Source organism: Chiloscyllium punctatum, chromosome 16 (genome assembly GCF_047496795.1).
Source record: "Chiloscyllium punctatum isolate Juve2018m chromosome 16, sChiPun1.3, whole genome shotgun sequence".
NCBI classification, from domain to species: Eukaryota; Metazoa; Chordata; class Chondrichthyes; order Orectolobiformes; family Hemiscylliidae; genus Chiloscyllium; species Chiloscyllium punctatum.
In genome coordinates, this window is record NC_092754.1 from 35,663,931 (window position 1) to 35,736,019 (window position 72,089).

At 42.0% G+C, this 72,089-nt stretch overlaps 2 protein-coding genes and 1 long non-coding RNA gene across 3 annotated transcripts; 2 read left to right on the forward strand and 1 right to left on the reverse strand.

Annotated features, from left to right (window-relative positions):
- Window positions 1-11,881: 11,881 nt before the first annotated feature.
- Window positions 11,882-23,754, forward strand: LOC140487153 (mannan-binding lectin serine protease 1-like). Its single transcript, XM_072586727.1, has 5 exons — window positions 11,882-12,092; window positions 13,695-13,911; window positions 16,971-17,148; window positions 19,006-19,134; window positions 20,276-23,754. Exons 1-5 carry the CDS (start codon window positions 12,070-12,072, stop codon window positions 20,290-20,292), a joined length of 564 nt encoding a protein of 187 aa, XP_072442828.1. The 5' UTR covers window positions 11,882-12,069; the 3' UTR covers window positions 20,293-23,754.
- A 10,061-nt stretch (window positions 23,755-33,815) lies between these two features.
- On the reverse strand, window positions 33,816-45,059 carry tardbpa (TAR DNA binding protein a). The gene is made up of 5 exons (XM_072586728.1): window positions 44,672-45,059; window positions 41,602-41,765; window positions 40,439-40,579; window positions 39,450-39,620; window positions 33,816-37,618 (listed from the first exon to the last, which is right to left on the reverse strand). Exons 1-5 carry the CDS (start codon window positions 44,907-44,909, stop codon window positions 37,088-37,090), a joined length of 1,245 nt encoding a protein of 414 aa, XP_072442829.1. The 5' UTR covers window positions 44,910-45,059; the 3' UTR covers window positions 33,816-37,087.
- Window positions 45,060-45,089: 30 nt separating this feature from the next.
- LOC140487155 (uncharacterized) lies at window positions 45,090-46,941 on the forward strand. The gene is made up of 2 exons (XR_011962713.1): window positions 45,090-45,418; window positions 46,703-46,941. It is a non-coding gene; the product is annotated as an uncharacterized lncRNA (long non-coding RNA).
- Window positions 46,942-72,089: the final 25,148 nt, after the last annotated feature.

Genomic DNA, 72,089 nt, shown 5'->3' on the forward strand with positions numbered 1-72,089 from the left:
TTTGATAGGAAGAATAGAGGTCTGGACTATTTTCAAAACAGGGAAAAGCTTCAGACATCCGAAGCACAACGGAACTTAGGAATCCAAATTCACTTAAAGTTAATATACAGGTTCGGTTGGCAGTTAGAAAGGCAAATGCAATTTCAGTATTCATTTTGAGAGGGTTAGAATACAAGAGCAGGGATGCACCACGGAGGCTGTATAAGGCTCTGGTCAGACTGCATAGGAAATATTTCTTAGCAGGACTTATACACTTAATGGTAAGGTCCTAGGGAGTGTTGCTGAACAAAGAGACCTTGGAGTGCAGGTTCATAGCTCCTTGAAAGTGGAGACGCAGATTGATAGGATAGTGAAGAAGGCGTTTGGTATGCTTTCCTTTATTGGTCAGAGTATTGAGTACAGGAGTTGGGAGGTCATGTTGCGGCTGAAGAGGACATTGGTTAGGCCACTGTTGGAATATTGCGTGTAATTTTGGTCTCCTTCCTATCGGAAAGATGTTGTGAAACTTGAAAGGGTTCAGAAAAGATTTACAAGGATGTTGCCAGGGTTGGAGGATTTGAGCTACAGGGAGAGGCTGAACAGGCTGGGGCTGTTTTCTCTGGAGCATTGGAGGCTGAGGGGTGACCTTAGATAGGTTTATAAAATTATGAGGGGCATGGATAGAATAAATAGGCAAAGTCTTTTCCCTGGGGTCAGGGTGAGAGGGGAAAGATATAAAAGAGACCTAAGGGGCAACATTTTCACGTGTGGTACGTGTATGGAATGAGCTGCCAGAGGATGTGGTGGAGGCTGGTACAATTGCAAAATTTAAGAGGCATTTGGATGGGTATATGAATAGGAAGGGTTTGGAGGGATATGGGCCGGGTGCTGGCAGGTGGGACTAAATTGGGCTGGGATATCTGGTCGGTATGGATGGGTTGGACCGAAGGGTCTGTTTCCATGCTGCACATCTCTATGACTCTATGACTATATTGTGAACAGTCTTGGGCACCATTTCTGATGTGCTGGCCTTGGAGGGATCCAGAGCAGATCCACAAGAATGATCCTGGAGATGAAAGGCTTGTCATGTGAGGAGTGGTTGAGGACTCTGTGTCTGTACTCAATGGATTTAGAAGGATAAGGGGGAATCTGATTGAAACCGACAGAATACTGAGAGGTCTGGATGGAGTGGATGTGGAAAAGATGTTTCCGCTATAGAACTCGAGGGCACAGCCTCAGTCCGAAGGGACAATCCTTTAAGACCAAGATGAGGAGGACTTTCTTCAGCCAGAGGGTGGTGAATCTGTGGAACCCATTTCCACAGAAGACTGTGGAGGCCAAGTCATTGAGTGTATTTAAGACAGCGATAGATAGGTTCTTGATCGGTAAGGGGGTCAAAGGTTGTAGGGAGAAGGCAGGAGAGTGGGGTTGAGAAACATATCAGCCATGATTGAAAGGTGGAGCAGATGCGATGGGCTGAATGGCCTAACTGTGCTCCTATGCCTTATGGTATCAAGCATTTTGCAGGATTTGTCACCATGAGGTCTAACTATTTCTCTCGCTATAACTTACTAAACACACCGCAGTAACTTCCTACTCTGTTCCATGGTATCTCTCATGTCTGCTTTTCACCCCATCTACCAGATGCTGTTCCCAGAATAACTCAGCACTCAGTGGATATCCTGGAATTCCCTCACCAGCGCTGTCAGTCCGGAGCTGCCCTGCACGGCTCCTGACATTTGCCCCAGCCATGGTGAGTGGGGGAGGGGATGATGGTGTTGGCAGGGAGAAATGGATGCCTTGCTTTGTGGGCAGGTCCTGACCAGAGTGCTGCAGATGGGATCTTCCTCTTCAGGAGCAGCAGTGGAGGCTGCGATACCAGATCATACCCAGTCTGGTCCCAGGTTGGCACGTGGGTCAGCGCAGACTCAGCCATTTGGAGGAAGGCCCATTGTAGGAAGATGGCCATTGGCCTTCTCTCCACAAATGTGAATGCTTCCATCTTCTCTCCAATACTTCACACTCATTCCATCTCTGCTACAGTACCCATCTCCCATCAAGACTGATGCTCTAACACTCCCATTATTGCCTGAAACATTGTCCCCAGTTGCTGTCACCCATTCAAACTCCCATAACCTCTAACCCTGCATGCCCTCTGTGCTGCCTACTCACTCATGTGGCAAAACTTCCCCACACTTGTCACACACACCCACAGTAGTAAGTAGACCACCCACCTTCTTCTCCTGTACATCCTGTCTCTTTCTCATCTGAGGAGGAAAATGGTAAGATATAAAGACTCAAGATGGGGGAGGTGTTGGCTCCTCACCCTGTAATTGGGCAGTGTCCTGACTCTGACATGAGCTGGGTTGAGATAGAAGGCTCTCCTTGATTTACTGTGTTCCTGGCTAAAGGCTATGCCCCTTGACTCGACTGATGCCTGCTGACATATATGATGAGCTTCCTGGCTTTGTGTCTGCATTAATTGCCATAACAAAGCAGGAGCAATGTGAGGCTGGTATCTGTGGCCGAGGAGGCAAAGTACAAAAAGACAGTGCAAGGCAGGGCACTGTGAACATTCGGGTGGGCTCAGGGTGAGTGGGTGCTACGACAATGAGTAAAGAGCCTGGAGGTGAAGCCTGGTCCTGACCATGAGCTGGGTGTGTGTCCCTGACACAACATCCTGCTGCAGCATTACTCTGACTGCTACCGATGCAGCCCAATATACAGCATTGAAGGGCAGAAACATCCTGTCAGTGATCAGAGGTGTGCCATGACGGTTTTTAGAGGCTGGCACTTATCAGATGCCAATGTCCAAGGATATTGTCCAGAACTGGAGGGTATAGGTTTAGGGTGAGAGGGGAAAGATATAAAAGATCTAAGGGGCAACATTTTCACGCAGAGGGTGGTCTGTGTATGGAATGAGCTGCCAGAGGAAGTGGTGGAGGCTGGTACAATTGCAACATTTAAGAGGCATTTGGATGGGTATATGAGTAGGAAGGGTTTGGAGGGATATGGGCCGGGTGCTGGCAGGTGGGACTAAATTGGGCTGGGATATCTGGTCGGCATGGACGGGTTGGACCAAAAGGTTTGTTTCTGTGCTGTACATCTCTATGACTCAATGGGTGCCTGTGTGCCATGGAGCAAGCAGCGAGTTGAATCTACCTGGTTTCCTTATTGAGTTTCTTGACATTCGGCCTGTTGGCAAGCTTGGTAAGACAGGACACTGAATATTAATGAAGTGAGTTGGGCCGTTAACAAAACACTTAACCTGAAATAATCCCCCTTAATTGACAATTCGTTGAAATGTGTACGATTCTTAAGAGGTTAACTCATCATTCCTCGGAGGTTGATAAGTCTCCGGGACCTGATGGCCTGCATCCCAGGGTACTGAAGGAGGTGGCTCGGGAAATCGTGGATGCGCTGGTGATTATTTTCCAGAGTTCAATAGAATCGGGGTTGGTTCCTGAGGATTGGAGGGCGGCTAATGTTGTGCCACTTTTTAAGAAGGGTGGGCGGGAGAAAGCAGGAAATTATAGACCAGTTAGTCTGACCTCAGTGGTGGGAAAGATGCTGGAGTCTATTATAAAGGATGAAATTACGGCACATCTGGATAATAGTAACAGGATAGGACAGAGTCAGCATGGATTTATGAAGGGGAAATCATGCTTGACTAATCTTCTTGAATTTTTTGAGGATGTAACTCGGAAGATGGACGAGGGAGATCCAGTGGATGTAGTGTACCTGGACTTTCAGAAAGCTTTTGATAAAGTCCCACACAAGAGGTTAGTGAGTAAAATTAGGGCGCACGGGATTGGGGGCAAAGTACTAGATTGGATAGAGAATTGGTTGGCTAACAGGAAACAAAGGGTAGTGATTAACGGCTCCATTTCGAAATGGCAGGCAGTGACCAGTGGGGTACCGCAGGGATCCGTGCTGGGACCGCAGCTTTTTACAATATATGTAAATGATATAGAAGATGGTATCAGCAATAACATTAGCAAATTTGCTGATGACACAAAGCTAGGTGGTAGGGTGAAATGTGATGAGGATGTTAGGGGATTACAGGGTGACCTGGACAAGTTAGGTGAGTGGGCAGATGCATGGCAGATGCAGTTTAATGTGGATAAATGTCTGGTTATCCACTTTGGTGGCAAGAACAGGAAGGCAGATTACTACCTCAATGGTATCAAATTAGGTAAAGGGGCTGTTCAGAGAGATCTGGGTGTTCTTGTCCACCAGTCAATGAAGGCAAGCATGCAGGTACAGCAGGTCGTGAAGAAGGCTAATAGCATGCTGGCCTTCATAACAAGAGGGATTGAGTATAGAAGCAAAGAGGTGCTTCTGCAGCTGTACAGGGCCCTGGTGAGACCACACCTGGAGTACTGTGTACAGTTCTGGTCTCCAAATTTGAGGAAAGACATTCTGGCTATTGAGGGAGTGCAGCGTAGGTTCACGAGGTCAATTCCTGGAATGGCAGGATTGCCTTACACGGAAAGACTGAAGCGACTGGGCTTGTATACCCTTGAGTTTAGAAGACTGAGAGGGGATCTGATTGAAACGTATAGGCTTATGAAAGGACTGGACACTCTGGCAGGAGGGAACATATTTCCGTTGATGGGGGAGTGCCGAACCAGAGGACACAACTTAAAAATACTGGGTAGACCATTTAGGACAGAGATGAGGAGAAACTACTTCACACAGAGAGTGGTGGCTGTGTGGAATGCTCTGCCCCAGAGGGCAGTGGAGGCCCAGTCTCTGGATTCTTTTAAGAAAGAATTGGATAGAGCTCTTAAAGATAGTGGAGTCAAGGGGTATGGAGATAAGGCTGGAACAGGATACTAATTAGGAATGATCAGCCATGATCATATTGTATGGCGGTGCAGGCTCGAAGGGCAGAATGGCCTACTCCTGCATCTATTGTCTATTGTCTAAAAAGGTTTTGCCTCCTTTCTCATCGCACTGACTCTTGAACTCTGACAAAGTTTTGATCTTCCACTCTGCACTGGAAATTACTTCCTGGACTAATTACTGTCTCCATTATGTGATTTATTGTATAAAAAGAACAAATGAGTGAAAAAGAGGAAAAAAAGAACTGTGGTTGCTGGAAATCTGATATAGAAACAGAAGTTCCTGGGGAAACTCTGTGGGTCTGGCAGCATCTATGGAGAGAAAGCAAAATTATTATTTTGGACACAGTACCTCTTCTTCAGACTTGATTTATCGAAAGCTCCATTAACTCATGAATCTGTGCCCTATTTGAGGACATTAACCCGCCAGGAATATAATGGAAGTGATAAGGGAATTGTTAAATGGGAATCTCTATCGGAATCTTTATTTAAACAATCAGAGATGAAAAGTAAAATACAATTGGGGCTAATGAATAAAAAGGAAAGGGCATTTTCAGGTGATTCAGTGGTTAGCACTGCTGCCTCACAGCACCAGGAACCCAGGTTCAATTCCACCCTCAGGTGACTGTCAGTGTGGAGTTTGCACCATCTCCCTGTGTCTGTGTGTGTGTTTCCTCTGGGTGCCCAGGTTTCCTCCCACAGTCCAAAGATGTGCAGGTTAGGTGGATTGCTATGCCACATTGATGCAAAGTGTCCAAGGTTGATTAGCCATGATAAATGCAGCGTTCTAGGAATGGTGGAATACTCTTTGAGGGATTGGTGCAGACTCAATGGGCTGCATAGCCTCGATCTGCACCGTCAGCATTCAATGATTTTAGCCAGCTCAGTGCAGTAGACAGATCACCAGGGCTGATTTAGAAGGGCCATATCTTCAATGAAGGTGTTTGCTAAACCCATCACTTGGCAGAATTAGATTGGTCTTGAGCAATTTCTGTTATATTGTGTAGAAGATGGCTAATTCTGTATTTTAACATTTATGTAATAATGTTTATAAGCAAGTGAATGAAGGTGTAAGGTAAGTCACCATAGGCTTAAAAGACCACAGGTCTATTCTCTCATTAAAGGGAGATGATTGGGGGATTCAGGATGGTGGCGACTCAGTAGGTCTGCCCTGCTGAGCTCTGCATCAGAGCGCAGACAAAGTGATGCTATCACCCTCCCTTTATTACCCAATGTGGTAGAAAGAGTTATGTTCCACCGCTAAAATTGTTTAGAGTCAGTTTAAAATAATTAGGAAAATGACTAAAGGGGAGGGATCGTGAGGATCACAACAAGCAGGGGACCCCTGCAACGACGGACACGCCCGTGGCCACAGAGTTGGCCTCCGCAGTCGCCCCAGGGGACTTACCTATGGAGCAGAGCCTGATCTTGGAGTTCGTGAAACTCCGAGAGAAGATTGATTTGTCGATGGAGGAGATCCGGGCCAGGCTTGACCCAATCTCAGTCATGCTGCATAGGCATGACCAGGAGATCCAGTGCCTCAGGCAGTGTGTCGGGGAGGTGGAGTAACAGGCTGTGGCCTCCAAAGCCGCAGCGAAATTATTGACGGATCAGGTCCAGGCCTTGGAATGGCAGGTACGGGCCTTGAAGGAGCAGGTTGACGACCTCAAAAATCAAGGTTGTTGGAAGAACATCCGTCTGGTGGGGCTTCCTGAACGGGAGGAGGAAGGCCAGCTTGTCAGCTTCTTGGAGCAATAGCTTCCACAGTTTTTGAAGATGGAAGTTGAGGTAGGCTGGGTGCGGGTTGAGTGGGCCCACCGGGTCGCAGAGCATAGGCCTGGATCAGACCAGTACCCCCACTCAGTCCTCGTGTGCTCCAGTATTATAGAGATAAACAAATGACGCTGGAAGCCTCTAGAGTACTAGAGAAGGATCCACAGGCTCTGATATACAAAGGATCACGAATCATCCTTTTCCAAGACTTTTCTCCAGTCGTGATTTGTAAGAGGTCTTTGATGAGGTAAAAAGGCGTTTGAGGGACTTGAATATCCAGTATTCCATTAGATATCCGGCAATATTACGTTTCAGCCACGGAGAGTCCATGATCAATTTTGACTCACTGAAAAAGGGAAAGGACTTCCTGGATGCTTTAAAATTGACTGGCTGGCTTGAATAGTATGGACAATAATGTTTATTTTGTTTTTCTCTGTAATTTGCCTGGTTTACCTGGTTGTCAGGGGGCTTATTTTAAATATATGTCAAGGTCATAATGGTTTCATTTTTCTTTTTCTCTCTCCCCTCCTATCATCCTTTGTTCCTCTTTTTCCTTTTGTTCATCTTTTCTGGTATGGGATGGTGGGGGATGCGGTTGGGGGAAGTGGGGAGAGGTTATATATTTCTGTTCTACCAGGAGTGCCTAGGGTTATAGTACAGAGAGTTGAGTGCCCACTTTTAACTTTCTTGTAATAAGATGTGTGTATTGTTTCTCACTTTGTGTTGTCTGGGGCAGGGGCATGGCTTCAGCTAGAAGGAGCCATGCAGAGGTTAATGGGTAGTATGAGCGCCCCCTATGGGCAAGGGGGAAAGTCTCCTTTCATTTATGTTTTATGTTGGTGTGTTGTAGAAGTAGCTGTTAGAAGTTTTGATTTGGTAGTTTTGGAAGTTGTATTTTTAAATTTATATGAACTGTTTACAGTTTTCACTCAGCGCGCTATGAGTGGGCTTTTTCCTCCTGGGGGGAGGGGTCACAGACTGTTTTGGATGATCATGGCTAGCCATTCATTTAAATGGTGCACCTGGAATGTTAAGGAGAGTCATTTACTAATTCACAGTAAGAAGATACTGTCTAGCCTTAGAAAACAGAGGGTCGATGTAGCCTTGCTGCAAGAAACACATGTATCCGATAAGGAGCATTTGAAGTTGCAGCAGGTAGGACTTGGACAGGTGCTTTTCTCATTCTTTAATTCAAAAAGTAGAGTTGTTATTCTCATCTGGAAGAATCTTCCATTTCAAATATTAGACCAAAGTAAGGATGAATAGAGGCGATTTATAATTCTTAAAGCTTTAATACATGGAGAGGAATATGGGTTTTTGAATGTATGGGATATTGCCCCCCCCCCATTTTTCATTGATGTGCTTTCCAGGTTGATGGCCCTTGGGACGCGTTATACATTTATAGGGGGAGACTTTAATCATCTTATTGACCTTGAAGTGGACAGGATGCCTAGGGGTCATGCGGGTATGTCCCCAGAATCCAAGCAGTTGGTGGACCTGAACAGGGAGCTGGGGTTGGTGGACGTGTGGACCCCGAAGATAGGGATTTCACCTTCTCCTCTAATCCACATAAGTTCTAGACCAGAACTGACATTTTTTTTTGTTCGATTGACCTTCTTGAATTCGGTGCTATCTTGGAGAGTAGGGAATATAGCCGTTTCCGATCATACGGCAGTGTATATGGAGGTCAAGGCCCTGGACCTTCCGGGTGTAACTTCAGAGCAGGCATCCTTTTTGAATGCCCCCCCCGACAATCCAGGAATTACAGGAGGTGATGAGGCTGCTTCAGTGGCAAAGCACCCACCCAGATGGATTTCAAAGTGAATTTTATAAGGAGTTTATGGACATGCTGGCCGGGTCACTCTTGGATATGTACAACTGCTCATACAGTCAGAACTGCCTCCCATCCTCTTTGAGAGAAGCAAATATCTCTTATTCTTAAGAAAGGAAAAGCCCCAGAGGATTGCATTTTGTACAGGCCCATATCGTTACTGAACAAGGATTTTAAAATCCTGTCGAAAATGCTGGCGTTAAGGTTGGAGAAGGTTTTGCCATTCATTGTAAAGGAGGACATGACAGGCTTTATCAAGGGTCATAGATCTCCCAATAACATTAGGAGAGTATTAAACATGGTCCAGGTATGCCAGCAAGGGTCAATTCTGGGCTTGGTAGTCTCCCTGGATGCAGAGAAAGCATTTGACTGAGTGGAGTGGTCGTATCTCTTTTATATACTGGAGTGGTTTGGTCTTGGAGGGGTTCTTGCCAAGTGGTTGGCAGCGTTATATAGTGACCCGAAAGCCTTGGTTCTCACCAATGGTATAAGGTCAGATAATTTTTATTAAAATTATCACGCCGCTCACGCCGCTATTACGCACGTTGGTGATTGAGCCGCTGGCGGAGGCCATTCGGATGGATCCCACTATAACTGCCCAGGAGGTAGGGTCAGGCAGGCAGAAGATCACCCTCTATGCGGATGATGGTCTTCTCTTTTTCACTGATCTGATGACATCTGTTTAATACAAGTAATTAATGTATTTGGTTTGTTCTGTCAGAGGCCATGCCTGTAGGGGGCCTTATCAGAATATCCGACTGTGGGGATGGAACCTGTTTCCCTTTCAGGTAGGTACAGGGAGGTTTCCTGTATTTTTATTACCCCAGCCGTTGATCAATTATATAAAGCTAACTTTGTACAGTTGCTAGAGAAAAAAAGGCAGGATATTCCGATATCTTGGTTGGGCAAAATAGCTCTGGTCAAAATGAATGTTCTATTATATCCCAGGTGAATGCTCCCTTTGATGCTGCCTAGACAAGCACTGCACAGGCTTTTCAGTTGGCTTGCATCTTTTATCTGACATCATAGGCAGCCTCTTATTAAGCTGGATAAATTGCAGCTTCCACAGGGGATGGAAAGTTTGAAGTTCCCGGACTTTAAGAAATACCCGTTGAGTTCTTGCCAATGTATGTAGCTGACTGGGCCTACCAGGACCCACGATCAATCTGGTTGGACACTGAGGCCTCCCAGGCAAAATGCCCCCTCATCAATTTGTTGTTTATGGACAAGATGAGGACTGTTATGGACCATTACAGAAACCCGACTGTCCTTAACACAGCTAAAACATGGAGAATGATGCAGCACGGTGAGGGCAACTTACGAAAAACATCCCCGTTCACTCCCATAGTGGGAATGTTAGGATTCCGCCAGGGGTCTATGGGCTATGGCTTTAAGTTCTGGGAGTCTAAAGGAGTCTCCTGTTTGGGAGATGTATTTGATGAGGAGGTGATGATGTTTTTTAAGCAGCTGAGTCAGAAATATGAGCTATTTAGGCAAGACTTCTTCCATCACTTTCAGATTAGGGACTTTATACACAAAATAAAAGACTACATTGATGGCTAGTCCCTAGAAGTTGGATATGGAGAAGAGAGTGCTCCAATCTACGGGCGCTCTCTCGATCAATACCCTTTATCACTTGTTAGGAAGTAATGTTTCAAAGGACATTGAGCGACTAAGCAGAATCTGGACTTGGGAATTGGGGGTGGAAATCTCGTCAGAGGTGTGGGAGGATATTTGGGAGTATGTAACTAAGATTTTGATCTGTAACTGGACGTAGGCCAAGCAACTGAAGGTACTCCACTGGGCTCATCTGTCACTGGAGAAGCTAGCAAAATTTAAGACAGGAGTGACTCCAATGTGCCTCAAATGTAAAACAGATGTTGGCATTCTTAATCATTGCTTGTGGTCATGCCAAAAGCTTTGTGGGCATTGGGATGCCAGTGAGAGTGTTTTGGGAACTGAGGTTAAGGTTGGATCCAGTGTCCCTCCTCTTGGGTCTTCCAAATCTTCCCCTTTGGCCATGCATGGGAAGAAATTGTTTAATATTCTTTCACTATGTGCGAGGAAGAACATTCTAATGAGCTGGGTATCAGAGAATCCCCTGGAACTTTCGGGCTGGTGTAGATTAGTTATAGAGCACATCCCCGGACTTCCTTACGAGTATGATGCACCAGAAAATGAAATTGTTTTATAGAACATTGCGGCCCTTTCTGGATTATATAAATGCAGACTTGTTAGCTATATTGGTCAGGATCTTTGTGCAGTCGTGAGGGCTATGTCTATGGGTCCTTGGCTGGAGGGGGGGGGAAGGAGAATCCTGAACAGATATGGGTTTGCTTACTATTGCTTTGAGTGGTGGGGAGCTTTGGTGGGATTGCACTAAGTATAGTTATTTAACTGAATATAACTTAACTTACCTTGATATGACTTGGTTTAATTGTTTTTTTTCCTTAGTTATTAATTGAATTGTAGTTTTTGTAGAGTTGTTTTCTCTCTGCCCAGTGGAATAGGGTAGTAGTTTATTTTCTGTTATTGTCATTATATTATAAAGTTGTTATAAAGTTGTTATAAAGTTGTTATAAAGTTGTTATAAAGTTGTTATAAAGTTGTTATAAAGTTGTTATAAAGTTGTTATAAAGTTGTTATAAAGTTGTTATAAAGTTGTTATAAAGTTGTTATAAAGTTGTTATAAAGTTGTTATAAAGTTGTTATAAAGTTGTTATAAAGTTGTTATAAAGTTGTTATAAAGTTGTTATAAAGTTGTTATAAAGTTGTTATAAAGTTGTTATAAAGTTGTTATAAAGTTGTTATAAAGTTGTTATAAAGTTGTTATAAAGTTGTTATAAAGTTGTTATAAAGTTGTTATAAAGTTGTTATAAAGTTGTTATAAAGTTGTTATAAAGTTGTTATAAAGTTGTTATAAAGTTGTTATAAAGTTGTTATAAAGTTGTTATAAAGTTGTTATAAAGTTGTTATAAAGTTGTTATAAAGTTGTTATAAAGTTGTTATAAAGTTGTTATAAAGTTGTTATAAAGTTGTTATAAAGTTGTTATAAAGTTGTTATAAAGTTGTTATAAAGTTGTTATAAAGTTGTTATAAAGTTGTTATAAAGTTGTTATAAAGTTGTTATAAAGTTGTTATAAAGTTGTTATAAAGTTGTTATAAAGTTGTTATAAAGTTGTTATAAAGTTGTTATAAAGTTGTTATAAAGTTGTTATAAAGTTGTTATAAAGTTGTTATAAAGTTGTTATAAAGTTGTTATAAAGTTGTTACAAAATTACTATAAAATAGTGTAAAAAAATTAACATCTTTGTTCTTAACAAAAATATTTACAAAAAAAGGGGAGATGACTGGTTTAACCCGAGGGTCACTACACCACAAGCAAGGGGAGGCGTTGAGAAGGATAGTCACTTGTGTATCAAGGATAAGGAAGTAGATCTTTAAGAAGGCAGTACGCCTTTAAGAAATCCCACTTTTATTTTGACAGGGAAGGTGATAGTGCAGTTCAATAACCACAAATACAAAGGCAAAAGGTTAATCGGACAATAAACAAGTTCACCATTTCTGCTCGTGGGCAGACATGACAGGAGCTCACTGAAACTGGGGCGAGCAGGGAGGTTATCAACTAGACAGGAGAAAATGCAGCAATCTCTGACAATGTGGTAAGTGAAGCAGATACAACATTAACTTGGCAGGGGTGTAAAACCATCCATCAATGGAGCGGGTTTGAGCTGGAATGACTTGGAGGCTTAAAAATAAAACACGAGTTTTACTTTCAACTTTCTTTTCAAGAACTTATTCAAGTGGAAAATGCCAGTTTTTTTAGCAGAATGAATTGGAATTTCAGCTTGCTGTTCCTGGGTTTTGAACCTAACTTGGGTGGCTGTGACAGGGAGGGGCTCCCTCTGCTATAAGGGGACGATTGGAAATCTGTTTGGGATTGCTCAGAGCTACTTTCAGTTGAGCACCAGCCCACACAACTCAGCGTTAAAGTGACAATGCCACTTACTGGCACTGTCAGGATAAAGCTTTTTAAGAAGGTTCATGTAGTATCTTGTGGACGACAATGGGGAACGCACAGGGGAGTGAAATTAATTTTGCACAGACATAGTGGGCTGAACATTTGAATAGCTTGATGTTATGATGGAGTCACAAAGCACAGAAAGATCCCTTTGGTTCAACCAGCCCATGTCGACCATAATCTCAAACTAAACTAATACCATTTGCCTACATTTGGCCCACATCCCTCCAAACTTTCCTTATTCATGTACTTATCGAAATGTCTTTTGAACATTGTAACTGTAATCAGTCTCCATCACTTTCTCTGGAAGTTCATTCCACACACAAGCCACAGTTTAAAAAAATTGTTCATGTCTTTTTAAATCTTTCTCCTCTCACCTTAATAATTTGCCCTCTAGTCTTGAAATCCCCCAATCCAGGGAAAACACACCTGCCATTCACCTTACCTATGCTCCTCATTCTTTTATAAACCTCAGTAAGGTCACCCGTCAACTTTCTGTGCTCCAGTGAAAAGCATTCCAGCCGATCTAACCGCTCGTTCTAACTCAAAACCCTCCATTCCTGGAAATAACCTGGGAAATATCTTCTCAACCCTCTCCAGTTTAATAATATCCTTCCTTTAACAGGGCAACCAGAACTGGACACAGTACTCCAGAAGAGGCCTCAATGTGTTATATGATTCAAGGCAGTAGTTGGTAATCCTCTGTGGCTTGGGTGAGGAATGGCACTGAAGCAGAAGGAGCTTTATAAAAGTTAGTTGTTGCCACAGAATACCAGATTGAAAAAATATTTAAATTCCCTGCTATGAGCCATCTTCAAGCTAACATGCAACAACAACCTACACTTCTGTAGTATCTCTAGCATAATAAAACATCCCAAGTTACTTCACAGGCAGATCATCAGACAGAATGTGACACTATCACAAGGAAGGAGGCAGCAGGGTTGGTGAAGAAAATGTTGATTAAGGGGAAGGTCGAAAGGAATATCTTAAAGGACGAGTAACAGATTTAATGATGGAATTCCAGATCTTAGGGCCTAAGCAGCTGAAGACTTGATGCCAATGGTGGCATGCAAAAAGTCAGGGATGTTCACAAGAAGCCAGAGTTGGAAGAGCATGGAGTTCTTGGAGGCTACCTCGATCGGCGGGAATGAGAAAAAATACATGAAAATAAAAGCTTTCCGAACTGCTGCTGCCCAGTCAATTCCAAATTGTATATTTCAGTTAAGTTCATTGTTTTTTTCAGGTTAGTCCTATGGGTCTCACCCATGCTTCCTGCACTTTTTGGCTTTCCATTGAACGAGAGGTTTGGGGAATTGCAATCTCCCGGTTTTCCAACTGCATATGGAGATAATATCTACCAGACCTGGAACATCTCTGTCCCCAGTGGATTTGTGATAAAACTGTATTTCTCACACTTCAGCCTTGAACCATCCTATCGCTGTGAATATGACCACATTAAGGTATCACTACTTCCATCGAATAACTGAGTTTAGGAGAGTATTGGGTATAGATTGAACAACAGACCTGATATCCTGGAACAACATCCATGTAAGAATTAATCTGGCCTTTATAGCAACATCTGGAATTCATTTTCACAGGATTCTCTCTGCAGTTGTTGCCAAAGTATTTATATTGTTAAAAATGTTTGTGATTTTACTAGAAACGTGGTGGAACTTTTAAAATAGATTCATATCACTGTGCATGATAATGAAAAACGAGTTGATTGTTGTTGAATTTAGCATGTACAAAAACATTTTCACATGGTTGTAAAATTTAATAAATAGAAACTACAAAGAATCAGACTTAGAGTCACACAGCACAGAAACTGACCCTTCAGACCAACCAGCCTATGCCGTCCATAATCCCAAATAAACTAATCCCAAATTAAACTAACCCCACATGCCTGTGGTTGGCCCATATCCTTCCAAACCTTTATTATTAATATACTTATCCAAATATCTTTTAAACTTTGTAACTGTACCCACATCCACAACTTCCTCTGGAAGTTCATTCCACACATGAACCACTCTGTAAAATAGTTGCCTCTCATGTCCTTTTTAAATCTTTATCTTCTCACCTTAAACATACCACACCCCCCAGTCTTGATACTCCCCACCCTGGGGAAAAGACACTTATCATTCACCTTATCTATATCCGTCACTTGGATGATACAAAATTCTGCTTGTATGAAAGTTAGCCTCAAGCAGCAGTGTAAAAACTATAGAATCAGGTAATCACAGATAGACTGGATTGACCAGTGCAGAATTTCAGGTAATCTGAATTTTGCCAGAAGGGATCATGGCAAAAAAGGATCACAATCTCCCTGGCCAATCAAAAGGAGCAGTAGGGCCCAAGCATGCGCAGGTGAGGCAACTTGCAAAGTCGTGGGATTGACAAAACTTTTGAGAAAGTTAACTGCGTTCCGAATCGGAGAGAAGACAAGTGGAAACCCCATTGCATGAATGAGAAAGTGGACATCATGGAAGAGTGTGAGGTTCCACCATCAAGTTTGTCCACCATCAGGTAAACCAAGAATGCATCTTGGAACGGTTCAACGATGACACACATGGTCTCTGATAAGAAAAGAGTGAGAATGGCTGCTTCGCCAGATATTGGAGAAGCTAAACTGATGCAATTCAAGGCAGCCATTAGAGAACTTTCCCATCTCAACCCAATCCTGCAGGAAAGGAAATCTCCATGGCAACCATACAGTTTACCTGCAGCAACAGATGGCTGAACCACTTCAAGACAAGGCACAACATTGTCTTTTGGTTGGTGAAAAGTGAGAGCACCGTTGCTATGACAGCAATGACTCTCAAAATGGGCTTATGCTTATCTTTAATGAATTTGGACAAAAAGACATTTTAATGTGGATGAAATTGGGTTGTATTTACTGTCTTTTGTCAGGCCACTGTTTGATGTTTAAGGGAGCACATGTGATGGCAAAGACTGCATGATAGCTTTGTGCCCACACGGATGGCACTGAAAAGCTGTGAGGCTTCGTAAAAGTGAAGACACTGCCCACACAGTACAAGACAAATTAAACACCTGGATGCTTTCCAGAAATTGAGACATGTGTGAGGAACAATGAATCAACAAAAGAAAAGGGAGATTTCCGTCAATGTAGTCAACTGCTCATGAACTCTGACATCACAGCTCTGAAAGATCATCAAATGACAGTCCTGCCTCCAAACATCACAGCCAGGCTCTAGCCCCATGTATCGGGATGATTAGGAATGTGAAATGTCCATGACAATCTATTGAGTGCGTTGATTGGAAGCAGGACGGCAATCTCACTGCTTTGCCAGCCATGTTCATGCTAGACAAGACCTGCAGGGTGGCAAAAGAGGCCACAAGCACAAGGAGGCTCCAACCAGCTTACAGCTGCACAAGACAAAACAACGGACAGGATGATGCCAACCAACCCAATGCCAAGACACTTTCCCCTCACCCCCAGGAAACGTGTGGAGTCCAATCTTGACTGCAATAGGTTATTCCAAGAAATGCATGATGGGTACAGTGGATTCTTCAGCAGATGGTTCTGAAGATTCAGATGAATGACTGCCTGCTTGCTCACCTATCTCCCAGGCCAATGCTCTGAAGAACATTAGATATTCCAGGATTCCATTATGCAGGATCAAAACACCAGTACCATGTTTGACTCCTATGATGATGTGACAAACTGCATGGCACTCGTCAGAAATCAACACATTGTACAGAAACTACTATGGAATTTTCCAATTTTAAATGCCAGCCTTTCTCAAGATTGGACATAATGTTCATCAGCATGAATAAATGAAAATAAAGATTAAAAAATTAATGGTTCTTTTTAATTCAACGTTTTAAGTATTAGAAACATTTGTAAGCCTGTTGAATTGCCTAAAGTTACATTCATGTGGAAAATGGGCATGTCTTGGCTGGTTAAGCTGTGCTTAACCTGATTCGAAGACAGATCCTCTGGGATTTGACTCAGAGTTTACTGTAATTACCAGCAGCTGATGCAAACAGAGATGCAATGAGCTCACTGGTCATGTTGATGATTATTTCATGTGAAACTCAAAGTGCTTAACATTACTCTAGAGTGATGGAAGGCTGGAGAACGAGCAGTCGGGAACTGCTAATTCCACAAAGTGAGTTCAGAGTGAAAGCTGACATCCCATTATGCTGCTTGGGATAGAATAGTGAACTGAGAGATTAAAGTATCTTTCAATTTCAGTGTAAAAATACATTATGATCCATGTGCTACTGTTCATTAAAAAGAAAAAAAAAGCTGGAAAAAATGGTTTAAAATTGTCAAAAATTAATAAAACATGTTTGCACACTTGCATAAGATTCCCTATTCAGTGTGTAAAATGCTAATCATTAAAGTTCTAGAGGTATACTGTACGTACATGCTGTTATTAATACAATAGATTTTAATTCTTAGAGCAATACAGAAAAGTAGACTTAAAATAGCAGATACAAACAAAAAAGGAGCTAATTTAAAAGAAACCCCAAAATATTTTATAATTATGTTCAGATCCTAACAGATGGAAGACAGTTGGCCAAGCTGTGTGGAGAGACCAGCACAGATACAGAAGAGGTTCCCGGTGACAAACGATTCTATTCCACAGGGAACAACATGACAGTGATATTCAGAACTGATTACTCAAACGAGAAGAATTACACCGGATTTGCTGCACATTATGCAGCCATAGGTAAGAAGCTATTTTAGATGTAATCTGTATGCGAGAGAGCTGTGAAGGGCTAGGATGGAACAAAATGGCAAGCGATTCCTACCTTAACCTTGCCTGGCCCTGCAGGTTACCTTATATCCAAATGCATTCACTGTAAGATCTTTGACTTCCTAACAGGACAACGCATGAACCTTCCAACTGCATGGAGACTATCGATTTCTTTGTCCTCAGTGTTACCACCAGTGACCAGTGACCATCGTTCAGCTATTGCTCAGTCTTCTGGAACTCGTCCTCAAAATCCCTCCACATCTGTTTTCCAGAGCTTCTGTAAAATCCTGTTTTTTCTTCCCCCACAAAGCTTTAGACGTCTAACATTGTCATTATTTTCATTTTCTCTCCTCTTTGTTGTTTCAGCTTCCGATAACATGCTTTAAGATGTTGCTACAAATCCCATCCATTTATTACCCTTTTGCTCAGTCCATAATAGATCAAATTGTAGGTGGCTGGGTCAGCATTTGTTGCCAAGAGGATAGTCAAGAGTCAACCACATTGCTGGTGCCCCATGTTAGTCAGATCAGATAAAGAGGACAGTTTCTTATTGAAAGGGCATTAGTGAACCAAATTTGGTTTTTACAACAATCAATTTTATAGTCATCATTTGACTGTCAATTCCTAGTGTTAAGCAATAATACCCCATCATCTTCCTCACTTATTGAACTTTGAGTGAACAGTATCCTCCACGATGTTTGTACTGAGATATAAAGATGTGAATGTGCTCAGTACAGGAGAGCACAGGGTAGTCAAATGAGCATTAAAACAGCACAGGAGCAGTGAAGGGGCTTAAATTGGCAGTAGGAGCGATATAGTTGAATGTAGTCAACATACAAGTGGAAACCTCCCAATGAGGCCATAAAGTGAGAGCATAAAGTTAGGGCGGCACGGTGGCTCAGTGGTTAGCACTGCTGCCTCACAGCAGCAGGGACCAGTGTTTGATTTCAGCCTCGGGTAACTGTGTGGAGTTTGCACATTCTCCCCGTGCCTGTTTGGGTTTCCTCCCACAGTGCAAGGTTAGGGTGGGTTTGCTGTGCTAAATTACCCCACAGATTCAAGGATTTGTAGGTTAGATGCATCAGTCAGGGGTAAAATAGACTAATAGCAGAATGGGTCTGGGTGGGTCCCTCTTTGGAGGATCGGTGTGGATGAGTTGGGCCAAAGGGCCTGTTTCCACACCATAGGCATTCTATATTTTACAAAAAAGTGTTTAAGATTGTCATTCTGTGTGTTCAATTCCCTACTTGGTTCACCTTCTCCCTAGTTTTGTAAACTCCCCTCATATTGCAAGATCTCTGTGATCCTCCATTCTGAGTTTCTTTGGCATTCCCAATTTCTATCATCCCACAATAGGTGGCTGTAACTGTGGCTTTCTAGTCTGGAAGTTCTGGAATATTCTCCATACACCTTTTTACTTTAGTATCGCCCACTCCTATTTTGGGATCCACCATCTTTTTGGTCAAGCATTTAGTCATCTTTCAATTCCTCATGGTTTAATATGCTGTCAGTTTGATGATAATTTTGTCAAGAGAGCTTTGATGTTTTACTAAGTTAAAAGAGTTTTATAAAAAAAAAGGCTTGTTGGTGACCACATGAAGATCTATATTGAATTGCAAGTTGTTGAAGTATTTCTTTACACAGACCATGATAGTTGTGAAGGCAAATTGATAATAGGACAGTGGACTCATTTACAACTTTAAGATACTGTAAATGGGAAGGTGATAGGATTCATAAAAGCAAAAGAAAGAGGAAACCATTGAGCTCTCGAAAGTGTTCCACCTTTGATTTAGGTTAGGACTGATTTTCTGTCTTATCTTGCCTTGTTAGACGTTGACGAGTGTGATCAGACAGCTTTTGAAGAACCATCCTGTGACCATTACTGCCATAACTATCTGGGAGGGTACTACTGCTCCTGTAAGCCAGGTTACTTCCTAGACTCAGATAAGATCTGCAGAGGTAAGAAAATCAAAATGAATTGTGGGGCTCAGAGTTGAACCTCGACATTCTAATTGTATCAGCCTCCACCACTTCCTTTGGCAGCTCATTCCACACATGCACCACCCTCAATGAAAATGTTGCATCTTAGGTCCCTTTTAACTCTTTCCCTTCTCACCTTAAACCTATGCTGTCTAGTTCTGGGCTCCCCACCCCAGAGAAACAACCTTCCCTACTTATCCTGTCCATACTCTCATGATTTTATAAACCTCTAAAGGTCACTTCCTCAGCCTCTTGACATTCTCGTGAATATAGCCCCAAGCCTATTCAGCCTCTGCCTATAGCTCAAACTTTCCAACATCCTAGTAAGTCTTATCTGAACAACATCCTTCCAATAGCAGGGAGACCAGAACTTCACACAGTATTTCAATAATAGCCTAACCAATGTCCTGTATTGAATGTACTGACTAATAAAGGTAAGCATACAAAACTCCTCCTTCACGAGCCTGTCTACTTTCAAGGTACTATGAGCCTGCACTCCGAGGTCTCTTTGTACAGGACCTTACCATTAACTGAATAATTCCTGTCCTGATTTGCCTTTCCAAGAAAGGCAGGTTGCTGTTGTATCATGTGAAATGAGACTAACTTATTACTGGCAGTGCAAGTAAATTAACAGTCATAACAAACATAAGCTCAATTGCTACAATATAACTACACCATAAACATTTCCTTCACTTCCAAAGCAGAGATATCATCAGAAATAATCAGGCAAGTGAAAAATCTAAATTTCTTAAAAACGCAAAATGGATTGAAAAGATTAAAAAGATCAAAATTGAATTAAACAAAAGAAATGAACCAAGAGGATAAAATGTCACCAAAATAGGAAATAGTAAAACATTTAGGAGCCAATATTTTATAAATACATGGAGCATTTAGTTTTAGCATTGCAATTACAATAATCAACATATCTGGTGTTGGAAGATCATATTGGCAATTTTTCAGTATTAAAATAAATGAGTTGAAAATGTACCAGTCCTAGGGAGACAATCACTTCCCTGATCCACTAGTATGAATAGAGTTTATAGCCAGGTCATGTGTCAGGTACTGGTTTAGACTGACCGTTCCTTTTTCCATTAAACTCCACCTTTTGTTTCTTTTCCAGTCATTCGCAAAGTGTAACCACGGAATTGCAATCCAAACGCCAGCCTTGGTACATCAGGAAATGGCAATGAAATGCTTGAGAGATGCCTGACAATTATTCATATTCTACTGAGCTGCATTAAACTAACCAAATATCTTCGGTTGCTTTCACTGACATTTTATTGAGAAAATAAGGCACCAAGTAAAAGTTAAAGTAGGATCGATCACTTTTCTAGTTTTCAAATGTAAGGTTAACTTTCAGGGAATGTTTGCTTGATATTGGTAGGTTAATGATTAAGTCCTGTTTTGCTAATGAGTAGCATATCTCATTGGTGATGCCTGCTATCATTAGGCACAGCTGAAAACGGAGGAGAGGTTATAGAACAGTGTCTCCTATTTACCTTTGTAATTATTGTGTATGATTTAATGAGGGCTTTTGGTTGCAAGGATCCACTTCAGTTAACTCTGAGCAGCAATACAACATTGCAGTAGTAAAACTGAAGGAACATTTTTGGGAACGGTGCCTGTGAAATTTAGCACTCCTCTACCACTGACCCTCAGTAGCAGCGGTGCGTACCATCTACAATATGCACTGAAGAAATTCACCAAAATCTTTAGACAGCATCTTCCAAACCCACAACCATTTCCATTTTGAAGGTCAAAGACACCAGATACATGATAACATCAGCACTTGCAAGTTGCCCATCTTGACTTGGAGACACATTGCTGTTCCTTCAAGGTCACTGGGTCAAAATTCTGCTGTTCCTTCCCTTAATGCCATTGTGGGCTTGCCAAAAACAAAGAGTAGTGGTTGAAGAAAGCAGCTCACCTCCACCACCTCTCTCCCCCCACCCCCCAGAGTCGTGAAGAGTGGGGATGTGTAGGGGAAGAAAGAGGAGACAGAATCTGATTGAGGCATACAAAGTGGAGGGACATTGATTGGATCAATAGGCAGACATTTATCCCCTTAGAGGGGTCAGTAACCAGGAAGCACAGATTTAAAGGCAAGGAGCAGACAGTTGAGAGTCAATAAAAAAAAACATTTTTCACTCACCAAGCACATAGGGTGTCTGGAATTCATTGCCAAAGAAGCCAGCATATTCTATTATAATAAAGGATATGGTCTTATTCTAGTAGAGACAGGAAGCTTCAAAGACATTGAAGAAATTTTAGATTGGCACTTGAAACACCATAATATACAAGATCAGGAATTGCTGGCAAGCATACAGAATTCCACCAGCAATTTCTATTTTTATTTCAAACTCCTAGCATCTGCAGTTCTTCGTCTTATGACAACATACAAGGCTATGGGCCAAATACTGGAAAATAGAATTACAATAAATAGATGCTTGATGACTGGCAGAATGAGGGGCTGAAGAACCTATTTCTGTGTGTAATATTTCTGACAACTCCCATTCTATGGCACTCAGAATGTCAATCGTGAATAAAGGCAAAATATTATGAAAATACTCAGCAAGTCAGGCAACATTTGTAAAGATGGAAACCAATTAGGTCTATAACTTTTCATCAGTAGACAAAGATTAGGAATGTAATAGATATTAAGCAAAGAGAAAGGCTTGAAAAGGGGGAGCAGAGGAACAAAAGGATGACCTCCAATAGGATGGAAAGCAAGGATGATGAATTAACAAATGATGCAAGCCAAGAGGAGATGGCAATGTGACAAGAAACAAATTTTGTGTTTAAAGGAGTGTAAATGGGTATAGCAGAATTATGGCCACCAGTTGTTCAAAACAGTGGATAAGAACATAAGAACTAGGAGTAGGCCGTCCAGCCCTTCGAGCCTGCTCCACCAATTTTGTGGACTGAGCTCCACTTACCCTTAATTGCTTTATTTTTCAAAGTATCTATCTTAGCTTTAAAAGCGATTACTGAAGCAGCATCAACTACTTCCCCGGGCAACGAATTCCATACATTAACAACCCGCTGTACGAAGAAGTTCCTTCTCAGTTCTGTTCTAAACTTGCTTCCTCTAATCTTGAGGCCATGCCCTCTTGTCAAAGTCTTTCTTACCAGTGAAAACATCATATTTCTATTTTATCGATTCCCTTCATAATTTTATGTTTCGCTTAGAACCATCCCCACCCCATTCTTCTGAATTCCAATGAATATCATTCCAACCTACTCAGCCTCTCCTCATAAGTCAACCCCAACTCCAGAAATCAACCTAGTGAACGAATGTTCCTCTGCAAAGTTTCACAGTCCTCTGCACACTTTGTTCTCCACTCAGCATCAACAAATTTTGACACCGTACATGTGGTCCACAACTCCAAATCTTTATAATTTGTAAATAATTGCAGTCCAACACCTATCCCTGAGGCACACTAGTCACTGATTGCCAGCCAGAATAGCATTTATCCTCACTCTCTGCTTCCCGTTAGTCAAGCAACCCTCTATCCATGCTAATACTCTACCCTTAATATCATGCATCCTCATCTTATGTAGCAGCCTCATGTGTGGCACCTCATCAAAGGCCTTTTGAAAATCTAGGTACATCTCATCCACTGGATTGCCGTTTTATTCCTTGCTTGAAATGTCTTCATAGAATTCCAAAAGATTCACGAAACATGACCCTGCCCTTCATGAACTCATGCTGCATTTGTATAATGGGACTTCTTTTGAGATGCCCTATTTGTTATTTGATAACAGACTCCAGCATCTTCCCCACTACAGAGGTTAAGCTTAGTCATCTATAACTCCCCATCTTTTGCCTACTTCCCTTTTTAAACAGTGGTGTCACACTTCCTATTTTCCAATCTGCTGGGACTGCCCCAGAGTCCAGCAAATTACAGCCAGTCCACCTGCTATTTTCATACCCTGGGATGCATTCCATCAGGACCAGGAGACTTATCTATCCTTATCTGCATTAGCTGACCCAGCACTAACTATTTCCAGGTCCTCACCTAGCTTTGTCGCTTACTGGCATGTTATTAGTATCCTCCACTGTTGAAGTCCGATGCAAAATACCTGGTCAATGCCTCAACCATAATATCCCATAACTAACCACCCACCTCATCCTCTAAAGGACCAACATTTACTTTAGCCACTTACTTGTTTTATGTATTAATATAAACTTTTGCTAGGTCTTTATATTCTGTGCTAATTTTTTTCTCATACTCGTACATTTCTTTATAGCTCTTTTTGTTGACCTTTAAAGTTTTCGCAATCTTGTTTTTGGCCACTTTGATAGCCTACCTACCTTATTTCTTTAGTCACCCATTGCAGATTACCCTTCCTTCTCACTGGAATATACTTTTGCTGAACCCTTTGAAAAACATCTTTGAAGGTTCTCCACTACTCAACTATTGCACCAAGTCTGTATCCAGTCTACTTTAGCCAGGTCCTCCCTCATTCTATTATAGTCCCCCTTATTCAAACACAGGACCCTGGTATTGGATTTTATCTTCACACTATCCAGCTCTATTTTAAATTCTAACATACTATTATCACACCTTCCAAGAGGATCCCTATGAGGTCATTAATTATTCCTATCTCATTACATGGGACCAGATCTAGGATAGCTTGTTCCCTCATTGGTTCCATTACATGTAGTTCACGAAAACTATTATGGATACTTTCAATGAACCCCTCAAGGCTCACCCGACTGAGCTGGTTCCACCAACCTATGTGCAGATTAAAATCTCCCATAATAGCTGTACCATTTTTGCAGGCATTAGTTGTTCCCTATACTGCCTGTCTGAATGTGATATTATTTGATGGCCTATAGACTAAACCTATCAGTGACACTTTCTTCCTGGAATTCCTAATTTCCTTCCAATTAGACTCTACCTGATGCTCCATAGAACCTATATCATCTCTCAGCACCACTCTGATGTCGTCCTTGAATATCAGAGCTATACCACCTCTCGCATTCCTGTCTTATTCAGAGTAGTCTGGTACCCTTGAATATTTAATTTCCAGTCATGACCATTCCACAACAATGTCTCCATGATGGCTACCAAATCATATATTTGTTCACAATTTGTGCCATTAACTCATCAACCTTGTTATGAAAACGACAGGCAAAGTGCCGTTATGCTATCTTACCGTTTTGATTCACACTCTAATATCTCCTGAGTTATCCTTCAGTTTTGCTTCTTTCATAGTCTATCTTGAATTTACTCTCCTACATACATACTAACCTGCTGCTTACCTTTTCATGTATCACCATACTTCCTGTTGTTTTCCCTTTTCAACTCTTGTTTGAAGTCTTGGTGATTACCTTATTTATCCTTCTTGCTAGAACACTGGTTCCAGAACAGTTCAGGTGGAGATCATCCCATCCGTACAGATCGCCCCCCCCCCCCCAGTTCCAAGCTGATGACAATGTCCCATGAAATGGAACCCCTCTTTCCCACACCATTCCCTTAGTCACATGCTTCTTTTCTTTTTTTTGGGTTCCTAGGCTAACTTGCATTGGGCTCAGGCAGTAATCTGGAGATTATGACCCTTGAGGGCCTGTTCCTTACTTTCATTCCTAGCGCTTGATAATCCCCAAACAGGTCCTCCATCCTACCTTTGCCTATGTTGTTAGTCCCATTGTGGTACTGTAGTATTTGCAAGGCATATCCAGACTTACAGCTGCATTCAAGCTCCTCTTTGGAAATCAAGCACAAAGAAAGCGCCAGCATAACACTCCCACCCTCCCAGTGTGACTGCACATTCCTCAAACATATTGCATCTCAGCAAGTCTCACTGAGTTGAATCAGGAAGGAAAAAGATCTTTGGAGAGTCAAGTGATCAATTGAATGTGGAGGCTCGTGACGAAAGTGAAGGAGGTTCTCAAGACAGGTTAATTGATGAAAGCAGAAATGTAGACAATAGAATGGTGCAGTCGAGTGTCCTGTTGTCACAATGGTGGAAAATTCTCAGCTGAAGAAAAAGACATAATGAAAGCACTGGTATGGAAGATGATATTATTGAAACAATTAGAATGGAAAGAAAAAAAAGTGTTAGACTCCGGACAGGAAGTAGGATAGGAGAAAAGTACAGAGTAGCTGAATACTCAGAATTTGTTGTGGATATTGGTTGTTTCTTCCAGAAATTGAGACAAGTGTTGAAGTTAAACCATGAAATGAAGATGGTGGAGTTTGGAAGTAAAGGTAATGAAATTTTACCCACCGAGTGCAGAGCTCACTTACAAGGTTAAAAATAATGGATGCACACAGGATTTTCCCTTAACGTTGGGAGAAGTGGGATTGAAAGGAAAGGTGCCACAACTGTAGCACTGGATTGTAAATAGCAATAGATCAGTTGAATATTGAATTTGCTTGGACAGATGTTAATGATGCAGTGGACTATATGATGCCTCGAGGATGGAAACAAAGGAATGATGGCAGTAATATAGGAAGTGGGACAGGCTGTCACTGCCATCAACCTCCATGGAGGGAATCGCTGGTTGAAGAAAAAAGATGTATTGCAGCACTAGCAGGAGGCTGGCAGAACCAATGCAATGGAGGTAGAGAAACTAGAATATAAAAGGAATTCAGAGGAAATGTAATTGAGATAACTGCAAGAGTTGTTGGGCTTACATGGAGATAGTCATAAGGAAGAAACAGTTATGTACCATGTAAAAAGATGAATCTGGACACTGGAAGCAGTTCTTATTTTCTATCTTGGGGGATGACAACATTAAACTGGTGTTAACAGAGTTATTGTATCAGAGGAAGAACAGACAAAGGAATGAAATGGGGTATCTTGAATAGGGTTTCAACAAATAATATTCCACATGGACAAAAAAAAGTACATATGCCCAAGACCAATTTCTTTTTCAAGACTGCCATTTTTCATTTGCAGAAACCAAGTGGAATTAAAGAAAACATTATTCAACATAATTCTGGCCAGATTTGACCTCCGAGGAAGAAGCACCCAACATTACCCTCCAGAACAATGCAAGTGTAGGAAGACTGGACCTCCATGCTGAAAACTATGCTAAATGCAAAAATACAGAAACCAGGAAACTTCTCGAAGGGTGCTGGATGAGTTGCAGAAAGGTTGAACGAGATAGGTGTTATGATCTCAGCTGTTATTGCTGGACAAGTCAAATACCAGGCTGAAATTTGGCTTGACAGATCATGTCGTTATTTAATAAATGTCTTTCACCTAAACAAACAATGTTGCAGATTTGGTTTCAACAATAAATTGTTTATTATGTAAAGATAAAATAGAATTAAACTATCTACACAACAATTTGAAAGGGTTCAAAACAGTAAAAAATACGATCCTTCGTGCCATCATGCTTTGTATTCAAATACCTGAAAGGGCTCCCTTCTCATGTGTCCCAAAGGTTTAAACTGCTCTTTGAATTTCCAGTCTCGAGTGTTTAGGAGCCTCTACATCAATTAGTCACAACTGAAATTTTTATCAACTATCCAATCAATTTTTCTGCACTGGAACTGTCAAATTAAAATCCTTACAGCAAGGTAGCCAGTTTCCTTACAGTTCTCAACTACCTTATTTTTTCATGAGAAACTATTTACTTCAAGGATAAGAAGCAAGCCATTGTAACACACCCACCCATTAAGTTCATGCCTGCCATTCTAGTAAGCAGTAAAGTTGGCTGTCGGGTAGTACCCATGTGCTTGTGTGCATCCGTGAGAGTACGCTTCTCCAGTCAGACTCCTGCTTACAATTTCCCACTAGTTTTGTATTGCAATCTTCCTCATTGCAGTCAAAACACAATAATCAGTATACATTCCAGTAATTATTTTCATTGTCCTTCACCCTGTTACCATGTGGCTATATTTGATTAACTGAAGCCACAGATTACCAAAGTTCACATCTTATTATAATTTCCTCCTCCACTTGCTTATTGCAGACAGCCTAGCAGTTAGAACTGAATACTGGTGCTCAGCTTAAAACCACATCTGTCCCAGTATCTTTCCGAAAACGTCCTGTACACAATTCTCAAATAACAGCCAATGTTGCCACCTCAATCCCAAGCAATAACTTGTTCTGACAGCTTACTAACTTTACTACACTCCCCACTTTGTTTTTGCTCAGCTCGATTCTATTTTTAAGCTATTCGCCCAAAGTCCTTGGTACTGTACTTTGAAATATTACATCTTAGTACCACAGAAGAGGATGGCAAGTACGCTATTAACCAATTTAAACTTGTTAAATACAATGTTCCTGTTAATATCTACACCCTTTTCTTGAAATGAAACATTTCCTCCCAAAGGGAATCCAATTTTGTATAATATTAAATTGTTTATTGCACTGTAGAGTTGTGGGAGAAATGATAGAATATTGTTTACTCTGATCTCCTCAGACTGTCAAGGCTAGTGACATAGAAGCAGCCTTACACTAAGAACAGACAAACTATCTACTGAAGTTATGTGCGTGCTGCAACTGGTATGAAGTTCACTGTAACTGAGTGAACTTCAAACCTGTTAAGGCTTCCTGTTCGTAAGTGTGCATGAGCTAAATAACTGCCTGAGTTCCTAAAGTCTTCTATTACTTTGCCAACATGATCCATAATCTATATTACTATTAACTCAGATGTCAGCAGATACAGTTGGGTTAAATTTAAAAGTACATTTAAAGCTCAAATATCCAACACTAGTATCAAATTGCAGCAATCTTCAATGTATTTTTGTCCCAAAGGGTGATCCTATTCAAAGCTAGTCAAAGATTAGAAAATGAGATTGAACAACAAGAAACACAACTCTACATAATACTGGTTTCATCAGTTGAATCATCTTTGTTTGATTGACCTATTTTTATTAACTATGTGTAACAAAAATTCAAGAGGAAGCTTTATATTTAAGTTCACCAGTAACCATTCACTTGCTTACTGTTAAATCTCACTGAATGGCAATGAACTTGAATGGGCAAATTTTGTTTATATTCTTACTATGAAATAGTTTAGAGACAATCTGCAAAAAGCATAAGAATTTAATTTCATGCTCTCAAATGAAGTACTGCATTTAATTCTAATCAAGCACTTTTTCTGTACTTCAAACAATTCTTGGAAGCATATTCTAACATGTTTACCAGTTTACATAAGGGCAAGTGCCACTCCCAGGCAAATTTAGTGACGGTAATAGCAAATAGTGAATGCTGTTATTGATCAATACATGGGATTTCACTTTTTAAACTTTATTCTTACACAAAACAGTTCCAAAGTTGGAGTTGAGACAATTTCAAAACATTATGAACTATGAGCTTGCTAGTGGTTAGAATACAAGTGGACATTGTTCACTTTCTTCCAACTAAAACTCATAAGGCATTTTCTTTAAGGAGCTGCCAAATGTCAATTAATTTTACACTGAAATAAATTAACTAAAAGCACAATTCTCTGTTTGGATCAGAATATACAGGATAAAATCCCATCTGTCCAGGAGGTGCATGCCCAGATTGGGCTGAAAACCTTTATGTAACACTTTTGGCCTCAACTGGAAGTGTCCAATTCAGGACAACAGACTTCATAGCATTCATGAAGACATCAGAGAAATTAGTTTTCGGGCAAGCAGACATTTTGGAGATGTTCAAAATCAACATGAACAATAAGTAAACAAACAGCTCCACTGACAGGTAATCAACGCGATTAGTGTCTTTTGTCACAGGCTACCTGAGGGAAGAAAACCTCTAACTGTATTAGTAACTGGCATCTGGAAGAAACTGTTCAGGACAGTAGGGTCACAATGAAGATTGCAGAATGAGACTTAACGAGTTCTTACAGACAGCCAAAACGGATAAGAGATTGAATAACCCTTCTACAAGAAAAGCATAGGTTTGATAGCAGATTGCTGGTCAAACTCTCAAATATACAGAAGGAATACTGTACCATTTAATTTCAATATTGCCAAGAATTAAAATGTGAGCATAGAATTGGTGGGGTACACCAATTAGTTTAAAGAATTCTGCTTCAGACCATAACCTTTTTTTTAAATATAAAAGTAATAACGTGCCCACGTTTTCAGCCATAAATAGTATGCAGTGACTATTTTGAGAACAAGTGGATATTGGCTGAATTATCCCCTTAGTTGGTGAGCTGACATTTTCAATGAATAACGATAGGCATTTGAACAAGCTATGGTGATAGCTAAATCTAGAACATCTCTCTCTTGTTAAAACAGGATACAAGTAGTATTTTGAATAGGAACTCTGACACTTGCTGTCATACTCAAGAGACAATATGTTTCGTTCATGCAATGGCATGAACTGAATTTGCCATGGCAGTTCACCAACCTAAAACATTAGAAAGTACAAAATAGTGAAATAATTTTTGATTTACTTTATAAACAATGCTCAAGGAAGAGTCAATTCCAGACATATCCATACTAAGAAATCACATCACAATATCAATGATAGAAAAGATGAAGTGAAGGTGTGAGCAAATTTAAACACATCATAAATAAAAGTCAGGACTATAAGGTAAGTAAGTGGTAAGTAAGTATGTGACACAGCAGAGTGTGATATCAAGTCGCTTTCCACGTGTGTGCAGATTAATTTAGTTTTCTCTTACAACAAACCCACTAAATGTTCGGGAAGAATATTTGAAGGGCGCGCCAATGACAAAATAAAAGGCTTTCACCGCACAACTTTTTAATTAACTCTTTATTGAGATTAGTGCAGCAATAAGTAGTTAACAGCTCCCCAATTATGAAGAAAATAATGCTTAAAAACATTAAATACTTATTGTATTTCCTCAACTAAAAAGTGAACATGAATATTCTATTTCCAATTCAATGGAAAGCTCATCTCCAGACAGTTCTAAAGGCGCCTCTCTGGTTAACTAATTCTTTGGTTAGAAAGAGCAGCCCTTGGCTCCACTTAACCTCTTTCATTGGACGACATTAACTTTGCGCAGATCTGCAAATTGTGAATGGGTGTTCTGAAACTCAACGTAGTCAATGAATTTTCCAATACTGGTTTCACCTTCTCCAGGCAAAGGAATGTTTAAAGATATATATGGTGCAAACACATGCAATGCACAATTTAGAAATTACTCATTCAGAATGAAATTCCAAAAACAGAGATCAACACTCTCCTCTACATACATTATGGAAGTGACTTTAGTTGACAACAATCTAGTACTTGAAAGAACACTGAAGCTTATAAGTGACAAAAAGCCTTCAAAACATACAACAGCTTCATGCATGCATTTGCTACCAAAAATTAGAAAAGGCATTTTGTCACAAAACCTAAAGCTAGACAAACGATAAGTCAACATGGAGGCAACAGTCACAATAAAATGTGTAGCTTGACTGTCAAAAAAGACAATGTGCAAATAATTACTAGAATTGTAGGTTTGTAAACTGTAAAACCGCAAAACTGATTTATAAAGTTTAAACATGCACCACACATGCAAATATCCATACTGGAGAGGTGATAGAATATTTATCTTGAATACCTAATAGGTAGCATAAGCCCGAAGAACCTTACCTCAAATAACCAGAGCCAGGTTTGGCCCACAAGTTGTGTCTTCAGACATAATTGCGCATGAAGCCTCCTGTGACATTATCCATTCTAAATAGCTGTTTGATTAAACGGCATTTCTGATGTGCTCAACCACTAAAATATAAATAAGCCACTGTAAAATTTGGTAAGTGAAATCATTCTGCCCGATTATCATGTTTTCACAAGACTTTCATATTTTTGTGGGAATTATGTCCAAATGTACAGGTTTGATTTGAGGAGGAGTTATTTGAAGCACCACTAGAAACTAATACACACTTAGCAAGTTTTCTACGTTGTTAGCCATAGACTGAAGAGACCACTTCTTTCTTAGATTTTCAAATCTCACTGGGGCCAGGGTAGGGAGAGCCCATAACTGGACAATCACAAAGCTGCAAAGACAGCAGTCGATGAAAAGTCATGTAAGTCCACTATCCTCTTCGTCCTAGAGGAAACATTATAGCAGATAGCAAATTATCAATCTCAAAAAAGGTAGTAAATAAACAGAACCATGACAAACATTTATTTTTACATTCCTTTGCAGTACAGTGAAAGGATCAAAGCATCTTTGGTAGATTTACAGAAGGAAGAATTTCCCTGGCAATTTCCAATATAAAGTTTTTGCTGGCAGAGTTGTATTCAGTGCTTTTCTGCTGCATATTGTAGATGCCCATTTCAAATGGTGCAGTTGTGGGAACACTGTTTACCTGCAGTTAAAATCATTTTAGAAAATGCAATTATTCATGAAGGACATCAAGCATTTAAATCTAAATTTTAAATAAACAAACAGTGTAAGGCTTTTAGGGTGGAATATTTTGTTATAAAACCTGCCAAAGGTTGCTTAAAATGTTTATACGTATACTAGGAATTACACTGCCACGTGTATAACAGGTAAAATAAACGGTGATGGTGGTGCCCTTTCGACAACTGATACATGTAATGTAGTGAAGAACAACAACAATTTCTGTGTAGGAGACAGTATGCTTCTTACAACATTGGAATGGGACAGGGGAGTTTGAGAATTCTGGTCAGGCAGATTTTGACAAGAGTATAGATTTCTTGGGTTCTGAGCACCCTCCTGTACTTCAACAGCCATGAAAAGGAAGAATGTTTTGTAGATTACTCCTAGATTGTTCACTTGTATTTTAAATGGCCTCACTTTGTCTTAAAATGCCAGAGACAGACATTACATCTCAGTACTCAAGTTATTTTGAGCACAGTGGTAAGAGGCATTGCAATATCCGAATTATTTTACAAATGACAATTCTTAAATTGAAAAGCTTCACATTTATAATAGTATTTTGTTCTAGGCATATACAATCACCAAAACATGTACAAGGCTGGACAGAGACAATTTTCCCGACCATGTAGAATATCTTGTAACAAAAATCACTTACGTACAAGTTTCTTTCACTTCCTTGATGTACCAAATACCACAGGCAATTAATTCTTTCAAAGTCGCTGTATACAGTCATTTTGTGCAAAATCCCATATTTAGAAGACTTAAGCGGTCAGTTAATCTCAATGGTGTAGACTGAGGGTCGATTTGGCCAGGACACCACTGTTCTTTAATTAGCGCCAGGGTGGAAGCAGAACAGACATCTCATCCTATGTATTCGGGATTTCTTTGGTTTTGGAATGTCAATTTATTTGGACAATAAATAGATTCCTGCAAATAAATGATCAATAGAAAGCTTCCAAAATACTTTAGATAAAGTTTACATTAGTAAATGCGTCACTTACAGAATTAGAGTTTTTTGGCACTTAATTTTAAAGGAATACTAACTTAATATCTTGCCATTGTCAGAATATCAGAAACATACATATGTGTATAACTGCAATGCATAAATATCTAAATCAATTGATTTTAGTAATTTTTTTAGCTTCAATTACTTCTCCAGCATTTTGCTAGCCAGCATAGCTGCTATTAGTCTTCCACTACGAATGGACTCAAATGGCTGCATTAAGATTATTGACAGTACTGGCAGGTTATGTCATCTGGTGTTATGCCGACATCAATGTTAAGTCAGTCACAGCTAATTTGACCACTTCCTCTCATTAACTTTATAACTGAGTCATTGACAGTCGTGGAATAGCAATACTGATCATTTCTGTCAGTTTTATTTAAATATCCTAAGGACACTAATCACTGCATTAACCCCACAGACTCTAGAATTTGGAGGACCAATACAGAAAACAGTATTCCAATTTCCAGTAACCCAAAAGTTCATTCTCAACAAAATCCATCTTCAGCTAAATTCACCTTACACTATCTGCACTGTATTTCTCCATGTCATTCTATTGATAGGAATGGATAAAGAGTGGAGCTGAAAAAAGCACAGCAGATCAAGCTTTGATTTGGAGCTGCAGGTGTTGGACTGAGGGGTACAAAGTTAAAAATCTTTATCCACTCTGATCTCCAGCACCTGCAGTTGTCACTATCTACAAATTCTATTGTAGATTCTCCCTAGTCTTTTATTTGTTGTACTGGCAATCCATGGGACACTCAACCAAATAAGATTAATGGCAATGTCATCAAAACAAAGTTATATCTGATCCAATGTTTGAACAAATATATTGTGCTTAAAGCTGACAGAAAAGATACACGATCAATTCTCAGTCTGGAAACAAGTTAACCCAGGAATGCAGATTCTAATTAAGTATTAAGCAGTGACAGAAACACGAGAATTAGCTTTAGCTGTGATGCACAGAATATCTTTATCCCAGCTCTTCAGCCCACAGTGATATAGTACAGACAGATTAGATTGCCCACTTAGGTGAGATGAGGGTTGTCAGCACCATAGAAATTGTATCAAGAGCATGAAAAAGTAAACCTGATAGGGAGAAACTGGACTTCCTCATTAACTTTCAGATGGATAGGCCAATAGAAACCACTAAATGAATACCTTTGACAGAATGTAGAAGTAGAATTTACTGATTAAAATTCCTGCAATACATAATCATTGACATTCAAGAGACTGGTTATTGTTCTGGATGCAGATTCAGCATTAGAATTGTAAAATCTGTGCATAAAATAGTTCAGAACATTGATTTGCAGCTTTGGCATATTTCATATAGGCATTTTGATCAAAGTCTATTTTGTTGCTTTTCCCATTTCATGTCAGGATGCAGAGACAAAAATGTTTAGTCAAGTCAAGATTTTATTAAGAATTCCCTACAGTCAGATATTAAAAAAGGGCTTCAAAACACACTAAACTCAAGCAATCATTTATTAAGCCCCGCATTCGTAATAAACTCGCAGAAAGCAGACAATCGTACACTCTTATTCGAGATGGACACTGAGCTCACCCAAGTCATCTCTGGCAGGCAGCAATGCCACAATACACTCCACAAAGTATTGTTCCTTCATAACTCCACATCATATCACTTATTCACACTTACATATCAGTAATACAAAAGTACATCACCAACCATTCGGCACACACAAATAACAGGAAGGGAAGGGGAAAGGAAAAGGAAGATACAAAAAATATTCAGGGGTTGAAACTAAACTCAAATACAGTTGGCCCAATTTTATATATCAACCTGTAATTTATAGGTTACCAATTCCTTATGCACATTTTAGAGTTTTTGTTCTACAATAAGACAGAATTAGGATTTAGAATAACTTTTCTGAAATCAATTTTCAAACATTCTAGTTATTTTTAAGAAATATAAGACAAAGTAAATTTAACTCAATTTTTGTAATTTGTGGAGCCCCTATGTTCCTGGGTTTCAACCCCTAGATATATTCATTTCACTGAACACATCCAACAGTTTCCAATTACTCAAGTTACAAGCAAGTATCACCACACTAGAGTCTTTTGCCCCTCAGTCACGGACAGTCCTTTGTGAACGCAAGAAAAAAAACCATTCGTACTGTATCCCACTTCTCCTCTGCATTCGCTCACCATGCCAAGGGATTGAGAGCCACATCTTGCCATGTTTAAAAATTCAATATGCACCACCAGGTTTCTGCACGCGCTCTCTCCTTCCTCGCTCATACTAGCCCTCTCATTCGTTGGCAACACCATAAGCATCAATCCCACACCAGGCTTCAAATCAAGTCACCACAGCTCTGTGCACATCATCTCGTTTCACAGCGCTGATAAACGAATCCTTGAAAAGAACAGTAGAGGACAAAAATGGAACACCCACCGTGGTCCCTTTGAACAGAACCTGCAACTCCATGTAGCTTGAAGCAATGCAGAGAGATGGTTTAGAGAAAGCATTTTCTATACAGTATGTAGGTGTTCATGCTTGGCGATCCAGGCCACTTCCTTAAAAAGACATTTCAATTTTTTGAAAAATCTACACAATACACCATTAAATATGTTCCAGCCATCTTAAAGATCTTGCAAACTATATTTATATAAAAAGTTTCTGCACCACAATATAGTTCTTTCAATTCCTTATCAGGCTGCATTTACCTGTTGTGACATTATGAACACACTTCTTTATATAGCTGACAATGTGGGAGTAGTTCACCAATTTTAAGATGGATAGAATGTGGATGAAACAGCATAGCCAAGTGCACGTGGAAGCACTGCTAGGTACTGATGAGATTAACCAACTGCATTCATATGCAAAGGACAATGTAGACTGAAATGCTAGAAGCTTAGTAAATGAGCACTACAGAATAACTAAAGATATCTTCAACTAGGGTATTTTCAGGTTTTTCATACTGCTTTCAAATTGCATATGCAGTTTGTTGACCAACATGTAATCTTATCAATATTACTTTCTAAAACAAGGCCCAAAAATGTTGAAAGAATACCATTTGGACTCGACAGTAAAACTGTTTTACAATGCCATGGTTACCCACACAATTCACTTGCATCTTTAGAAAAAGCATGCAACCCATTTTAGGTATTTCATAATGGACTCTGCAAACCTCAAAGAATATATTAAAGATGCTAAAATTAAAACAAACATTATACTAGCCTTTGGACATAACCATTACTGTTAGTGTTACTAGGCAACATATGCTTTTCAGTAGCTATCATAGTATTTGAATTTTGGAAAGATAATCAAATGTTTATGATACAAGAAATGTAAGTCAGGTCAAGCAGAGTAATATTTTTGACTAATTGGAATGCTCCTTCTAATCATCTCAGGAAGAAGAAAAGTGGTATCCCTGGAAATGGTACTGTCACCGTAGAGAATAAAAATAGTATGGGTAAGTGAATTAGAAGGCAATAATCAAAACATCTAAACTGGAGGGTAAACCAGGAATCTGAGACAAGATACATTATTTGTAAGCTTTGAGGGTCGAAACTCGCTATTCTGAGGAAACTAGTTATGCAGACAGGCAAACTCACTCATCCCTTTTACCAAAAGGTGTCTTAGGTAGTGTAGGTTCCACTCCAGCCAAATATGCAATGATGAAGAACAGATCAACTCCACAATGAAAAAAGGTACCATAAACAGTTGCAAAAATCTGAGTGGGTCGCAACTCAAGTTCCTAACAATAATTTATGGAATGTCTTAACCCCAATCCTCTGCTTCACTGTATTATAGAGTTAAATGAGCTAGTTTTGAATTATTACTTCAGACCAGAATGATAAAAAAGCCAGAAAGTGCCAGATACTAAACGCTAGTCTTTAATGGAATTTAGAACTAATGGTAGAGAATGATGTTTAGCCGATCAATTTTAGAATATTTATATTCAATGCAGCATCTGAACAAACCACTCATTACCAAAATGGGATTTACAAGGTACCTGTGAGGTTATCTAGTTTACATACTGTCAGGTCTAATTACAATTATTTGATTAACAAAATATTTTCCCTATTCATTATGCAGTATTTGGAAATACAATATAACCTGGTTAAAAAACAAGATACGGTCTTCCAGATACTTAGCTTGCACAGAAGAGAGAAAACCTAGTTTACTCAGTGAAAAGGTTACTTTTCTAAGAGAATGCAGTTTACTATAAGATAAAAAGTAGCAACATTCCCACGCATTTGAATTAAGTTGCATCTAATTGAAGAGCATGCTGGCAATTTATAATTGAAGCCATAGCATCAGAATGCAGTCATGAAAAATCTGAAGTTACCCACATTGTTCGACTCAATGTGACTTACTTTACTAACAAACCCAGAACATAGGGAGAAGGAATAACAACGTGCACAGATTATAAAGCATATTAAAGATTTCAACCAGAGACAAGATTTGCATACTGCAATGAGTCAGGGAGAGCACTACTGAATTGCAAGTTCCATTCCTCAATACAGTAGCTTTCAAAATTCACCTTACTGTCAGTATCCTGAACGACATCACAAAACACAACCACGTTTAAAAAAAAAGTTCAATTATGTAGCAAGAAAAAAAATGTCGTGGAAAAACTATTTACTTACCATTATTAGAATTCTAAACTCCCATCTGCTCATTTGCTAAACACCTAACACTCATTTTACATTCCCCACCCTGACGATTTGGACTCCATGCTAGATCCAAAACCAGAGCCAAACCCAGGACCACCGGAGTTGGATGCCGATCCCCACCCCAATGCACCAGAATTTGAGCTGTATGAATTATTGTTGGTTCCAAATGGCTGGTTCTGTTCCCTTGGTACGTTTCCCTGATTTTGTTGAGGGTTTGCCCCACCTGCACCTGATTGGCCCTGCTGACTGGCTAGCATTCCCATCATTCCCCAACTGCTCTGTAGGGCTGCTTGGGCTGCAGCCATCATTGCTGGGTTGATGCTAAAAGCCCCAAAATTCATTCCACCTCCACTCATATTACTGTTCGGACTGCCACCTAAGCCTCCCCCACCACCTCTGTTGTTACCAAACCCACCCTGATTGCCAAAGCCTCCAGTGTTGACACTGTATCGTCCTCTATCTAGCTGTTGCCTAGCATTCAAATGCTTAGGCTCTGCATTAGAAATGTGTACGCTGACCCCCTTAATGATCAGATCTTCACCACAGAGAGACTGTGCAACCTGTGAAAGAAAACAAATTGTAATGAAATTACATGTGTAAATTAGCAAAGTACTAAACAGTGAGCAAAACCTAAAACCTACGCGCTCTCCATGAATGTATGTCAAGGAAACAGTTCCAATTTAAATTAGACAAGGTTCTAATTTAACTGGTTCTGGATTAGAGTGGTGCTGGAAAAACACAGCAGTTCAGGCAGCATTCAAGGAGCAGGAAAATCGACATTTCGGGCAAAAGCCCAGCACCACTCTAATCCAGAATCTGGATTCCAGCATCTGCAGTCCTTGTTTTTACCAAACTGGAATCACAGGGCAACTTAAAATAATGTATGGTTACTCGTCACACTATCATACCAAAAGTGAAGGAATAAAGAGAACTAAAGCCAATATGTTCCATTACTACAACTGCCATTATTGTTCTAACTGTTCACAGCTCAAACTTGTTCAGTAACTAGGCATGTTCCCAAAACTCAAATTGGTTAAAGAGAAAATCCCCTAAAAGTTTTAATCCATTGTATTTAGTGAGACACTTTAATGTTACTGCATTGTTAGCCAAGTTAGCTTGTAAGATCAAGATTATCCAGAAATGGACATCAATTTCCAACATGGCTGAACTGTTGGAAAGCAATGAGTGAATACAAAGTCATCTATGGCCAAGGCTGGAGAAGAGAGATAGATAAGGAATGGTCTTAGGAATACCAGAAGCCAGCTTTAGCATTCTTTAGGGGTATAATTTTAAACCAGGATCATGGGAGCCAGCTATTTTGCACTTTATTTGAAAATATCAATACACATATAACGTATACTCATTTTTGGAGTGGCTTTACAGCAGTCTTTCTCAAACCTTTGCCCTGTGACCACACTTTACAAAAAAACTGTCACGATTCCAAAGTGAGATCAGAGGGGGGGCAAGGTCATGAATCTGCAAATGGGGTCCAATGTCTGTTGTAACTATGGAGACAACGGTTATAACTCAAAATCTCTACAGAAGCCATTGCCATTTTGAAGCTCATGGCCCATTTAAATCCCAGTTTCATGTTAAAAATATAGGCCCCATAAAAATGAACATAATACTAGAACACAAGTACTTGTAGCTGGGTTACAAAACAAATCAAGTCATATGACCCTTTGAGATATTTTAAAACTGTCTACTTGCCAATTTGAGTTTGTTCATTTTTTATGAAAATGGTCATTCATGCATGTCATGATAGTGGACTGCATGGTATCTTTCAAGTATGTGTTCTATTGCATTCACACCACTTACAGGAACTGTGGGAAATCCATTCAAGTTAAATAATTACAATCCAAAAGCTTATTTTGCTGGAATGCAGGTAACTTAAACACTCAGTTCCATTAAAGCATTCCAGGGGATTGATTTATGAAGAGTGTACCCGGACAGAGGTTCGTGTACAACTGTAGTTTAGAGGGAACACGGACCAGCATTTAGTTCATTCATGAGGTGCCCAATTACGTTTGGTGCTACTATGCTTGGTGGCACACAAAATAGTTTTACATGGTCCTGTATCCCTAAACACATGCGTGGCCTATCACTTGCTTTTACAGACAGCTTCATGATGCAAGTCCAAATGACCATGAGGAAAACCATCTGCTATGGCACACACTGATATAAATTTATAACTTATGCATTTCAGTCTGAGGTTTTCACATTCAATTCTGCTCAACAGCCATAACATGGTTACAGGCTTTGATCATCAAGAGGCTGCATGAGCAAATTTCTGATTTTTAAAGTTTCCTGCCTGCCCCCCTCAAAAACATGCACAAGCTACTCATCCGCAAGACAATTGATAATTTACCAAAAAAAAATCTTAATATTTACCTGGTCATCAGCAAATGTGACAAAAGCAAAAGCACGGAATGGTTTTGGGATAAATACATCGGTCACGTCACCAAACTGGGAAAAGAACTGACGAAGTTCATCAGCACTCATGTCTTCAGTGCAGCGACCCACAAATACCTTTCTGCTTCTCAAAGGCTCATCGGCATTTTGCTACAATGAAAAACCATCACAAATAATTAAACTTTATTTCCAAAGATTGTTTTCTTCTTGGTGATTTCTAATCTCAAACTTTCTAACATCAGTATGCTCCACAGCCAACCAGAGAACAGGCCATTCTACCACTGGCAACTTGCAATGTGTGCTCATCACTCAGACACATCTGGCAACACCATTTTAAAGTTAATCACCCTTATTTTTAAACTTATACATTCAACTAATCCGTATTCCGGTTTTCTCCAGCCCTATTTTGAGATCTCTGCATTCCATTTTCTTACATATGTCAACTTTAAACTGCTCCATAAATGACAGCCATAACTCAGTCCTGGCCCCATCTTTCCATTCTTTACTTTGGTCCTCAAAATCAATCTCCGACTCAATCTCTGACATAAAATTAGGATGGAAAACGAGAGGTTGTGTTCCATTGTGTCAAATCGTTTGCTAATAAACTTGTAAAATGTCTTGGGAGACTTCATTATGAGGGACAACAATCAGTGAGCGCACGCTCATAGACAGAAAACAGGAAGGCTGGACTTAAGGACACTTAATCTGCTGAATACTTGGCTTTTCTTTGGGTAAAGACTGACCAGATGAAGTACCAGATTATGAGTATGTTGGTTCAGCCAACATCTTGCAGAATCAGACTCAAAGAGAGTGTGCTGAATGTCTCTAGGACTCCCCGAAATTTAGGTTGCACACCTAACAATCACTTAGACATTAAGCACTTTTCAAATGGATGTCATTTGCTTCCTTTTTTTAAGCCTATCTCTTATGAAAACTGCATTCAGTTACTTTAGTGAAAAAAGTCCTACCTTGGAATTAGGCAGTTTACAGTCACACCATCGTCCATCAATCATGTGCCGTTGTGACATCACTTTCACTTGCGTTTCATATTCTGTAAATCTGACAAACCCAAAGCCTTTAGAGTTCCCTGTCTTCGTGTCCCTCTTTACCTGTGAATAAGGTGGTAGAATCAGTCACAAACATAAATAAAACAGCAAAATGTCATCTGTAAAAACATGTTCCATACACACTGAAAAACTTCATATTCTACAATCTGGTTATTGAAAGTGAGGACCAGGATAGCTCATTACCAAAGACAAGATTTCAACCTCTCATCACTGGGATGTACAGCCACCACAGTGTACACGGTGTTCAGCAAACAAGTGTTTCACAATTATTTTACGAAATTAAAAGACAAAGTCACCATTGTCCCAGAGGACAGTAGGTCTTCTTGCTCAGTACAGAGACAACTAGTAATGGATTTGAGCCAAGGGTCACCACATCTCAGGCACCGTTCAGAAAGTAGGACTTCATGGTAACCTCTATACATCAAATGCTTCATAAGCAGCAATCCCATTATTGACATGATGGCAAATATATTGCAAAACAATCTTTAAATAATACAGGAACAGAAACACTGATCTGGAATTTGAATATTTTGAAAAGCCGATGTGCCTATTTCAATCCCTTTATGATGGTTATGGGAAACTTGAAAATACACTAAGTATTTTCTGTAACACTAGTTACAAGCATCCCAAAGAATTGGTACCCAGAGGAAGCTTGATTATCCGAAGGACTTGAGCGGTGAGTATTTCACTCGGTTAATCGAATGCCGGATAACAGTTAGCCACGCGTTGTGACCTTGCCATTTTGTTCAGATCATCTGAAATTCAGTTAATCAAATGCCAGATAATTGAGGTTCCTCTGTAAACCTCAAAAGACTGAATACAAAAACAGTAGCGATGTTTTCACATTATTCACATCCTTGTTCATTTACATAAAGCCTGCACTTGATCCAACTGATAAATTTCATGTTATGCAAGTTAAATTTATCAATTATAATCCCTAACTGCAACAGCAGTTTCAGTAGCCCAAATTAAAACAAGCTCTAGACAAGAATTCAAGGATTCCATCTTGTGATTACCATATCCAATGTCATCACTATCAATTTAAAATTAAATTGTAACCTAACCTGCACCATAATCACTTCTCCAAAAGTACTGAAATAATCCTTCAGGTCCTGTTCTGTTGTCTTCCAGGGAAGTCCAAGAACAATGAGGTCTGATGTTTTCTGGACTGCTCTCTTCACCTTCACAGCTGAAGATGCATCAATTTCATCCATTTTCCTTTTGTTATCTAGATACAAAGAGAAAAGGAGTCATCGTTTACCCATTTCTCAGCATCCTAAGCAAATCTGACTGATTAAGCGCTTCAATGTTTGATAAGGTACAGCATATTACTATCCTTAACAATGCAGCCCATGGTATCAAAAAATAATATATTAGTATAGATAGACTTCAGAGGAAGGGTCACCAGACTGGAAACTTGAACTCTGATTTTTCTTCATAGATGCTGCTAGATCTGCTGAGCTTTTCCAGTAATTTGAGTTCTTGTTCTTGAGCATGGAACGAGGACTGGCTATCAAAAAGCCAGGGTTGAGAGATGAGCATTTCAGGATGCAAACCTGCGATTAGTGGACTGTCTCAGCAATCATTTCTGGCCTGCAATTACACACTATATATTGATGAGAACAGCAAATGTAGCACAGCCAAGTTGGCAGATAAACACACATGGGAAGACAACAGAGTTTAGAACAGGTTAAACAAGGGGGAAAAATTCTGGGTGTAGGTGTCTTGCTGAGTGAGAAGGTTTGTTTTCAGACATTTCGTCACCATTCTCACTAACATCTTCAGTGAGCCTCTGGACTAGCTTCCAGAATCTCAACCAGAGCTACAAATCTTTTCAAAACTTGCTATGGGGGAAAAATGTTAAAATTAATGTGGGAAGCTGAATGCTTCTCATTTTAGTAAGGAAAATAGGAGTTAAGTATTACTTAAATGGAGAAAGACTGAAAAATGCAACAGGGGACAGATTTGGAGTCTTTGTCCACAAGTCACAAAAAGTAACAATCAAGAGCAATAGAGAAGATAAATGGAATGTTGGCCTTTATTTCAATGGGAAGTACGTATAAAAGTTGGGAGATTTTGCCAAAACCGTTCAAGCACTAGTCAAATCACAGGTAGAATAGGGTGAAGAGTTTTGGACTCCTTATTAAAGGCACAATATAATGGCACTGTGGGTACATTGGTCTGACACAAACCATGCAAGGACCATCAGAAGCTATGCCCAATGACACAGAATTTCTTGGGTGGACAATGATACTCAAGTGATTGCCAACAATCAAGTCTTGAGAGTGAGTAGATTGCGCCTGTATTCACTGGAATTTAGAACGGAGATGACTATTAAATTTAACAAAATTCATATGGTTTGTTTCCTCTTGTGGGGCAGTTTAGGAATACACTCAGAGTGAGGGTTCACTGATCTGAGGCAGAGACAAGGATGAATTTCTTCTCAGAAGGTAGCGAATCTGTGGAATTGTTTTCTCAGGGGACTCTGGAAGCAGGGTCATTGATTACTTAAGAGCAATATAGATCTTAATCAGAAAAGGAATTCTATTGGGAAAAGACAGAAAAGTGGAGTTGAGGATCACTCATATCATTGAATGGCTGAGAAAATGCCACTTAAGTGTTAAAACACCCAGGTATGACTGCACATACACATGCAGATCTAACATCCAGCATCAGAATTGACATTTTCACTCATATGCCATAATCACTAGATATTTCATAACCCCCGTTGTGTGTTTTGGTCATCCAAGAATGCAGTAACATCTCAATACATTCATAACATTTGCACTAGTGCAGTTTATCCCAGGGATGAGCAGTTAATATAATTCAGACATTTACTGGTTTAAGAGAGTTAGAATTCCACATCAGAGGAATTAAATTTTGTTTATGGTGATTGACTCATACTGGCCTCAGATGGCCTAACAAACTACTCAAACAATAAATTGCTAGAGAAACTCAGGTCTGGTAGTATCTGTGGAGAGAGTAAGAACTTTTTCAGATTTGTTGGCAAGCCTGCTGACTTTCCCCAGTAATCTTTTGCTTCATATCGCCAGTAACTGCATTGTTTTATTTTAGCAATCTATTCTGTGGCTTAAAAGATGGCAAAACGCTAGTAATATTCAGCCTATGCATTTTTTTTGCATTTTGATGGACATCATACCCAATTTTTAGTAGTAAAATTTACCATCCACCCCCGCCCCAAGATCGTTATCTGATTGCAAAGGCAGTTTAGACATTAGGAAAAACTGTAGAGAAACCACTCCTGATCACTAGCTGCCGCTCTTCCAAAGAAATGCAACAGTTTTCAACGAGACAGAAAACAGTTGGGGATAGGAATTGTTGCTGAAATATCTTAAGCTAATTAATTATGGGCTACGACAACACCAGGCGTACTCGTTGTGAGCAGAGGATAACTTGCGGTTGAACATCGCGAGCATAAAACCAGTGTGTAACAAATGGAGAGTGTAAAAAAAATGTAAAGAGCAAATCAGTTTTCAAAAAGGTGGGCTGAGAGCTTGCAGAACCTGAATAAAGGAGTCAGTGATGCGACATTACGCTGGAAGCGAATCAGAGTCGCTAGCGTGTGCACATGGGAACCTCAGGACTTGGGGCAGAGGGAGTCAGTTAATGGCGGCTGGGCAACGGCACACGAGGCTGAGACAACGGCGTCGCAAAACTGTGCATTTTGAATGAATGGAGAAAACGAGTGCGGCCTAACTCCCGCCTCCGCGCACCTAGCCTCCTTCCGTCCCCGGGGAGTGGGAGTACAACCGCCGCCGGTCAGCGCGGACCGAGCCTCCCTCCCCCAGACCGACCGACCCCCCACCCCGCCGACTACCCCGGACGGACCGACCGACCCCCGCCTACCCCCCCCCCCCCACCCCCCGGACCGACCGACCCCCGCCTACCCCCCCCCCCCCCCCACCCCCGGACCGACCGACCCCCGCCTACCCCCCCCCCCCACCCCCCGGACCGACCGACCCCCGCCTACCCCCCCCCCGGACCGACCGACCCCCGCCTACCCCCGGACCGACCGACCCCCGCCTACCCCGGACCGACCGACCCCTCCCCCACCCCGTCTACCCCTCCCCCACCCCGTCTACCCCGCAGACCCTCCCGAACAAAGAGCCGCACCTTTCGGGTAGTTGACCACATAGACCAGGTTGCCCCAGCCGTTGTCCGGGGCGTGCAGGATGCCCTCCACCAGGCGCACGCCGCGCATACACTGGTTGTCGGGGTTACGGTAGCGCAGGCCGCAGGCGCCCGGGAACTGCGCCGTCACCGTGGACAACAGCACGGTGCCGTCGTCCTCGCTCGGGATCTCCATCGGTTCCTCCGACTCCTCCTCCGCCACACGGATATACTCTGCCATCGCCACGGTGAAAGCTGGACGTTGAGACGGACAAAGAGAGAAAAAAGAGCTGTGTGAGGAGGGACTGACTGGCGGTGAAACCCTGCGAATGGACGGAGAGCGAGCAGCTGCCTCCTTCCTCGGCGAAAAATCGCGCACAAAATGGCGCCCACGATCTCACCCCACGCGCTCTCCCAGGGCGTTCGTGTGTATCGTCATCATCCACTGTTCTAAACGTCACCACTTGGTGTGTGGAACGTCAGCGCCCCTCTTTCCCCCATGGCCGTCCATACTACACGATGCTCACGCCGGGTGTCTTCCATTTGTTACTTTAGGGGGATCGAAGTGCATATTGTTAATTTAAAACCTTTCTGCATATTGGTTATATGCATCAGTCTAATTCGGTGTCATTACATTCAATGAAGTTCTTGTTTTTTGGTTAGAGTCAAAAGGTTTGTCGAGCTTATTGGTCCCTGCTGTTATATCTGTTTAATAAATCTTCCCTGTATGAGGATGGAAGCGCCCTCGTGGTAAGGTTACTGAATTGGAGTTTGTCTCTGTTTTAACTCATTCAGTAAATTTAATTGCTATAATTCTTGTTCTGTGAAAAATAAGCAGAACAGTTGTTTAGGATTGTTTTGTTCATGTTTAATCCTCATAATTCCAATACATTTTAGCACAGATGCTAACTTTAATATCTGGGAAAGACTATAAGGAAACACTGTTTGGGGCAGACCATTCTGAAATATGTCCTGTGAGCACAGCTAATACTTGAAAGTGACTCGATCATATTTCATTGTTTTGGTAACATCAATAGTGAATTCTGCTTTACAGACATTGTTGCAGTGGGGATAAATAAACACCACCATTTATAAAGCAAACTTAATGATCTACAAAGGGACTGGATAGATCTGGGAGAAAGTGAGGACTGCAGATGCTGAAGATCAGTCAAAATGTGTGGCGCTGGAAAAGCACAGCAGGTCAGCTAGCATCAGAGGTGCAGGACACTTGATGTTTTGAGCATAAGCTGTTCATCCTGATGAAGACCTTGTGCTCGAAATGTCGACTGACCTGCTCCTCTGATGCTGCCTGACCGGCTGTGCTTGTCCAGCGGCACACTTTTTGACTCTGGCAGGATAGATCTGTTTTCATTTCTGACATACACCTTAGAATTACACCAAGACCATGGATCCAATACCTGTTCCTGACTGAGGTAGACTTTGGACCTACTCTTCACTTGTAATCATAGGGACTCAGTGGGCTCAGTGGTTCGATTCCAGCCTTGGGTGACTGTCTGTGTTGAGTTTGCACACTCTTCCCGTGTCTGTGTGGGTTTTCTCCGGTTTCCTCCCACAGTCCAAAGATGTGCAGGCCAGGTGAATTGGCCATGCTAAATTGCCCATAGTGTTAGGTGCATTAATCAGAGGGAAATGGGGCTGGGTGCTTTACTCTTTAGAGGGTGGACTTGTTGGGCCGAAAGGCCTGTTTCCACACTGTAGGGAATTTAATGTAATCTAATCTTGATATAGGATAGTGCCCTTCAAGCTATCTAACCAATTGTCATTCCTTAACAGAGGGTAACTTTGTGGCACAAGTGGACAATATCAATCAGAGCCAACAAGCTTTCTCATTTGAAATCCCACTCCCATTACTTCATAGCTACTATGTGTCTGTAAAAGTACATATTGTCACAAAAGGAAACCCCAACTCCACAGGGTTAGTTGGCTGCCCTGGGTCAGATTGGTTTAACAGCATGATGTTTGACTTCTTTCTGTCAAGAATGGATTCTGGATCTTTCTCTTTCTTTTCCCTAGCTGTGGCACACCTTGCTGTGCTAAGATGTGGATCTGCCTTTGGCTAGTGACTGAAGAAAGAAAATAACAGAACATACCTAGTCGTTGCTAATTTCCACCTACCTTTAATGTCTCAAGTCTGTTCACTGCAGCAATGATCAAAACAAAATTTGACATTGAACCACAGAAGGAGACATTACGATAAAAACAACACAATGGATACTGGAAATCTGAAATAAAAACAATTTGCTGCTGAACTAGTTCTGACCTGAAAGGTCTGATCTATTTCTTTGCCCCCAACTGCTACCAGTTCTGAGTATTTCTAGTAGTTTTTGTCCTTTTTTTTAAGAGGCGTTAGGACACAGCACACTTGGTCAAAGAGGGAGGTTTTAAGGCGTATTTTAAGGGAACAAATGTCATGTCTTAGGAAGGGGATTTCGGACCATAGATTCTTGTGGGACATGGATCCTGTAGAATGAATTGCAGCTGACGTTCAGACACTCATTGACTACCTAACCATGATGGTATATGCAAATTGTCTAAGCTTGACCAATCTGGTTCATCAAGTTTTGAGAGACTGAGAAGAGCAGGGAGAAACTGTTTTTCTCAAATAAAAGCAAAATGCTACTGCAGATATTAAAAATCTGAACCAAGCACAGGAAATGCTGGAGTAACTCAGCAGATCTGACAGCACATCTGGAGAGAGAAACAGAATTAATGCAGGTAGACAGGATGGTGAAAATTCCTTTGGCATGCTTGCCTTAATTAATCAGAGTATTGAGTGTAGGAATGTCATGTTGGTCACTTTTAGAATACTGTGTAAAATTCTGGTCGCCCTTTTATAGAAGCAATGTTGTTAAATTGAAAAGGGTGCAGAAAAGATTTACAAGGATGTTGCCGGAACTGGAGGGTTTTAGCTGCAGAGAGGAGGCTGAATAGGTTGGGTTTGAGATGTGAATATAGGAAGTATAGTTAGTAAGTTTGCAGATGATGCCAAAATGTGTAGTGGACGACAAATAAGGTTATCTCAAAGTACAATGGGGTCTTGATCAGAGGGTCAATGGGCCGAGGTATGTCAGATGGAATTTATTTTAGATAAATGTGAGGTGCTGCATTTTGGAGAGGCAAATCTGGGCAGGATTTATACACTTAACGGTAAGGTCCTGGGAAGGGTTGCTGAATAAAGAGATTTTGGAGTGCAGGTTCATAGTCCCTTGAAAGTGGAGTCACAGGTAAATAGGATAGTGAAGATGGAGTTTGGTATGCTTTCCTGTATTGGTCAGAGCATTGAATATAGGAATTGGGAGGTCATATTGCAACTGTACAGGAAATTGGTTAGGCCAGTTTTAGAACATTGCATTCAATTCTGGTCTCCCTCCTTTAGGAATGATGTTGGAAACTTGAAAGGGTTCAGAAAAGGTTTACAAGGATGTTGTCAGGGTTGGAGGGTTTGCACGCTAGGGAGAGACTGCATAGGCTTGAGCTGTTTTCCCTGCAGTGTCAGAAGCTGAGGGGTGACCTTATAGAGGTTCATAAAATCATGAGGGGCATGGATAGGGTAAATAGACAAGGCCTTTTTCGCTGGGGTGGGGGAATCCAGAACTGATGACATAGGTTGAGGGTGAGAGGGGTAAACTTTAAAAGGGGCAGCTTTTTCACATTGAGGGTGATGCGTGTATGCAATAAACTGCCAGAGGAAGTGGTGGAGGCTGGTACAATTACAGCATTTAAAAAGCATCTGGGTGGGTATACGAATAGGAAGGGTTTAGAGGGATATGACCCAAGTGCTGGTGAATGAGACGAGATTCATTTAGGATATCTGGAAGGCATGGATGAGTTGGACTGAAGGTTTCCATATTTTTTTCATACTGTACATCTCTATGACTCTATGACTGAGGGGTGATCTTATAGAGGTTCATAAAGTCATGAGTATGTTGAATAGCCAAGGTCTTTTTCCTAGACTAGGGGACTCCCAAATTACAGGACATAGTTTTATGGTAACAGGGGTAAAATTTATAAAGGATCTGGGGAGTAACATTTTCATACAAAGGGTAGTGCATAGATGGAATTAGCTGCCAGACAAAGTGGTGGAGTTGCTACAATTACAACATTTAAAAGGCATCAGAATGCTTAAATGAATAGGGTGGGTTTAGACGGATATGGGCCAAATTTGGCAAGTGGGAATAGGTCAGTTTGGGATGTCTGGTCAGCATGGATGAGTGGGACCGAAGGGCTTGTTTCTGTGTAATAATAAATGACATTATGACTATAAGTCCAATCAGACTTGAAGCATTAACTCTCTTTTTCTTTTTTCACAAATGCTGTCAGATCTGCTGAGTTTCTCCAGCATTTTCTGTGTTTGTTTCTTGTTTTTCTCACGACTTCTAAACTGTGAGAACTGCCTTGTTCCCAGATTAAGTTGGATGGCCTTATCAGACCTAAGAGGAAAGAGACTGATTGGAATTGGCCTTGGAAGTCTAGAAAGACAGATGTATGAACGTGTCCTTCAATGTCTCTGACCTGATACACAACCAATAATTAGCTAACAGCTAGATGCACTGAATAACTGCTTAATTTGTAATCTGAGTCCTGATGACGACCTGAAAATGAGAATCTACCCCAATTTAGCACATACAAGATTTAACGTACATACGACAGTGGCTTTTAAAATTGCTTGCTGTAGTTGAGAGAGAGAGGTGACTCAGTCAATCTCTGAAGACTATCTCTCACATGGTGCTGACCAATCACGGATTTGTAAGTGTAAATGTAAGTTCCTTCATTAGCAGGGTTGGATGTTTTACAACAGTAAAAGCTTTTTGTTGGTTAACTGAGTCTAGTCTTACTGTTTCTGTAACTCTTAGACTTGCTTGTTGCAGTTTGAAATTGCTCACTTTGAAGTTCTCATAATTGTGACCACTTTAAAAGCCTGATGCTTTATTAAGCAGTGTCATCTCGATAATCATGACCCTGATCTTCCATTTAAATCCACAGCCTACTGGAGCCTAATTTTCCATCTTAGCTTTACCTTTTGCTTTTCTCCTGTCAGTTTTCACACATCCTCTGCGACACGTAAACCTCTTTTGTTTCTGTAACTTTGCTCATTATGACCCACTTTGCAACATCGTTATCACTTCTAATATGCATTCATCGCTGCCCCACCGAGCCACAGACTTGATGTGGAGGTGCAGGTGTTGAACTGGGGTGGACAAAGTTAAAAATCAGATCAAAAAGTGTGGTGCAGGAAAATCACAGCTGGTCAGGCAGCATCCGAGGAGCAGGAGAGTTGACATTTCGAGCATAAGGTCATCAACTGGATGCTTGGAACGTCGACTCTCCTGCTCCTCAGATATGCCTGACAGGCTATGTTTTTCTAGTGCCACACTTTTTGACTCTGATCTCCTGCATCTGCTGTTCTCACTTTCTTAAAGTTAAAAATCGTGCAACGCCAGGATATAGTCCAGTAGGTTTATTTGCAGATGCAAGATTTTGAAGCACTGCTCCTTTATCAGGTAGCTAGTGGGGCACGATCATGATCAAATTTTCCCACTGAATCTTGGTTCTTAACTGGCATTTTAGGTTCCAATTCTGGCACTTCATTTCTAATATTGTTGAACTGTCATATATTTGCATCTTATTTTAGATGTGCTTTCTCATGTCTCTGCTTTGTTTGTTTGTTTTCCTTTCTGTGTTCATATTTACTTGTTGAATTTATTTTTCCCTCCGATTAATCTTAATCTATGATCCTGTTTTCTCCATATCCTTCCCTGAACAATCTCTCCAATATTATGGTGTTAGGGTGTGTGGGAGAACCGAATTACATGGAGTATGTGTGCACACTATCAAACCGCACGTTGAGAGATGGATGAAATAACAATGGATAGGTGCAAGTCTGATGCAGCAGTAAGATTCCAATATTATGGTCTCAGTGCTCCCCCATGAACTTAACCTTTCTGGTAGCCCCTCTGATTCCACTAGTTGTTTTTATTTTGGAAGAATTGCTTAATAAAGCTTTCTCACTCTGTGGGCGAAATGTCAATGTTAAACATGCTGGAATATTTTTACCCTGTCTACGATAGTTGCTACACTCAGCTGTTTCTCAATCTAGGTGGAGGTGGGCATTGCAAATGCTGGAGATTAGAGTCAAGATTAGAGTGATGCTGGAAAAGCACAGCAGGTCAGGCAGATCCGAGGAGCAGGAAAATCAATGTTCGGGCAAAAGCCCTGATTTTCCTGCTCCTCGGATGCTGCCTGACCTGCTGTGCTTTTCCAGTATCACTCTAACCTTGACTGTTTCTCAATCTGTTTGCTCTGATGCTGCCACAGTCCTTTTAAGCACTGTCAGGCTTTGAATCTTACTGCTGCATCAGACTTGCACCTATCCATTGTTATTTCATCCATCTCTCAACGTGCAGTTTGATAGTGTGCACACATACTCCGTGTAATTCCGTTCTCCCACACACCCTAACTTTTTAAGATTAGATCTAACAGACAAGAAATGAGGTCACAAACTCTGGAACCTCCACTCTCTTCATGTCGTTTCAGTAAGTGTAGAGGCTCAATTCCCTGTAAAATATCTGCCAACAACCAGTTGCAGCAGTCTCTGATTTGGGAGGTTGTGAGGATAAGTCCCACCAGGGGTTTATGGTGATGCTCCAATATAGCCCTGAGGGCTTTCTTTAATCTCAGAAATGCTGGCTTTCAGATGAGCCACTGAAGTATGCTTTTTGGTGCTGCTTCAAAGAGGAGCAGGAGACTTTTCCCTGGTGTCCTGAAAAATAGTTCTTAATTCCCACTTGTGGGATATAGTTGCACACAAATTGACTGTTGTTTTCCCTACATTACAAGAGTGACTACACTTGAAAGGTACTTCATTCACATTGTATTGTTATGGAATATCCCTGAAACCTTGAAAGTAGCTACATAAACGTCAGTCTTTCTTTCATGCCGGATGACCTTAGCTGGTGTTGCCATAGATATTGATACAAATGGCCTTTGGAGGGAATAATCAATTTGAATTCCAATTTCAGCTGGGCCATCTACCTTGTACAAATCAGCTTGATGATGCAGACTCACAAATCCCTTGAGTGAGGCTCTAGATGATGAATGCTATCAGTGGAAAATTAATGCAGGAAAGAATCAACAATTCTGGTGTGCAGCAAAAATAGAGAAAACTGATTCAGAAAAATCTCATCTGCTGCCTCATCTGAGATATGTGAGTACTGATTTTGCATCGACAGGCTGTCTTGAGGAGGGCAGATCAACCAATGAAATTAGGGTCTGGATTAGTGGTGCTGGAAGAGCACAACAGTTCAGGCAGCATCCAGGGAGCAGCGAAATCGACGTTTCGGGCAAAAGCCCTTCAGGAATAAAGGCAATGAGCCTGAAGCGTGGAGAGATAAGCTAGAGGAGGGTGGGGGTGGGGGAGAAAGTAGCATAGAGTACAATGGGTGAGTGGGGGAGGGGATGAAGGTGATAGGTCAGGGAGGAGAGGGTGGAGTGGATAGGCAGGTAGGACAAGTCCGGACAAGTCATGGGGACAGTTACTGAGCTGGAAGTTTAGAACTATGGTGAGGTGGGGGAAGGGGAAATGAGGAAACTGTTGAAGTCCACATTGATGCCCTGGGGTTGAAGTGTTCTGAGGCGGAAGATGAGGTGTTCTTCCTCCAGGCGTCTGGTGGTGAGGGAGTGGCGGTGAAGGAGGCCCAGGACCTCCATGTCCTCGGCAGAGTGGGAGGGGGAGTTGAAATGTTGGGCCACGGGGCGGTGTGGTTGATTGGTGCGGGTGTCCCGGAGATGTTCCCTAAAGCGCTCTGCTAGGAGGTGCCCAGTCTCCTCAATGTAGAGGAGACCACATCGGGAGCAACGGATACAATAAATGATATTAATGGATGTGCAAGTAAACCTTTGGATGTGGAAGGCTTCTTCAGGGTCTTGGATTGAGGTGAGGGAGGAGGTGTGGGCGCAGGTTTTACAGTTACTGTGGTGGCAGGGGAAAGTGCCAGGATGGGAGGGTGGGTTGTGGGGGGGTGTGGACCTGACCAGGTAGTCACGGAGGGAACGGTCTTTGCGGAAGGCGGAAAGGGGTGGGGAGGGAAATATATCCCTGGTGGTGGGGTCTGTTTGGAGGTGGCGAAAATGTCGGCGGATGATTTGGTTTATGCGAAGGTTGGTAGGGTGAAAGGTGAGTACCAGAGGCGTTCTGTCCTTGTTACGGTTGGAGGGGTGGGGTCTGAGGGCGGAGGTGCGTGATGTAGACGAGATGCGTTAGAGGGCATCTTTAACCACGTGGGAAGGGAAATTGCGGTCTCTAAAGAAGGAGGCCATCTGGTGTGTTCTGTAGTGGAACTGGTCCTCCTGAGAGCAGATCTGACGGAGGCGGAGGAATTGGGAATACGGGATGGCATTTTTGCAAGAGGTAGGGTGGGAAGAGGTGTAACCCAGGTAGCTGTGGGAGTCAGTGGGTTTGTAAAAAAATGTCAGTGTCAAGTCGGTCGTCATTAATGGAGATGGAGAGGTCCAGGAAGGGGAGGGAGGTGTCAGAGATGGTCCAGGTAAATTTAAGGTCAGGGTGGAATGTGTTGGTGAAGTTGATGAATTGCTCAACCTCCTCGTGGGAGCACGAGGTGGCGCCAATACAGTCATCAATGTAGTGGAGGAAGAGGTGGGGAGTGGTGCCGGTCTAACTACGGAAGATCAACTGCTCTACGTAGCCAACAAAGAGACAGGCATAGCTGGGGCCCATACCTGTGCCCATGGCTACGCCTTTGGTCTGGAGGAAGTGGGAGGATTCAAAGGAGAAATTGTTAAGGGTGATGACCAGTTCGGCCAAACGAATGAGAGTGTCAGTGGAAGGGTACTGTTGGGGACGTCTGGAGAGGAAAAAACGGAGGGCTTGGAGGCCCTGGTCATGGCAGATGGAGGTGTAGAGGGATTGGATATCCATGGTGAAGGTGAGGCGTTGGGGGCCGGGGAAACGGAAGTCTTGGAGGAGGTGTAGGGCGTGGGTGATGTCTTGAACGTATGTGGGGAGTGAAATTAGGGTCCTCGTTGATTAATACCTTCAAAAGCCAACTGTGTCAAATCTATTGAAAAATCAAGTAGTATGAAAGAAAGACAATGTAAATTGACGGGGATAAACAGGACCAAAGAACGACAGGAGACAAGGATTTGGAAAGGGGAGTACAGACGGTTTAGACAGAGAATGCAAAATAAAATTGCACCAATTTAGAAGTTGTTTGTGAGTATTTATAAATATCCAATATAGTAGGGAGATCTTTATCAGTCAACAGTTTTATGATATTTTCTAATTGATTTAATTTTAGTTATGGGGGTTTTTGTCTGTTCATAATTGAGGAATTACTGGTACTGTTAAAATGCACAATCAGAGAATCTGTGGTGAGCTGGTGGTGTAGCGGTAACATTGTTGGATTAATAATCCATTCCTGATGAAGGGCTTTATCCCAAAATGTCGATTTTCCTGTGCCTTGGATGCTGCATGCCCTACTGTGGTTTTCCAGCACCACAGTCTTGACTCTAATCTCTATCTGCAGTCCTCACTTTTGCCTGGTAATCCGGAACCCCAGGTTAATGTTCTGGGGCAATGGTGAAATTTGAATTTTGTGAAAAACATGAAATAAGAAGCTCATCTAATGGTAACCAATGTCAATCTCATCTGGTTGACAATTACCTGGTCATGGAAGTCTTTTCTGGGCAGAGGAGATGACCTGGGGTGAGCAGTGAGAGAGGGACTCACTGAAATCTTTGTAGAGGATGGAAGAGAGCTTCTTCAAGGAAGGCTTTTCTAGGCAGTGGAGATGACCTGGGGTGTGCAGTGAGAGAGGGACTCACTGAAATCCTTGTAGAGGGAGGAAGAGAGCTTCTTCAAGGAAGGCCTACATTACCTGGTCAGGCCTACACGTGACACCAGACCCGCAGCAATGTGGCTGGCTCTTAACCACTCTCTGAAATAGCCAACAAGCTACTCAGTTGTACCAAATTGTTGTGAGGTCTAAACAAAGGAATGAAACTGATCAGATCACCTGGTATTGACATAGGCATTGGAACTGACCATAGTAATCCATACCCTATCGACCTTGCAGAGTCCTCTTGGGTACTTGTGTCGGAATTGGGAGAGCTGTTCTGTGGACTTCAAACCAAAGTGGCGCTGAACAAACTCAGCAGGTACGGCAGCATCTGTAGAGAGAAAAACAGAGTGAATGTTTCAAGTCCAGTGGCCCTTCACCACTACTGTTCTGACAAAGAGCCAATGGACTCAAAGCTTAAACTCTGTCTTTCTCTCTATAGGTGCTGCCAGACCTGTTACGTTTTTTTTCAGATTTCCAGTATCCGCAGTTCTTTGTTTTCCTGCTTCCATATGTCCTGTCTAACAGGCAAGCCAGACACACCAGCTATGGCGACACAGGACTATATGGTCAGGAATCCTCAACATTGATTGCACACCCTATGAAGTCTCATGGCATTAGGTCAAACATCACTTTGGTTGATTGCCACTTATTACATACCCAGCTCTTCTCCACCTTGGCTGTTGAATCAGTTCCTCTGCACTTTGAACATCACCTTAGAGAAAGCACTGAGCATGGCAAGGTCATTGAATATGCTCTAGGTGAGGGGATTTCAATGAATATCATGAAGAGTGGTTGGGTATACTACTACTGATTCAGCTGAATAAGTCCTAAAGAAATTAGCTGCTAGACTCAAATAAAAGTGATGTATTGAGGATGCTAGAGATATGAATGTTTCATTATTAGAAACTTCGAAGGTAGAAGACAGAGGGTGCTGGTGGTGGAGGGTTGCTTTTTAGGTTGGAGGCCTGTGACCAGTAGTGTGCCACAAGGATCGGTGCTGGGTTCACTGCTTTTCGTCGTTTATGTAAATGATTTGGATGTGAACATAGGAGATATAGTTAGTAGGTTTGCAGATGACACTAAAATTGGAGGTGTAGTGGACAGCAAGGAAGGTTACCTCAAAGTACAATGGGATTTTGATCAGATGGGCCAATGGGCTGAGGAGTGGCAGATGGAGTTTAATTTAGATAAACATGAGGTGCTGCATTCTGGAAAGGCAAATCAGGGCAGGACTTATACACTTAATGATAAGGTCCTGGGAAGTGTTGCTGAACAAAGAGACCTTGGAGTGCAGGTTCATAGTTCCTTGAAAGTGGAGTCTCATAGATAGGATAGTGAAGAAGGCGCTTAGTATGCTTTCCTTTATTGGTCAGGGTGAAAAAGTGAGGACTGCAGATGCTGGAGAGGCAGAGTTGAAAAGGCTGGCGCTGGAAAAGCACAGCAGGTCAGACAGCATCTGAGGAACAGGAGAGTCGACATTTTGGGCATAAGCCCTTCATCAGGAGTTTGGCCCAAGCCTTGAGGTTTTGGGACATCATGTTGCAGCTGTACAGGACATTGGTTAGGCCACTTTTGGTATATTGTGTGCATTTGTAGTCTCCCTCCTCCAGGAAGGATGTTGTGAAACTTGAAAGGGTTCAGAAAAGATTTACAAGGATGTGGCTGGGATTGGAGGTGTGAGCTATAGGGAGAAGCTGAACAGGCTGGGGCTGATTTCCTTGGAGTGTCAGAGGCTGAGGGGTGACCTTACAGTGTTTATAAAACCATGAAGGGCATGGATAGGGTAAATAGACAAGGTCTTTTCCCTGGGTTGGGGGAGTCCAGAACTTGAGAGCATATGTTTAAGGTGAGAGGGGAAAGATTTAAAATGGACCTCAGGGGCAACGTTTTCACGCAGAGGGTGGTGCGTGTATGGAATGAGCTGCCAGATGAAGTGGTGGAGGCTGGTACAATTACATGTTTAAAAGGCATCTGGATGGGTACGTGAATAGGAAGGGTTTACAGGCATATGGGTCAAATGGTGACAAATAGGACTGAATTAATTTCAGATATCTGGTCGGCATGGATGAGTTGGACCGAAGGTTCTGTTTCTATGTTGTACATCTCTATGGCTCTGCGACTCTAAAATCTGGCCCAAAATCAACAGAAGGATTGTATTCAACCACAAACAGCAACTTAGTTTTCCTTGTTCACGGCCCAGTATTTATTGCCCAGTCCAAATTGTCCTTGAGAAGATCGTGATGAGCTACCTTCTTGAACAGTTGTAGTTGCTGGGGTGCAGCAAAGAAGTTTCAGGATTTTGTTCCAATAAGGAACGTCACAATAAAGGAATGGTGATATACTTCCAAGTCAGGCTGGTGTGTGGCTTGGAATAGTGTTTGCACACATCTACTGTTCTTGTCCTTTGAGTTTGTAAGTTGAAAGCTGCTGATGAAGAAGGTTTGGTGACTTACTGCAGTGCATCCTGAGATGGTACAAACTATGCATCAGTAATGAATGTTGAAAGTAGTGGAACATCTCCGGGACACCCGCACCAATCAAACACACCGCCCCGTGGCCCAACATTTCAACTCCCCCTCCCACTCTGCCGAGGTCATGGAGGTCCTGGGCCTCTTTCACTGCCGCTCCCTCACCACCAGACGCCTGGAGGAAGAACGCCTCATCTTCCGCCTCGGAACACTTCAACCCCAGGGCATCAATGTGGACTTCAACAGTTTCCTCATTTCCCCTTCCCCCACCTCACCCTAGTTCCAAACTTCCAGCTCAGCACTGTCCCCATGACTTGTCCGGACTTGTCCTACCTGCCTATCTCCTTTTCCACCTATCCACTCCACCCTCTCCTCCCTGACCTATCACCTTCATCCCTCCCCCACTCACCCATTGTACTCAATGCTACTTTCTCCCCACCCCCACCCTCCTCTAGCTTATCTGTCCACGCTTCAGGCTCACTGCCTTTATTCCTGATGAAGGGCTTTTGCCCGAAACGTCGATTTCAAAGCTCCTCGGATGCTGCCTGAACTGCTGTGCTCTTCCAGCACCACTAATCCAGAATTTGGTTTCCAGCATTTTCAGTCATTGTTTTTACCAGTTGGCTTGTTTTGTCCTGGGTGGCTTTAAGTTCTTTGAGTGTTATTGGAGCTGACCTTATGATGAATGGAAAACCATTGATGAAGTAGCTGAATGTAATTGGGCCTCAGACACTACCCTGAGAACTCCTGCCGTGAAGTCCTGGTGTGAGATGATTGACCTCAACAACCACAACCATCTTCTTTTGTACTAGATGCGACTCCAAGCATTGGACCATGCAGTGTGAAGGACCATGAATATCTTTGTCAATAAGACTGACACTATTCAGATGCCTCTGCTGCATCCTGCATTTCCTTTATTCCACCTGCCTCTCCAAGTCACACATCATCCTGACTTGGAACCATATTGGTTTTCCCTCACTGTCACCTGAACAAAGTCATGGCAAGATTGTTCATAACAGCATTATGGATGTACCACAATAACAGTAATGGCTCATGAAGTTAGTTTGCTTTCAATACTGAGATCACAAGAATGAATTCATAAAAGGTTATGCCTATAGGTACTCACCTTGGTCTGTGCTATTCTTATCTCTTTGTGGAACATGCCTAAATCTAGTCCTACTTTGGCACTCCTCACCCAGCAATTCCTTTTCTAGTACACCAACACTTATGCCAGCACTGTTTCCTGCTTTCACATCCGGAATTGGAAAATCTAATCAACTTTGCATCCAATTTCCATTCTTTTCTCGTGTCACCTGGCCCATCTCTGACTCTTCTCTTCCCTTCCTTGAATTCTCTGTTTCCATTTCTGGGGGTAGGTTGTCTACTCGTATCCACAACAAATCCACTGACTGTTGTGCCACAAGGATTGCTTATTGTCATTTATGTAAATGATTTGGATGTCAATATAAGAGGTATAGTTAGTAAGTGGGCAGATGACACCAAAGTTGGAGGTGTAGTGAATAGCGAAGAAGTCTGCCTCAGAGTACATTGGAATCTTGATCAGATGGGCCAATGAACTGAGGAGTGGCAGATTGGAATTTAACTTAGATAAATGTGAAGTGCTGCATTTTGCAAAGGCAAATCAGGACAGGATTTGTACACTATATGGTAAGGTCCTGGGGAGTGTTGCTAAACAAAGAGACCTTGGAGTGCAGGTTCATAGTTCCTTGAAAGTGGAGTCTCAGGTAGATAGGATAGTGAAGAAGGTGTTTGGTATGCTTTCCTTTATTGGTCAGAGTATTGAGTACAGGAGTTGGGAGGTCATGTTGTGGCTGTACAGGATATTGTTTAGGCCACTGTTGGAATATTGCATGCAATTCTGGTCTCCTTCCTATCGGGAAGATGTTGTGAAACTTGAAAGGGTTCAGAAAAGATTAACAAGGATGTTGCCAGGTTTGGAGGGTTTGAGCTACAGGGAGAGGCTGAACAGGCTAGGGCTGTTTTCCCTGGAGCATCAGACGCTGAGGGGTGATGTTATAGAGGTTTATAAAGCCGTGAGAGGCATGGATAGGGTAAGTAGGCAAGGTTTTTTCCCAGGAGTGGGGGAGTCCAAAACTAGAGGGCATAAGTTTAGTGTGAGAGGGGAAAGATTTAAAAGGCCCTAAGGGGCAACGTTTTCATGCAGAGGGTGGTACGTGTATGGAATGAGCTGCAGATAGATTCATGAATAGGAAAGATTTAGCGGGATATGGACCAAATGCTGGCAAATGGGACTAGATTAATTTAGGATATCTGGTCGGCATGGACATGTTGGACTGAAGGGTCTGTTGTGCTGTACATCTCCATGACTCTATGACATGTACAGTTACCTCAACTACACTTCCTCATGCTTCTCTGTGTCTTGCAAGGATTCCATTCCATTCTCCCAGTTTCTTCACCTCGTTTGCATTTGTTCTAATGATGCCACCTTCCAAGTGGGTGCTTCCAAAATGTCTTCCTTTTTCCTCACATGAAGATTTACCCCATTGAGCTTGACAGGGCTCTCAGACATGTCTGACCTATTTCCGATATCTCTGCCTCACCCCTTCCTCCCTGAACAATGGTAAGGTTGCACTTGTCCTCACTTTTTACTCCATCACAGTCCACATGGAAAGAATCATTATCTGCCATTTCTGCCATCCTACAAGATGCCACCATTAAATATAATTAATGCTAGTTCCCTACTTTCCCTAACTGAGATAAGCAGAGGACTCATCAAAGACTGCTCAACTTTTAACTTATTCCTTTATTCTCCTAGTTTAAACTACAAAAGACTTTAATGTAAACTATTACCTATTTCTTTATTTTTCTACTATTCTATAAAATAATGCTTAATTTTTAAAATCTTGTTTCTCTTACTACTTTATATTTCAACGTTTTTTGTACCTAGGTACCTTGGTACCTAAGATGGTGACATGTGTGATGACATTAGACACTTTTCATTGTACTCTTGTACTTCTGTACTTGAGTACACGTGACAATAAAATCTAAAATCAATCAGCATTCCAGAGTGCCGGTTCCCTCTATGACATCCTGGTCCACACCTGCATCACTCCCAACATCTCTTCACAACCCATGGCACTTTCCCATGCAATTGCAAAAGTTTTTGAAGTTGTCCCTTTATCTCCTTCCTTCTCACTGGCCAAGGATCCAGTCACACCTTCCAGTTGAAGCAGTGATTGACTTGTATGTCTTTCAATCTAGTCTACTGTATTCACTGGTCATAATGCAGCCTCCTCTGCACTGGCTAACATACTTTGCAGAGTATCTCTACTGTGCCTAGGGTACATAACAAAGAACTATGGATGCTGGAAATTTGAAAAATAAAACAGAAATTGGTGGAGACACTCAACAGGTCAGGCAACATCTGTGGAGACAAAGCAGAGTTAATGTTTTGGGTTTGGTGACTCTTCTACAGATTTTCACTCTAGTCTTGAAACATTAACTCTTTCTTGCTGCACAGATACTGCCGGACCTGTGAGATTTTCCAGCATTTTCTGTTGGCATTTCAAATCTACAGCATCTGCAGTACTTTACTTTTATTTTCCTAACTTAATAAAAAGTTGACCCTTGTTAAAATCTCCAGCAGATACAGGATTAGTTTTCACAGGAACTTTGGTTTTCACTTGGCTTTACATAGCCACCATGGCATTTGGTAGAATGTGAATTTAATAAGAAGCTGGAATTAAATGTCTAATGATAAGCATATGACCACTATTGATTGTTGCAAAAACACATTCGGTTCACTAATGTCCTTTGGGAAAGGAAATCTGCTCCTAGACTCCAGATGCACAGCAAAGTGTTTGGCTCTTAACTACTCTCTGGAATGGCCTACCAAGCTACTAAGTTGTATCAAATGGTTAAAAACTCTCAAAAATGGAATGAAACCAATCGACCACCTGGCATTGAGTAAAGTACTGGAAACAATGACAGAAATCTCAGTCCTGATGGTCTTGTGATATTCTCTTTACCAGCATCTGAGGGCTAGTGCCAAAACTGGGAGAGCTGTCTCACAGCCTAGGTAACGAACAGCCTGACATAGCCATACTTGTGGATTCATACCTTGTCCCAGATATCATCATTGCTGGATTTGTCCCTTCCCAACACAGGACAGACCCAGCAGATGTGCCGGCATAATGGTACACGGTCGGAAAGGAGTTTCGATTAGATTAGATTCCTTACATACTTATCCTCATCCTCACCAATGGACTGGCATGTCCCTCACCCTACATCGAGACAGGGAAACAACCCTGGTTCATTTAAGGATGCAGGAGGGCATGGCAGGAACAGAAGCTGGCATACCTAAAAATGAGGTGTCGACCTGGTGAAGCTACAAAACAGGACTATTTCTGCACCAAACAGTATAAGCAACAATTGATAAACAGAGCTAAACCATCCCACAACCAATGGATCAGATCTAAGCTCTGCAATCCCACCACATCCAGTCGTGAATGGTTATGGATAATTAAACAACTCACTGGAAGATGATGGGGGAACCCAACACATCAGTGCTAAAGAAAAGGCTGAAGCAGTTTTATGGATGGACAATAAAGGCTGGCCCATACAGCAACTTCCCTGTCCAACAAGTGAATAAAAATGTCTTCAGCCAGAAGTGCCGAGTGGATGACTTACCTTGGCCTCCTCCAGAAGTCCCCAGCATCACAAATGATAGTCTTCAGACAAAGCGATTCACTCTACATGATACCAATAAATGTATGAAGGCACTGGAGACTTCAAGGGTTACAGGCACAGAGCACATTCTAGCATTAGTACTGATGACTTGTGCTCCAAGACTTGCCTACCCCAAGCCAAGCTGTTCCAGGACAGTTGCAGCTATGGCAATCACACAACAATGTGGGAAATTGTCCAGATCTGTCCAGTACATAAAAGTAAGGCAGATCCAACCTAGCCAATTACTACCCAGCAGTCACTCTTGATCCAGTAAATTGGTGGAAGGGATAATCAATAACACAATAAGCAGCACTTGCTTAGCAATAACCTGCTCAGAGACACATCTCCTTATAGCTTTGGTTCAAACATGAACATAAGAGCTGAGCTCCAGAGGTGAGGTGAGAATGACTGCCCTGGACGTCAAGGCTGCATTTGACTGAATGAGGCATTAAGCAGCTCTGGCAAAACTGGAGTCAATGGGAATCGGGGTGAAAGCTCTCCACTGGCTAGAGTCATATGTGGCACAAAAGAAAAGATGGCTATGGTTGCTGGAGATTCGTGAACTCAGCTCTAGTGCCACGTTGCAGGAGTTTGTCAGGGTAATGTCCTTGACCCAACCCAATGTCCTCAACTTCAGCTGCTTCATCAATGCTTCTCCCTCCAATCTAAGGTCCCTTATGACTGAGCAGTGTTCAGCACCATTCATGACTCCTCAAATACTAAAGAAATCTACATCCTAATGCATCAAGCTCTGGGCAAGCTCAGGTTTGGGCTGGTAAGTGGCAAATAACACACAAATGCCAGGCAATGACTATCTCCCAACAAGACAGAATCTAATCATCTTGCCTTGACTTCCCATGGCATTGAGGTTGCTGGATTCCCTATTATCGACATCCTGGGGCTACTATTAACCAGAAACTGGACTGCCATATTTATTTTGTGGGTACATGAGCAGTTTAGAAGGTAGGAAACCTGCAGAAAGTTATTCAGCTCCTGACCCCACCAAGTCTATCCACCATCTACGAGGCGCAAGTCAACAGTGTGATGGAATACTCCCCACTTGCCTGGATGGGTGCACCTCCAACAACTCTCAAGAAGTTTGACACTATCCAGGGCAAAGCAGTCTGCTTAATTAGTGCCATATGCACAAGCATCCCCTTCCTCCATCATCAATGCTTATAGCAGCAGTGTGTACCATCTCCAAGATGCACTGTAGAAATTTACCAAGGCTTCTTAGACCATGCCTTCCAAAGCCATGGCCATTTCCATCTGGAAGGGCAAAGGCAGCAGCTACGTGGGGAACACTACTACCTGTAAGCCACACACCATCCTGAATTGGAAATATATCATTGTCCACTGTTGCTGGGTTAAAATCCTGGAAACCCCCTCCCTAACAGCCTTGTGGGAGTATCTACATCACACGGACTGCAGTGATGTGGGAAACCTGCAAGGACTGGGTAATAAGTGCTGACCCAGTCAGCAATGTCCACATCAAATGAATGAATTCAAAAACAAATTTTCTTGACCCTCTCCCTGCTTCTTTGTTATCACATTTCTTGCCTGACTTCCTGTCTTGGATGCAAACATTTTTTTCCAGTTAACTTTCGGAAAGACATTGTCCATCTGCCCCCATCAGTCTCAGTGCCTTGCCACAGTATTCCATTCTCCTTTGTGGCCATATATCCATTTATACGATGATGTTTCTTTGAAGTGACTTATTCTAATTGTCTAAGTGAAAATGATCTATAAACTTAGATTGTGGTTATAGATGATTTGTGGAGTGACATCAAGAGGTTATTTTTCATGAGGACTTCTGGGCGGAATTTCTGAGCTGTTGATGTCAGTGTTTTTCTTGGCTGACATGGATTTCTCTGTGTGTATGTTACACCATGCATGCATCAGTGTTGAATGTGTGTGTCTGTTCATTCAGCTGCATGCTGCTGTTTCAAGTTGCATTGACTTTATTCCTCCAGCAGACGGCGTGATTGATATTCAAAGGCGGCTTGTGATTGACAGTTTTTCAGTTTGTACATTGGCACTGGGAAATACATATTAAATATGAACATAGCTTACCTTGCAACACAAAAACAGCAGGTTATTAGATAGAAGGTAATAAAATGTCAGGTATTAATCTTTGAAACCCGAACTGACAGATTGCACCTGTGCTGATAAATAAATCAAAACTGAAATAGATATCAGGAAGAAAAACAGAAATTGCCTCAGTCAGTGTCCGATACAGAGAAAGAATTTGAATTATTCTTTTGGTTATAGGCTCTTTGAGTGTGATTTTAAGGAAAGTGAGGGTACAGAATTGGGCAGCAAGTCCCAGGAAGTGCAAAATAATTTCCATAAATCTTCTTGCTGATCAGCCTGAATCCAAATCTCTTGCTGGATGGTGACAACTGGAATTTTGCAAGAGGAATGACCCTAGCAGCTATGGAAGGAGAGGTTCAGTTTGGATGGGATTGTGGGATGGTACAGAATAGGGGCGAGGGTTGGGACAGAAGCTGTGGCTGTGAAGGGCTCAGAATCTTTATGAAACCTGCAGGAACTCTTCCCCACTATATCACATTTTCTCATGTTAAGCTTAAAATGCTATCTGGGACAGCAGACAGAGCAGCCTTTTTCTCATTTCGCAAAAATAATGTAAAAAGAAGCATGTTATTTCAATGGTGGGAGGTTACAGAGCTCTGAGATATATGAATCACAGAAGGCCAGTATGCAGGCACTGCAAATAATTAGGAAAGCTAATAGACAATTTTGTTTTATTGCGAGGGGAATCGAATGTAAGAGTAGGGCGATTATGCTTCAGCTATACAAGGCATTGGTGAAAGTGCATCTGGAGTACTGTTGAAGAGTGTGGTTCTGGAAAAGCACAGCCGGTCAGGCAACATCTGAGGAGCAGGAGAGTCGACGTTTTGAGCATAAACCCTTCATCAGGAATGTCATGACCTGCTGTGCCTTTCCAGCACCACACTCTTTGACTCTGATCTCCAGCCCCTTCAGTTCTCACTTTCTCCGAGTTGATTATAATCTTACTGCGAAGTCTCTTCCAAGGATGCCTACCTTGAAGTCATTCCTGATGAAGGGCTTATGCCCAAAACATCGATTCTCCTGCTCCTCGGATGCTGCCTGACCTGCTGTGCTTTTCCAGCACCGCACTCTTTTGACTCTGATCTCCAACATCTGCAGTCCTCACTGTTTTCTGGAGTACTGTGTATAGTATTGGTCACCGTGTGTACGGGAGGATGTTAATGCATTCGAAGCAGTTCAGAGAAGAATTCCAAAATGAATACCTGGAATTTGTGGATTGGTTTATGCGTAAAGGCTGGACAGGCTAGGGCTGTATCTGCTGTAGCTTAGATGAGTCAGAGGCGACTTAATTTAAACAAAGAAGAACCTGAGGGAACTTGACCAGTTGGATGGAGATGGGGAGTGGGGGGTGGGGGTGGGGGTGGGGGGGGTGGGGAAATGTTTCCTCTTGTGGGAGAATGTAAAGCTATGGGTCATAGTTTAAAACTAAGATGTCACCCATTTAAGACAGAGATGAAGAAATCATTTTTTCTCTTTGGGATTGTTTTCCTTAGATCAGAGATGATTGAGAAGGGATGTGATTGAGATGTATAAAATTATGAGAGACTGAGACATGGTAAATAGGAATATTCAAGAAGAACGGATACTCAAAAAAATACAGTACGCAGATTCCTCAAGAACAAACCACGACAAGCAGACCAAACACAGCCAGAAACCCTAACCACCTTACCATACATCAAAGAAGTTTCAGAAATGACAGCCAGATTACTAAGACCCCTCGGAATCCTAGTAGCACACAAACCCACCAACACTCTCAAACAAAAACTAACAAACTTAAAAGATCCAGTACAACCATGGACAAAACCAACATCATCTACACAATTCCATGCAAGGACTGCCACAAACACTACGTAGGACAAACAGGAAGAAAGTTAGCTACCAGGATTCATGAACACCAGCTAGCCACAAAAAGACATGACCCTCTCTCCCTCATAGCCATACACATGGATGAAAAAAAACACCATTTCGACTGGGAAAACACATCTATCCTGGGATGGGCTAAGCAAAGACACGCCAGAGAATTCCTAGAGGCCTGGCACTCCAACCACAACACCATAAACAAACACATAGATCTAGATGCCGTCTATCAACCCCTCAGAAAACGAATAGGAAATGACATCACTACAAACCCCAGGAACCCCATCCAGGAGAAAGATATAAATAGAAAGCAGGAGACAACAGCTTCGCTTCACTTGGAGGTCACCACTGATGATGTTACCTAGCCAGGTAATGAAACATCTGGATATCAAACCTACAGCTCAGCGAGCAAACCTACACCCTAGATAGGAATAAACTTGTCCCCTTGATGGAGGGATCATTAATTGACTGGGGTGAAGGGGGGAGCGGTGGGGGCAGCACTGATTTAAGGTAAGAGGCAGAAGGTTTAGAGGAGATGCGAAGAAAATCTTTTTTTCACCCATAGGGTGGTTAGAATCTGGAATTCACTGCTTGAAAGATGATCGTAGAAACCCTACAATGCAGAAAGAAGACATGTGGCCCATCAAGACTGCAACTGAGGAAGTTAGAAAACTACAAAGGGATCAGTTCCATGTTTTACTTCTCTTTCAAAGTATACTGGGGACTCTAGGGTTAAACAACTAAAGAGACTCACTGCAGTATCAATTGCATGTCTGTCCTCTTACAGAATAGACAGAACATCTCAGTAGGGAGGAGGCTGACTGAATCCTAGAAAAGGAATCAATTGGAGCACACATGTGGATTCCTCTGCACCCTCAGGCAAATGTATGTGTCCTCCCCAGACAAGACTGATAACCTTGGTGAAAATGAGGACTGCAGATGCTGGAGATCAGAGTCAAGATTAGAGTGGTGCTGGAAAAGCACAGCAGGTCATGCAGCATCCGAGTTGTAGGAAAATCGATGTTTTGGGCAAAAGCCCTTCATCAAGAATGAGGCAGGGAACCTCCGGGGTGGAGAGATAAATGGGAGTGGGGTAGGGCTGGGGAGAAGGTAGCTAAGAGTGCAATAGGCAGATGGAGGTGGGGATGAAGGTGATAGGTCAGAGAGAAGGGTGGAACGGATAGGTGGGAAGGAAGATTGGCAGGTAGGATAGGTCATGAGGATGAGGATGGTGCTGAGCTGGCAGGTTGGAACTGGGGTAAAGTGGGGGGAGGGGAAATGAGGAAACTGGTGAAGTCCACATTGATACCCTGGGGTTGAAGGGTTCCGAGGCGGAAGATGAAGCGTTCTTCCTCCAGGCGTCAGATGGTGAGGGAATGGTGGGAGAGGTGGCCCAGGACCTGCATGTCCTCAGCAGAGTGGGAAGGGAAGTTGAAATCTTTGGCCACAGGGCAGTGGGGTTGATTGGTGCGGGTGTCCTGGAGATGTTCCTCAAGCGCTCTGCGAGAAGGCGTCCAGTCTCCCCAATGTAAAGGAGACCGCATCACAACAGATACACTGGTGAATGTGCAGATGAAACTTTGGATGTGGAAGGCTCCTTTGGGACCTTGGATGGAGGCTGGGGGGGAGGTGTGTGCAATTCCTGCAATGGTAGAGGCAGGTGCCAGGATGGGAGGGTGGGTTGTTGGGGGGGGGGTGGGTGGTGGGGGGGTGGTTTACCTGACCAGATAGTCACTGAGGGAACGGTCTTTGTGGAGAGTGGAAAGGGGTAGGTAGGGAAATATATCCCTGGTGGTGGGGTTTGTTTGGAGGTTGCGGAAATGTCAGTGGATGTTATGGTTTATGCGGAGATTTGTGAGGTGGAAGGTGAGGACCAAGGGGGTTCTGTCTTTGTTGCAGTTGGAGGGGTGGGGTTTGAGGGCGGACATAGACAAGATGCGTTGGAGGGCATCTTCAACCACGTGGGAAGGGAAATTATGATCTTTAAAGAAGGAGGCCTTCTGGTGTGTTCTGTGGTGAAACTGGTCCTACTGGGAGCAGACGGCGGGGGTGGAGGAATTGGGAATACGGGATAGCATTTTTGTGGGAGGTAGGCCGGGAAGAGGTGTAATCCAGGTAGCTGTGGGAGTTAGTGGGTTTGTAAAAAATGTCCATGTTAAGTTGGTCGTCATTGATGGAGGTGGAGAGGTCCAGGAAGGGGAGGGATGTGTCAGAGATGGTTCAGGTGAATTTGATGTTGGGGTGGAATGTGTTGGCGTAGTTGATGAACTGCTTGCCATCCTCGCGGGAGCACGAGGTGGCACTGATGCAGCCATCAATGTAGCAGAGGAAGAGGTGGGGAGTGGTGCCGGTGTAACTACGGAAGATGGACTGTTCTACGTAGCTAACAAAGAGACAGGCATAGCTTTGGCCACAACCCTTTTAAACTGCCTCCTGCTCCCATTATCTTGCTTCCCTTCTGTATTAGCATAGGTATGTGAATCCCCCATTAAGAACAGGCAAAACCTTTTTGTTTGAATCTCTTCCCATCAACACTTAGAGTCTTAGAGTCATAGAGATGTACAGCATGGAAACAGACCCTTCGGTCCAACCCGTCCATGCCGATCAGATATCCCAACCCAATCTAGTCCCACCTGCCAGCACCCGGCCCATATCCCTCCAAACCCTTCCTCTTCATATACCCATCCAAATGCCTCTTAAATGTTGCAATTGTACCAGCCTCCACCACATCCTCTGGCAGCTCATTCCATGAATAATATGATAATCAGTCCGTGTAATCCATTCACTTGTTATCACAGGACAGCAACATTTACCGGGCCTTGTAAAATTATAATTGCCCATCTTAAACAATGTAACGACAATGAGTCATGTGACTAATAGACCTTTTGTATTAATCCTATAAGAGGTACTGCCTTTGTGTGTAGAGTATAGATTCATGGAGAAGTGTCACCACAAGTAGACGCACGACTGCTTTTGGGGACATTTTGAAACTCTCGCCGGCAGTCCCATAATAAAGCACCTACCATTTTACTGAATCTTCTGTCATCCGGATTTGTGGAACAAAATATACATCAACACAATGATAGAGCGGAAATTCTCACAACATGGAAGACACATTTAGATGTGCACTTGCAATGCCAAAGAATACAAGGCTATGGCCAAATATTAGAAAATAAGGTTAGAATAATGAGCTGGTTGTTTTTCACTGGCTTGGATGAAATGGGCTATCGGGCCTTTTTGTTGTCTCTATGACTCTCGTGGGCGGTCATGAGTCTTTGGAATTCCCTTTCTCAAAAGGCATTGGGTGTAGGATCATTAAATATTTTTAAGGCAGAAGGTGATAGATCGTTGATTACCAAGGGGATGAAGGGTCATCAGAGATTTGCAGGAATGTAGAATTGAAGTTAAAAGTAAATCAGCCATGATCTTATTGAATGAAGGACCAGGCTTGAAGGGCTTAATGGCTTACTTTTGTTCTTTGTTCATATGTACTGTACTGGCTGGATCCTGGTGTATCTTAATTACTACTCAACAGAGAGGCTATTGAGGATGTGAATGCCCAAGTGTATCTGTTCCAGTTGTACAAGTGGAAGTTGGTGTATTGGAGGAGTGCCGGAACCAGAATCAACACAACACTGCTTAAAAGGAAGACCATGTTGGAATTCCATTCCTGGTCTGTATTCACTGATAGTGTACAAAGGTGAACATGGATCGTGGGTAACTGAGTGAGGCATGGCCGGTGTGGATGTGGTGTGTTGACTGGATGTGGATCTGCAGGGAGCAACTTATCATCTTCAGAAGAGGATCAGAAAGTTAAGTTGATCCAAATTAACAGCTTGTGGAATCAATTTTGAGAAAATAGGAAGAAGTAGTTATTTTCAGTTCCTTGCTTATGCAGAATCATCAAATCATTACAGTTGGAAACAGGGCATTTGGCCCATGTAGTCCACACTGACCCTCTGAACAGCGACCCACCCAGACCAACTTCCTACCCTGTATTTCCTGTGGCCAGTCCACCTAAATTACACATCTTTGGACTGTGAGAGGAAACTGGAGCACCTGGAAGAAACCCGTGAGGAGAATGGACAAGCTCCACACAAAGGGGTAAAAATAATGACTGCAGATGCTGGAAAGCAAATACTGGATTAGTGGTGCTGGAAGAGCACAGCAGTTCAGGCAGCATCCAACGAGCAGCGAAATCGACGTTTCGGGCAAAAGCCCTTCATCAGGAATAAAGGCAGTGAGCCTGAAGCATGGAGAGATAAGCTAGAGGAGGGTGGGGGTGGGGAGAGAGTAGCATAGCAGAGCAGAGGAAATGACCTGGGAGTTGCAGTGGGAGAGGGACTCTTGTAGAGAGAGGAGGAAAACTTCTTCAAGGCAGGCATCCTTGCAAGAGGATTCGCAGTCGGGTTAAAATCAATGAGGTAAAAACAATAACTGCAGATGCTGGAAAGCACATACTGGATTAGTGGTGCTGGAAGAGCACAGCAGTTCAGGCAGTGTCCAACGAGCAGCGAAATCGACCTCTCCCACTGCAACTCCCAGGTCATTTCCTCTGCTCTGCTATGCTACTCTCTCCCCACCCCCACCCTCCTCTAGCTTATCTCTCCATGCTTCAGGCTCACTGCCTTTATTCCTGATGAAGGCCTTTTGTCCGAAACGTCGATTTCGCTGCTTGTTGGAAGCTCCACACAAAGCTGGAATCAAACCTGGGTCCCCGGTGCTGTGAGGCAGCAGTGCTAACCACAGAGCTAATATGCCACCCCAGGTCGGCCAACTCACAATTAGTGATATGAAGTAAAGGGTTTTATTTCAATGCCAGCTCCCAATTTCCTTCAGCATCTCTTAGACCTGCTTCCTAATGCTGGTTGTGTACGGGAAGCTTTAGACTCTAAGGGCTGGGTTTTTGCAGAATTAGGTCAACTCTGGAAGCATTTAAAATGATTCTTGGGGCCCAGATGTGGCGGTTCCATCAGCGTTACTGATAGGCCTAATTTTTATTGGCAGTGGAACAGATGGATTTCGCACAGGCAGCGAACGTTAATCAACCAGTTCTGTTGAAACTTAATGATGAGATCAAAGAGACCCTCTTGTTACAGTTTCAAGGGCTTTATCCTTCAATGGTGGAAGCACAATTTTATGGGGGAGACAAAATGTTCATGGTGGACAGAGGGTCTGTTCAAATTATATGGTCTGCAGTAATTTAAATTCACAGCCTTTTAAAAATAAAGCAAAACAGCCAGCATAGAGTCATACAGTAAAGAAACAGACCCTTCGGCCCAACTCATCCATGTCGACCAGGTTTCCTAAACTGAATTAGTCCAGTTTGCCTGTATTTAGTCTATATCCCTCCCATCCTTTCCTATAAATGTACCTATCCAAATGTCTTTTGAATGTTTTAATTGTACTCGCCTGTACAACTTCCTCAAGCAGATCGTTCCATACACGCACCACCCTCTGTGTGAAAAGTTGTCCCTCAGATTTCTTTTAAATCTTCCGCCTCCTCATCTTAAACCTATGCCCTCTAGCTTTAGACTCCTCAACCCTGGGAAAAGATCTTGGGTATTCACCTTATCTATGCCCCTCATAATTTTACAAAACTCTGTAAGGTCACCCCTCAGTCTCCAATGTTCCAGTAAGAAAAGGCCCAGCCTACAGAACCTCGCCTTATAATTCAAAACCTCCTGTCTTGGTAACATCCTTGTAAATCTTTTTTATACCCTTTCCAATTTAATAATATTCTTCCTATCGCACAGCAACCAGAATTGTATACAGTACTCCAAAAGTGACATCACCCCTGTCTTGTACAGTTATAACATGACGTCCTAACTCCTGTACTCAGTGCTATGACTGATGAGAGTAAGTGCCTGCTCCACCACTCTGACTACCTGTGACACCACTTTCAGGAAACTATCTACCTGCAGGTCTCTCTGATCAACAATACTCCCCCGGGCCGTACCAGTTACTACATTTCGTTAATGTCAAAAAAACAGGGACACACTGTTGGAGTGTATTGATCAACATACCATCTGGTATAGCAAACAAAAAATATTTAACCATCCTTCATTGTTGACATTTCCCAACTATTGTTATTACCCCCAAAATGAGTGTTTGGCTGCGTTTCAAAAACTCAATAACCATTTATCTCAGGGGAGGGAGTGGAGTTGAGGTGTCAATTTGATTGACAATTCTAAGAAAGTATTTTAGGATTAAGCTGACCTTGTTATGGTGCATGAATAAAGTTTATTTGTTTCTACAAGATACTGACCACTTGAAGGCAGTCATTTTTTGAATGGGTTTCATGAATGAGAGTTTTTTTTACAGGAAGTGTGTGAGTGAGAATACTCTTGGATTCTTACAAGGTTAAATAATTTCATCTCCACGTGGCTCAATGTTTTGCCCATAGGGGATATT

Bases quoted from the DNA above. Each gene is read 5' to 3' on its own strand.
- LOC140487153 (XM_072586727.1), top strand. From the start codon at position 12,070: ATGCAGCAATCTCTGACAATGTG. The intron at 12,093-13,694 runs GTAAGTGAAGCA...TGTTTTTTTCAG, and splicing joins CAGCAATCTCTGACAATGTG to GTTAGTCCTATGGGTCTCAC. The intron at 13,912-16,970 runs GTATCACTACTT...AATTATGTTCAG, and splicing joins GTGAATATGACCACATTAAG to ATCCTAACAGATGGAAGACA.
- tardbpa (XM_072586728.1), bottom strand. From the start codon at position 44,909: ATGGCAGAGTATATCCGTGTGGCGGAGGAGGAGTCGGAGGAACCGATG. The intron at 41,766-44,671 runs GTGCGGCTCTTT...CTTTGTATCTAG, and splicing joins TGTGGTCAACTACCCGAAAG to ATAACAAAAGGAAAATGGAT. The intron at 40,580-41,601 runs GTTAGGTTACAA...CCTTATTCACAG, and splicing joins GAGAAGTGATTATGGTGCAG to GTAAAGAGGGACACGAAGAC.